This window comes from Vipera ursinii (assembly GCF_947247035.1).
Source record: "Vipera ursinii genome assembly, chromosome: 11".
NCBI classification, from domain to species: domain Eukaryota; kingdom Metazoa; phylum Chordata; class Lepidosauria; order Squamata; family Viperidae; genus Vipera; species Vipera ursinii.
In genome coordinates this window covers 15,355,223-15,420,495 of record NC_139524.1, presented here as the reverse complement: position 1 = coordinate 15,420,495, position 65,273 = coordinate 15,355,223, and the positions used below count along the sequence as shown (strand labels likewise).

The following is a 65,273-nucleotide window of genomic DNA, read 5'->3' as shown; positions in this document are numbered from 1 at the left end:
CTTCTGTCTAGAACTGAGTTCAGCCCCCGTGGTTGACCAACCATGGTTTAGCATATTCTCTGAACCCTCTGCATTGTGGTTCAATAAGCCATATTTGTAAAAGCTAATTTTTTTCTTAATGAATACTGCCTGGATGGGAATGGATTCTGAGAACTTAAATCTGTTTGGCATCAGAAAACTTGCACAGATGATGAGTTTTGAGTGAAATTGGATCAAGGCTTGACCTGGTCTTCCCTTTGCTCCATTCACCACATGGTTCAGCGCCAACAATTCCTGGCTGAACATAGCAAGCGATTCCAAAGCAATTATAATTTCCATTCAAATTGCAAAGACAGGTGTTACCTTACCTGACCTGACAACACCTTTAACGTACCTTCACATTTTCACTGCAGATGAGCTGTCTCCCTTTGGCCTTTCAGCACTTTCTACCAGAAGATTTGGGCTTCTGCAGCTGAGAAGCAGGCAGAGGTCCAATAGATGTCACATTCCAAGCATCCTATTCCAGGAGGACAATGGCCGTGTTTGAACTTTGGCTGGATGTATAGCTATTGAAACATCTGCCTTGCGGTTGGGTTTGGGAGCTGGCTCCATGCTCACAGCAGGATTCTGAAGCTTCTCCTACCCCTAAATTTGATCATCCAGTGTAGGGACCATCCATGGCATGAGGTGGGGATGAAAACAAGTCAAGAAGACAGCCACAGTTGAAACCTTCTTTTTTGTGTTCTGCATGTAAAAAAAAGATTTCAGTCGGATCATGATGGCTGCCATCTCGACTATTTCCACATAAATCTACACAAGGGGTCTATGCATCTCTTGCGAGGAGGTACATTTTATGGGCTATTCAAGCAGCTGTTGGAAAGTCATTTAAGTGGCTTGCTAACAGGAGCAAAATAACCCATGATCCTGGCAAATCTATTAATTCAGGCCTGCCATCTAAGGAAGGAAAGAAGGGTCAGATGGACAGTTTACCCTTAATGTGTAAGATATGAATGTTGAGTTTACACACAGAATGAAGCCAGGGTTTGCTCTTGATGGGTTGAATACATGATCTTTGGTTGGGTTCACATAAGGTGCCGAGTCATAAAGCACAACTTTCAAGCCACAGCGGCATCACGCTACCCCAAAGCCAAATAGCACGGGGGAAGTCAAGGCGTGACTCCGGTTATGGACTGTTCTCAAGACACAAAGTCCTTTCTTCATTGCTGTTTTTCAACGTGCTCTGAATCCTCCAGCTCTGTAGAAGGCTTGGCTGAGCGACAGTCTTGGAGAAGCAGCTCACATTCCAGCCTGCTCCAGCCAGCCCTGTGTAGCAACTTGCAAACTCAGCTCAACTGACATGTGTCGGTAGGTGATGCTTGCTAGGGAGCTGAACAGAATACAGAATTAAGGCATTGCAGTTCCTGATTCTCTGCATGGCAAAATGATCTGCCGAAAGGCCCTGGAAGCAACACAAAAGGATTCCTCCTCTTTCTCCAAGAAACAGACCGATAGTGACCTAGTATATAAAACTAATATCACAATGTCTGGAGGAAGGGCCATAATTCCTGGCTCTTTGAGCTCTCGGGCCCAGGCTGAGGAGACATTCATTTTAATTGGGGTTTTTAATAGTACAGGGTTGATTTAATATTTTTTAAATTGGGTTTTAACTTTTGTATGGTTGATTTTTAACTCCCTGTAAACCGCCCTGAGTCCTCAGGGAAAGGGCGGTATATAAATGCAATAAAATAAATAAATAAATAAATAAATAAATAAATAAATAAATAAATAAACAAACAAACAAATAATTCACTGAAAGGAACTTGCAACAAGCCTTGTGATAAATATTTACCACGTCTTTCCCCCTTTCAAAGGTGCTATCGTGTTCATGATTCCAACAAACTCGTTCCACCATGGATTGCATCTTGCTCTGCCTTTCACCTAGATTTCTACTTTCCCTTTCAAGCTCCTTTCTCCATAGCTTCCTGAAAGTGGGGAAATTAAGGGACCATTCCTTGCCTGCTTGCAAGGCAAGCTGCTGCAGAACTATTTCCGGACCTCGTTCTCTTTTTATCCCAACTACTGCAGTCACCTGAATTCCCAGGCAGACATTGATACTCTGTCTCTAGTTGATCTGAACTACGTTCCTAGGATAGAAGCCTTGGCATCTCTATAAATTGCAAAAAAATGTCCTTGATCCCATCCTACAAGGATCCTTGGCCGGTCAACATGGAGCAGATTTCTCTTAACTCAATGGATTCTTGCTTTATTGGATGACTAATCTTCCTAGCCAGTGTTTTTAGGGGATGTTACCAATATTTCTCTACTTAAAAAGTTGGAGGCTAAGACTTTGAGGGGCACAACTCCACCATACATGGAGGAAAGAGAAAACGAGGGTGGCCTTGGAAAACTTGGCGCCGAACACTCAAGCAAGATCTTAAGATTATTGTGGACATGATGATGATGATGATGATGATGATGATGATGATATTAATAATAATAACAGAGTTGGAAGGGTCCTTGAAGGAACCCCTTGCTCAGGCAGGAAACCCTATACCATTTCAGACAAATGGCTGTCCAATCTCTTCTTACAAAGTCCAGTGTTGGAGCATTCACAGCTTCTGGAGGCAGGTTGTTCCACTGATTAATTGTTCTAACTGTCAGGAAGTTTCTCCTTAGTTCTAGGTTGTTTCTCTCCTTGATTACATTTCTTCTTGACCTGCCTTCAGATCCTTTGGAGAATAGCTTGACTCCCTCTTCTTTGTGGCAGCCCCTGAGATACTGGAAGACTGCTATCATGTCATCCCTAGTCCTTCTCTTCATTAAACTTGTTGTTGTTAGTTGCGAAGTCGTGTCTGACCCATTACGACCCCATGGACAACATTCCTCCAGGCCTTCCTGTCCTCTACCATCTTCTGGAGTCCATTTAGGCTCACGTCTACTGCTTCAGTGACTCCATCCAGCCACCTCATTCTTTGTCGTCCCCTTCTTCTCTTGCCCTCAACCTTTCCCAGCATTAGGCTCTTCTCCAATGAGTCCTTAAACTAGACATATCCAATTCCAGCAAACGTTCTTTGTATGTTTTAGCCTCCAGTCCCCTGATCATCTTTGTTGTTCTTCTCTGCACACTTTCTAGATGATGAAGATTTTTTTTAACCATCCTTTCATTCAAACTGAGCCAGGATTTGGGGCAGATTTAGCTGCTCACCTGTTTCATAATCCAGATGATCACGGAGTCATCCCTCTATGTTAGACCCATTGTTAAATATCTTTCTCAGCTTGGAGAGACATTCATTAGTGAGCTGCCACCCACCACCGAGAGTTGAATGTCCCCTTTGGCAGAAGTAAACAAGGAGTTACATAACCTTCATTAATGAGAATTATGTGGCAGAGATTCAATGCGGATCCCTTCTGTTGGGCCTGCCAGCTCAGGGGACTGGCAAACGACCTATTCATTAGCAACACTGGAAGCTCAGGATGCGCTGAGGATGCCAGCTTCATGCTGAGGGACATTATAATGGTTGCTAAGCATATGGAGATGCGGCATAATTTTTTAAAAACACAGCGGTGGAAGAATATTCCAGCGTTCCAACTTAATCAGGTTATTTACTCTGTGTCATGGCTCAACTCGTTGTCCCAAAGGATGACTGTACTTGCTGAAGGTCTCCTCTTTGGAGCAACAAACGATGTCTAGAAATCCAGAACCCCCTTCCTATCATGTTAAATATCTCAAAAAAAAAGAAAATGTTTCATTCCTGCTTGGATGACGTTGAGACTTGGTCTAGAAAGGTGCTGAGATTCCAGAAAGGGCAACAAAGATGATTAGGGGAAGGAAGGCTAAAACATACGAAGAACTTTTGCAGGAATTGGGTGTGTCTAGTTTAATGAAAAGAAGGACTTGGTGTGACATGATAGCAGTGCTTCAATATCTGAGGGGTGGCCACCAAGAGGAGGGGGTCAACCTATTCTCCAAAGCACCTGAAGGCAGGAAAAGAAGGAATGGATGGAAACTAATCAAGGAGAGAAGCAACCTAGAACTAAGGAGAAACTTCCTGACAGTTAGAACAATTAACCAGTGGAACAACCTGCCTCCAGAGGTGGTGAATGCTCCAACACTGGAGGTTTTCAAGAAAAGGTTGGACAGCCATTTATCTGAAATGGTACAGGGTTTCCTGCTTGGAGGTCCCTTCCAACTGCTTAATCTGCTACTATTATTTGTCCTTACACAGCAACTTGACTAAAGGCAAGCAAGGCACTGTTTACTTAGGTATATACTATATCGGTGTTAGGTTGTTGCAACAGCCACAGGAATGTAGCTAGGAAAAAATGGCAGCCAAAAAGAATAAGTCCTTAAGAAAAATACATAATAATTCCAGTTTGTTGTGCCTCAAGAAATGCCTCATTCTTTTAAATGAAAGAAACACTATTTCCAACAAAATAAATTAAAATCAGATAAGGGTTGCAGCTAGAAATTCTATTTCTGAATGCTCTTATGTGTGAGAAGGAAAAATCTGCAGATTTAAAATGGAAAGAAAATTCTCCCTAATTATATCCATTTGTTTTTAAAGTACAGTGATTTGAACCTGAAAGAATGTAATCACTGACCTATATAATCTGTAGCCCAAAAGAGAAACAAGCTTTACTGGTTAGATCCAGATAAAGTTAATCAGCAAACTCGTGTAGACCAGGTTAAGGCAGGCAAGATTTTGTAGATCCGGGCCAGCTCAATCCACCAAGTTCTGGTATGTTATGTAATTTAGAGCGACCAAGGTTAGCTGCTTGGCACCTGGTTTAACATTTAACATGTTCAGGCAAGCAGAAATCAGGACCTTGGAGAGAGTTAACAAAGCTGGTCACCAAGGTCTTCTAAGCAAGCCCAAAATGGCCTTTTCTTTCCTTTTCCCCACTCCTGCAGGGCTGTAGACTTAATAATTAGATTTTTTGCCTATTCACATTAACCAATTTTATTGAAAGACATAACCCTTCCTGGGGCACAACTCCCTTCATTAGATGCTCCTTCTAGTTTTGGTGTTATCATATAGACTAACCCGGTTCTCCTCCTCCTCCAACAGAAACCATATTATGTTTGCCATAGGTAGGTGAGAAATAAAGCAGGATATTTACCAGAAAATTACCAAACATGACGTTGCTATTGGATGATTAACTAGAGCTGCCTGAAAAAAAACTTCCTGAACTTTGAAACTATAGATTGAAATTTACGTCTGTTTGCCCAGTCTTGTTCAAACACTCATGATACAGCAATATATATATATATATATATATATATATATATATATATATATATATATATATATATATATATATATATATATGTGTGTGTGTGTGTGTGTGTGTGTGTGTGTGTGTACTGTATTTGCTATTTATTGTTGCCATGCAATTTTAATGGGAAGCTAAGCAACACGCTTGTTCCATGGAGCTACCATGCTAGCTGTGTTTATTCTCACAGAGAGGCCCATTGATGAAACTGAGGTTGGTAACATGCCCCTCGCCCCTTTAAGAGGCTGCCTCTGAACTGCAGCCCACCACTGACAAGTAACTCTGGTGCTGGAAGGTCCTTTGCTAAGCCCCATCCCGTCAAACGTGGAGCTTGGGTTAACTGCAGTCTTCAAACTTCATGTGAAGTTTGGAAAGAGCCAACTTGCAAAGAAAGTTTGCTATTATTGTCAAAGGGGGGAGGGGGCATGATGGCTCAGTGGTCTAAAATGTTGAGCTTGTCAACTGGGAAAGTTGACAGTTTGAGACCCGACTGCTGCAGGAGAGGGTGAGCTCCTGTTCCTTTCTCAGCTCCTGCCCACATGAAAGTCTGCAAATGCAAGCAGATAAATAGGTACCACTTCAGTGGGAAGGTAACAGGGTCTGTGCACCCCTAGTGTATAGTCATGCTGGCCACATGACTTCAGAAGTGTCCTCGGACAAGGCTGGCTCCCTCGGCTAAGATGAGATGAGCACCACCCTCAACAGTTGGACATGACTGCACAGGGGAAACCTTTATCTGTGCTTTATTATTGTCAAAAGGCAATCACTTAGCTGTTTCCCGCAACAGAGCCTTTTCAGTAGGAGCTCCATCAACTCTGGAACCCTCACCCAACAGCAACTGCCCAGCCAGCAAAACTGGTCCTTCAACTGTGATCTCAAGACCTTGATTAAGAGGGACATGAGGTGAAGTTTCCCCTACCGATAGCAGGTGTGCTATTACCAGGGCTTTTTTTTCTCATAGAACGCTCAGAACGGAGTTCCGGCACCTTTTTTGGATGGAACCTTGTAGGATAGGCAAGGCAGTTTGTATGATATGTGTGAGTTCCGGCACCTTTTTCTTTTACAAAAAAAGCACTGGCTATTACTATAGGTTTTTGATGATACTTTGATAGGTCCCAACAACGGTAGGCCTATTATTGCAGAGGTGAAGATCGATCTTCTGGAAAGATGTCATACAGCAGAGGTCTCCAACCTTTCTCGATTGATGGATCGAGGGGAAAGGGAGGGGGAAGCATTTTAGGCACGCGTGCACACAGACAAACGGGACTGTGAGCACGCGTGACACAAATGGGGCAGTGCTAGCGCCTGCGTGAAGCTCGCTAGCACTGCCCCATTTTGCTGCACAGGCCCTAGCACCGTCCCGTTTTTACTGCACGGCGCCCCATTTTCACTGCACGGTGCCCCGTTCTTGCTGTGCGGCACCCATTTTTGCTGTGTGGTGCCCATTTTTCGTAGCGATGGTGGCACTAGCACAAGTGAAGTTGAGTACACACACATGTGTGTGCACGCTGGCCAGCCTGTTCCGTGGCCCACAGGCTGGGGATCCCTGCCATAGAGAACAGGGGAAGATTCCTAGATAAACAGCCCATCTCTTTATCAGCTCATTTGTTCTTCAACAATTGAATTTGGCCACAAAGATGCAGGTCTTCAGATACAGGTCTTTGTCAGGACTTTTCTGCCCTGCCCTCCTTTGTCATTATGTCATAGTCATTATGGATTGCAAAGCATTCATTTTCAGGGGAAACTGCCTTTGGATAGCTCTAGGTTGCTTTGCATTGCAAATTCTCCTGCCTCTTAAAGTTTCTATTTGTTTAAATAGATTCATAAAGACAGAAAGGGGAAAGGTGGGGGGAGGAAGTTCATTCTTACACTGAAGCTCTTCTTCTCATCTCGCATTCTCACACACCAGCTCCGGCACAGAAGTAATTTTATCTTTGTATCTTGCCCCGTAATTTCAGCTGAGCACCCAAGATGCATTTAAAGCCTATCTGTTAAAAGTTTTATTTGCAAGCTTTAGAGTCCATTACATCTCCTTCTGATACCCCTTCACTTGTGTGGAGGCTGGGAAAGGCTGCCAATTCCAGCTGTCAGATCCAAATTGAATTTAAAGATAAGGTATATAAGAAGGAAGATTTGGGGCTTTGAAGATGCCCATTATAAGGACAGTACAATAGGCATAGAATAATAGATCATCCACTTACATAGATTTCCCAACACCGTAACTTGAAAGAAAGGGACCTACTCACTCGAAATCCATCCTCAACCCCGGGAGCTCATGGGCGAATTTGGGCCTGTCTTTTCTTCCCAATATAAGATGGGACAGAGGCCTTCAAGATTCTGTTACTAGAATAATAATCCCTCTATACCATTTCAGACAAATGGATGTCCAATCTCTTCTTTTAAACCTCCAGTGATGGAGCACCCACAACTTCTGGAGGCAAATCATTCCACTGAATTATTGTTCTCTCAGGAAATTTATCCTTAGTTCTAGATTGCTTCTCTCCTTGACTAGTTTCCATCTATTGCTTCTTATTTTGCCTTCAGATGCTTTGGCGAATAGCTACTTGAAAGTCTCTCCAAGTCTCTCTCTGTTCCGGGTTATAATTAAACAGCATCACGACCTCAGTCAAGTCAAGACTGAGGGGCAGGATATAGAATAATGGCCTCCACTTACAGGAAGGCAGATTTCTGTTGCTGCATCTTAGTGGCAGAAACAATGGAGCTACTATCAAAGGGGTTGACTCCCTTTGGCTGGGCGCTTTCAAAGTAAGAGTGGATAGCCATCTATTGGGGATACTGAATTCCAGCACAGAGCAGAGGATTGAACTGAATGACTTTTGGGGTTCTCCCTAAGTCTATGATTCTGTAAACATAGCCTGCCCATCTACAGGGGACAAGTGAACAAATACAGATTTGCATTTGCTCCCCAATGCATATATTTCCCATGTATTTTCCCAGGACACATGGATAAGGCAGTGAAAAGTCAGAGGCCTCCCTACCATACCCATGCACTACGAATCTATTGGCGATGTCTGTTTTGCTGTCCAAATTCATGGGTATTTAACCCTAACCCTAAGTGGATTTGGCCCCCAATGGGATTTATCCATGTATTTTCCCGGGACACATGGATAAGGCAGTCTCAGAAAGTCAGAGGCCTCCCTACCATACCGATGCACTACGAATCTATTGATGATGTCTTATCCATGCATGTAAACAGTGGAACCATTTTTTCCCAACTTGTGTAAAATAAAAGGTTTTCTTGTACCTACGAAGACCACTGGGGATGTGGGGATATGTTCTCTTTGGTAGGTATGGAGTTCTCTGCCTTTTTTAAAAATCAACTTTTGTTTGTGTGAATAACATAGATGAGGTAATCCCATTGGAATTTCATGCATTATTTGTGGTAATCCTCTTGAATAAAATCATGCTCCTGAAAATCAGCATTTTCCACCAAATTGCTGACCTTTAATGTATTTAGAGAAAAGGCAGACTAGACTGATAAATCTGAAAAGCGTCCTTGTATCGGGGCGCTCCCTGTGCCACTGCAATGAACTTACTAAAAGATTGGAGGACAGCTATTCTTATTGTTGGCTTCAGCCTCTGCCCCGCATGCCATCTCCACAAACATTCACCCACAAATCAATATACGAAGACAATGTTATACCGACGCTTTGTCAGGCACAGAGAATCAGGACCATGTACATTAACAGTTCAGGAGATTTATTGCTTAAGCTATATACAAGAATCTAATCAACAAAAGTTCAACACTAAATTGGCACTAGATAAGGGCCAACTAGATAAGGGCCAACAGAATTCATGAGGAGTTGGACTTAGACCAGAGGACACCAGGGGTCAGTTCCGTGGAGAGAGGTTTTTTCTGTGGACTGGAGGGTGCGTGGTTTTGTGTGCTGCCTGCATCCCATGGATGGGGCTTTGTTTGTTTATGCAGACCGGTTGCTGGCATGCTGCGGCCCAGTACCGGTCCACAGACCAGGGTTGGGGACCCCTGACTTAGACCATTTGTGGAAATGTAACAATCCTAGGCTGATGACTTGTTTAACTCTGTCCCTTGGCTCTGCCTGCTCTTCTTCTACAATTGGCTAGGTATGGTAGGTCAGTACTGTCTAGTAAAAGACCATTGTAGATATCTGAAGAACATCACAGAGATCCTGAAGAGTGAGGGCAAACATATCACAATATCTCCAGGACAGTTGATAGGTAGACCAGCCTTCCTCTTGTGACATTTTTTCCCCTTCTGTATTCATCCCCAGAAGATGAAAAAAATACATATTCTCTTAGGGGGCAGGTGAAGAAGACACTGTTCCCAGTGGCTAGACAGATGGGAAGAAATCAAAAGAGATTCATCTTGGAGAAGTGCCAGCTGATGAAATACTTCTCGGGGAAAAATAATCCCCAAACAGAAAGATTCCTAAAGGAATAGAAGAAGCGTGTGAACGTACATCCTAATCTACAGAAGACTGGCCTCGGTTTCAAGTCCTTCTCTCCTGTGTGTGGTGTGTGGATACCACCAGGTGCGCAGAAACATCTTCTAGTGCCTAGAAGTCTATCTGGCTTTGTGAAGCTGTCCTAATTCACAGAATGATGACTGATTGCTCACGAAATGAAATCTTTGGTGTTTTCCAGATTTAGGCCTTCAAGCTCTCTGCAGCTCTCCTTCCATTAAAATTGTCGCTCAACCCTCCTTTGTTCGTAGGCTTCCACAAACCCTGGGCCCTCCACTTTCATGGATTATATGCAATGTACTTCTGCAGTGAGCAAGGAGATTTGAAGTCTCTTCCGACGCCCAATTTCTCATATGGCCTCCATCAAACGCCTTGTTGATTTGCTTCAACAGACGGAATGGTGAAGGGACCAATCTCAGTGGAACTGGCCCGTTGCAGGATTGTTAACCCATAGGGATTCCTTCATCTGGGAGGTCCATCAGATCCTTAACAGGAACACATCCTATACAACAGGGGTCCCCCAACCTTGGCCACTTTCTGACTTGTGGACTTCAACTGCCAGAATTCCTCAGCCAGCTGGCTGAGGAATTCTGGCAGCTGAAGTCCACAAGTCAGAAAGTGGCCAAGGTTGGGGACCCTTGCTATACAAATACTGTAGTCCTTGAGTTACAGCCATTCTTTTAATGACCATTCAATGTTACAGCAGCACTGGAAAAAAGCGACTTATTATCGTTTTTCATACATAACAACGGTTGCAGTGTCCCCAGGGTCGCGAGATCAAACTGGCATGTCTTGATGACGGTTTGCAGTTCCCAGGGTCACATGATCCCCTTTTGCGACCTTCTGACAAGCCGAGTCAATGGGGAAGCCAGATTCACTTCACCACCCTATTACTACTAATTAGCAACTGCAGTGGTTCACATAACAACGGTGCCAAGAAAGGTCATAAAACGGAGCAAAACTCACTCAACCACTGACCTGCTTAGCCAAGGAAACTTTGGGCTGAGTTAGGGTTGCGGGTGAAGAACTACCTGTAGGTAAGTTTTTATACAGCAGGCCTCCTTGACTGGAAAGTTTTAAAACGGAAGAAGGAAGACTGGTTAACACCCAGCAGAGACCACATATATTTATTTTTTGAAGCACACGGATACATACCTGTGTACCTGGAGGCCTTGCTGGCACCGTGGCACCAGGCAACGTGACTATTTTGCATTGCATTGAAAGCATTTCCGAGTTCCACCTGAAAGTTAATTTTATTTTGCTGTTTGCCTCAAGGCATTCATGGGTTTGGCGACTTCACCCTCCTCTTAATACTCCTAGTAGCTGGGTGGGGCAATCAGTCTTAACAAAAATTTCATAATAATACCCATCACGCTATTTATTCCCCACAGTCTTTCGCAATAATAAAACCATCAGACTCAGTCTGTCCCCTTCCTGTCCCCTTTGGGTCTCAGGTGATAATTCCAAAGGTTTGGGGGTGCAATCCCCAATAGGGCAGATGCAGCTTTCTGTTGCCAAAGAAAAAGTAGCCATAACTTCTTGACATCTACAAGAGGGCAAACCCCGGTTCCTCAAATCGACCGATTTAAGAGTCCAACATTAAAACCCGTAACGCATGTTCAGAGTCCGTTCGTAAAGTTTTGATCGTCGTACCAAGATTAAGAACACAGGAAAGAAAGAAGGAATTTGGGGAGCTACAATCCTTCTGCAAGGGGTATCTTAAGAAGATATAGGCAGTCCTCAACTTACAACAGCTATTTAGTGACTGTTCAAAGTTACAGCATCACTGAAAAAAGTGACCTGACCACGTTTCACACTTACCAACGTTGCAGCCTCCCTAAGGTCATATGATCAATATTCAGACACTTGGCAACTGACTCATATTAATGACGGTTGTGGTATCTTGGTCCTGTGATCCCCTTTTGTGACCCCCCCAAGTCAAGGGGGGAGCCAGATTCAGTGAACCACCTTCTTACTAACTTAACAACGGCACTAAGCAACTACGGCGAGGAAAGTCGCAGAGTATGGCAAAAAAACCCTCACTTAACCAATGTCTCACTTAGCAACAGAAATTTTGGGCTCAGCTGTGGTTGTAAGTAGAGGACCACCTGTAGTATCTGGGAGAAGAGCCCTTTGTCCTGTTATCGCTGGGCCTCGGATAATTTACGTGATGGAAAGTGGGGTTTTGTCTTAATCACCACCTGCCCCTGGATCTGAAAATTGCACAAACAGGATATGCAGAGGAAGAGCTTCCTGTTGTTCAGACAGGAGTTTCGGCTGGAACGTTGGTATTTTTGGGAGCTTATTTCCTTTCAGGGTGTTCCAGATTTCATTCTGATTTTGTTCATGTTTTAATCTGGTAATGCAAGTCTCCGTGGGAGGGTTTCGCCTGAACGGTTGCCTCAAAACATTTTAAACAGGAATAATCGTGATCAGTAAACAGTAAACATTTGCAGTCAGTGTTACATATACTTCTCTGCACCGTATCTAACAAAAAGACGAATAGGCCTAAACCAGGGGTAGGCAACCTCGGCTCTTTTATGACTCATGGACTTCAACTCCCAGAATTCCTGAGCCAGCTGACTCAGGAATTCTGGGAGTTGAAGTCCATGAGTCATAAAAGAGCCGAGGTTGCCTACCCCTGGCCTAAACCTATGGAAGGCGTCTCGTAAAAAGGAAAGGAACAGAAGACAGGGCCGTCAGAATAACAAGGCAAACCTGGGCATTCGTGAAAATACTCCGCGCAGCATTTTTCATTCCTATGCGAAGCAATTCCCCAATAGTGGGCACATCCCCAGGTTACGAGAAGAGAAATTGGAGCTTATCCGAAGGCAGGAAAAGCGATGATCAAGTGCAATCCAGTTGCAATGAGCCAGGCAAGAGGAGCTGGCTTTGCCTAGAGGAGAAAGGAGATTAAGAAGCAGGATAACCATCTGAGCTGGCACTGGGCAAATTTTCCCACAAAGTTGGAAAACAAACATCCTACAGTATAAGGATAGAGATAAAGGTCTGTGGAATTTGCCAGTCATCCGTGGTTGTCTCAAAGGTGCCTTTTTAAAAAAAATAAAAATAAAAAGCAATTGGATTGTTTTTTCCTCGAAGAAGAAGACGTTTCGCTTCTCATCCAAGAGGCTTCAGCAGTTCCCTTCAGCAAGTTTCCCCCCCCCGCTGTCCTTATCAAGATTCATTCTTAATCTGGGGAGCTTTCTAAATGGGCGTTGATAAATAGTAGAATTGATACAGTATGCGATTAGTAAAGCTGATTTGAAATGAGCTGTTTCTCAAGGCAGGAGCATCTATTCTAAGAGACTGGATAGTCATTTGTCTGAAATGGTATGGGGTTTCCTGCCTGAGCAGTGGGGTTGGACTAGAAGACCTCCAAGATCCCCTCCGACTCTATTATTATTATTACTATTACTATTACTATTACTATTACTATTACTATTACTATTACTATTACTATTACTATTATTATTATTATTATTATTATTTATTAGACAGAATCATGAGACTGAATTGGAGTGCATGATCAAATGTACTAAGAACAATATTATTTCTCTTTCATTCTAAATAAAACTGAAGTGGTTTTGAGAGAAAATGTCAGACTGATTCATTCACAAGGGAAGCACTATGCTTTTTAAATCAAAGGCTAGTGGTTTTTGTTTTTTTAAATAACAACTAAAGCTTTTTGTTCATTTAGCCAATTCACTATTTTCAGTCAAATATCCCTTATTTTTGTTCGGTGCTGCTTTCTGCTGTTATCTAAATGTCACCCAAAACATCGGACATGAAAGAGGCCAAGCATGCTTATTACCAAATGGATTAACATCCTGCTCAACTAGAGCTTATGTCTTTAAGGCCTCAGTAGCTTGTTACGTAAAGCATTTTTCTTCCTTGTAACTGAAGGAGAGAGAGAGAAGAGAGCGAAGAGAGAGAGAGAGAGAGAGAAGAGAGAGAGGAGAGTGTGAGAGAGAGAGAGAGAGAAAAAAAGAGAGGAGAGAGAGAGAGAGAGAGAGAGAGAGAGAACTGAAGGCAGTTGACTAAGCAGGCAAGAAAAACAAGCCTTAGGATATTTGTGTCAAGCTTGGAGTCGTTCTTGTCATTCAAAGGTCAAAAGCAAGGTACAACTGGTTGCAACCCAGCGATCCAAACACCTCTGGCATTTGAAATGGTTTTGCTCTCGGTGTGTGTGTGTGTGTGTGTGTGTCCAGAGCTTAAGCTGGTGTGTGGCACAGCCATCCCTGAAGGCAGACTTGGTGAAGACCTTCAGCAAAGCAGAAAGTGCCACCCTGGAATGAAGGCAAAGAGCCAAGTTAAAAAGATTGCTGGGCACTTCTAAATCCCTCCCATTTCCAAGTTCACAAATATGATTGTGTCTGTGTTCCGTAAGTAGATGTGGAACTATGTCCTGTCCTCAGTTTGCTTTCTGAACTGGTGACCCGAAGAACGGAGGGACAACTTAAGAATATCTGCACTTGGATGCTAGGACATCTCCTCGCTCATGTCCTTGAGTTTTTAAGTTTTTAATTTTGTTCATTGTCTCCCTTTGATGTTGCCTCAAAAGGCATCTCCAAGAAACAGTCTAACACTTCTATCTATCTATCTATCTATCTATCTATCTATCTATCTATCTATCTATCTATCTATCTAACCCACCCACCCATCAATGTCAATTAACAACTGGAGGAGCTGCATTAATGATTGTGTCAACCAATCTTAAGTAGATCAAGAAACTGTCTGTTTTTTATGGGCAAGAAATGTACTTTATCTGAACTTTAGTTTAGGCTTCGGATTCAGTTCAGAAAGCCTATAATGCCAGAGCTTCTTGGTGGTGAAAGTAATGTCTGAGGAGATTCTCAGTCATCCAGGTCACGGTTGTCCCAAAGATGCTTTTTTGTTGTTGTTGTTGCAAAAAAAAAACCTGGGCTTTGTTTTTCCTTGAAGGACTGAAGAAGCTTCTTGGATGAGCAGCAACACTCAAGAAAAAGTAAAGTGGAAAAATCAGTTATTTCAATATCTCCGCAATAAAACAGTCCTGCAGAGGTGAAGGTTAGCTCAACCATGAATCAGCTAGACGTGGCCATCTCCTACAGTGTCCAGGGAACTATGAAAGGTCAAAGTGCAACCTAGCAATAGCTACACAACAACCGATTTACACATTTTAGTTCCTTTCAATAGTCAGCAGCATTTCCGAGGTGTGATTGCATCAAGAGATTCCAGCAAAGGCTGAGTTTCTGGAGGAAGACACCTCAAGAATATCATGCTACTGTGACATTGTAATCCAGGGGTGTCCAACTTTGGCAACTTTAAGACTTGTGGACTTCAATTCCCAGAATCCCCCAGCCGGCCATGATACATCTCCATGCTGGCTCAGGAATTCTGGGAGTTGAAGTCTACCGGGGTCAAAGTTGCTAGGATTGGTCACTCCTGATCTAAACAGAACACAACTCTTTGAATTCAAGGACCGTCAGAGTTCTTCTTTTGCTGAAAGAAGCTTAGCTGATTTCTGCTTTGCTTTTCTGTCCAAGGGAGATCTTTCAAGTCCATTGTGCATTCATTAGACTGCAGCATTAGACTGCAGCATTAGACTGCAGTTCATCCTTAACAGTTACTTGTTATGGGGAATGTTCTGTGTGTTCCCCCCCCTGCCCCCTTCTTCCCTCTTACCTCCCTCCATCTTTGCACAGAATGTTCCACGAAATCAGTCAGGAACGTCAAAAACAACAGTCCCTAACTGGGTCATTTCGAACAACTTTGCTTCTCCTGTTATTCAGATCACAGAGTTCTGCTCGCTTTGGACCCTGCCAAGCTAGCTTCAGAGAGGAGTGAGGTTTCCAGCCCTCCCATCCCTGTCAGGGAACATGAGTTGCTGCCATGAGGTCATGCTCATTTGCTTCAATGGCTTAAAAAGACTAAGCAGTACCCTTTGGAGGTCAGGATTCATTAGCCATAACTAGATTGGACCTCTGTTTTTAGCAGCAACGTAACTCTGAATAGCAGACCAGATTAGGAGGGTAGACGAGGGCAATTGGACGCAGGCATTGAAGGGACGAGGAGATGCTTCTGTTTTCATCCTGGAAATGTCTTCTTCTTTGTTGTCTTTTTATCTCCCCCTTATTAACAGCCCCCCCCTACTTTGCCAACCAAGTCTAGAAAACCAGAGAAAATTTACAGCTAGTCACATTAAAGGACAACCAAAGTGACGAAGTGGTTTTTTTTAAAATTTTAATTCCATTTATATCCCGCCCTTCTCCAAAGACTCAGGGCGGCTTACAAGCTTAGCAGTAGCCTTCATTCTATGTATATGCCTGCTTATTAGGGCTTTCACACACACACACCCCAAGCGGCATTATTACAAAGTCAGCTTAATTGCCCCCAACAATCTGTTAAGATACACACACACACACACACACACACACACACACACACACACACACTTTCACTCACTCTCTCTCACTCTCTCTCTCTCTCACACACACACACAGAGACTCTTGAAGAGGAAAGATTGCAGCATTTGGGACTTTCTAGCTGACTGAAAAGGTGGGTAAGTGAAGACACAAAACCAGGTGTGTGTAATAATTTTTTTTTCTTCCTTGCTTGCAATATTTAAACTCAGTTACCCAGGGAAGCTAACCGTGGGGAGATTCAGGATTGATAAAAGCTAAGTACTTCCTTGCATGATGCGTACTTAAGCAATGAATATTTCAACTCTGTTCCCTTAATTTAAACACCTCTTTAAATTCTGGAACTTCTTACTATCACTTCTGGTGCTGGCTGCCATTTTAAATAGACATCCAGGCCATCAGTGCTTACTAATCTCAATGGCAGCATCAGAATTATATATATTAGATCGGGATTCTTCAAACTTGGCAACTTTGGGATGTAAAGACCGCAACTGCAGAAATTTTCCAGCCAGCGAAGCTGCCAACTTTGAAAAGGCCTGAAGTGGCAAACAAGGTTGTCTTAAGGACACAAGATGAAGAAAAAGAGCCCCTTGTTTGTTGCGGAGACGCAGGTCCTCAAAGTTGTTTTCCACGCGTGGCAGCTTGAAGGACTGTTGAAGCAAAACACTCTCTGAAGCCTTGCATGGAGGTCAAACCTGCTAACATGCAGAGAGATTCCAGGATCTGTCTGGTTGGTGACGGATGTATGACGGAAGGGTTAACAGTCTTTGCCTGGAAGCCACTAAGCCTCATGTCTTCTCCACCCGCCTCTCTCTCTCCCTTAATACAGGTAGGCTTCAACAGTTCATTTAGGGACCGTTCAAAGTTGCAACGGCGCCAGAAAAAGTAACTTAAGACCGTTTTTCACACAGCCATTGCAAGAACCCCACAGTCACAGGGTCAAAATTCAGATGTTTGGTAACTGGTTTCTATTTATGACGATTGCAGAATCCCGGTGTGTGTGTGTGTGTGGGGGGGGGGGGTCACGTGATCCCCTTTTGCGACCTTCTGCCAAGCAAAGTCAACAGGGAAGCTGAACTCAACCGTGCTGCTAACTTAACAAATGCTTAACCCTTAACAAATGCGAACTTCACCCTTAACCGCTCTGGCATAGGGAAGTCATAAAATGGGGGCAAGCTCAGTTAACAAACCTTGCTCTTAGCAACGTCAAATTTGGGGGCTCGGGCCGTGGTGGGAACTTGAGGACTGCCTGTAAGGCTGTTTGATCTCACATTTAGAAATGAGAGAAGTGGAGAAGTTCTGCGAACTCTGCAAAAAACGACAGGATCGATTTTGCCAGTCAGAATCCGTTATTGCTCAACCGTTCCAAGCCTTTCCCAAACCTAAACAATCGACGCATCACGTGTAAAGTTTCCACACAGGGTTTATGCAGTCTAGACGGACTGCCCCTCCCTCCCTCCCTCCCTCCCCTCCTTCCCTAATGCTATTTTCATACAGGCATATCTCAAACCTGAAATTGCCCGATGCCTCGTGTGGCTTCAAAGTATAGTTTTGCAACAATTAAATTAAGCCCCTGGAAAGTATGCATAACCCCGAATTGCTAGGCAATTAACATTCTCCATTTTTCAGAGAACTGCTTAGCTATCTGTGGCCTACTTACAGCACAAAGGAAGGAGCAAAGGGTTCAGGGCATTGCTTGTTCTGAAAACAGCTTCATTTCTCTCTCTTCCCCCCCCCCAAAATAAAGGGCACCTTCTCAATGACCGGGGAGGGGGGGAAAGCAGATTCTTATACAATCTCATGAGGTCACAATGAATTAAGAGGATGCCCAAGTTCAACCATGGGTTCCTTTTCAAGGAAACTTTCAGTTCAATCTCAAAGGAAAACAAAAGAACGACGACAAAAAAATAAAAATAAATCAACAGAAGCATCTGACAGGGAGAGTTTGCCAAAGAGACAATTTATTTTATTTTATTTATTTATTTATTTAATAATATTTCTATACCGCCCTTCTCCCTGAGGACTCAGGGTGGCTCACAGGGCAAGAATAAAACACAAAGTTACAAATATTAAAAGGAAATTAAATAATTGCCCGATTTTAAAACAATTGATATATTACAATTATAAAACCCCCAAAATACAATATTAAGAATGCAAGAATAAAAAACAGCTCCGGATTGACAAAAAGAGCATTTTTTTTCCTTGTATGCCTATTGTTAATGACAATGCAAGGCTGCCGAGTCCCCAGCCTAGATCCAGGATCTATCTGGATTAACAGGGCTCTGCTGGCCAATAGTGATGCTTTGTGATGGAGATCAGAATTGTTCCAGGACTCATCTGCAAACGTCAAGAGTAGTTCAGTTAAGGCTTGTTCCACCCCAAAACTAGAGAACATTGAATGGGAACATAAGAGCTGTTTTAAAGTGAGCTGACTTCCCCAAGATCTGGGTTTGGAACCATCTTGTTTGGTCCTTGGATCAAAAATTACATTTATTCATTTATTCATTCATTTATTTTTAACATGCTCTTAGGGTAGGTTTCTCAAAGCTGGCACCTTCCGGATATGTGAGAACTACAACGCCTAGAGTTCCTTGTCAGAAGTAGTAGGGACAATGCTGGATGAGGACTGGGGGGCGGGACAAGGTTCAAATCCATCCTCGGTCAAAGAAGCTGATGGGGTGTTTTGGGGACTAAGCGGGGGTCCCAAGCTCAGCTCAACCGACTTCACAGGCTTGTTTGTTTAGAAGTAGTGAGTGAGTAGCGACTCGTACTCACTCTGGAAGGGAAGGTGGAATCTAAATGTAACAAAGAAAGAAGCCTGGATGGAAGTTCAGTTAGGGACAGTCTTGTTTAGGGAGAAACAGCAGACAAGATGGGTGTCTTCATGGATGCAACTTCGTTATGTTATTTTTAATGAAAATAAATAAATGCTGCAAATGTACACAGGCAGCCCTTGGCTTACAAACATTCGTTGACTGACCTCTCAAAGCGACAACGGGACGCCAAAAGTGATTTAGAATCGGTCCTCACATTTACGACCGTTGCAGCATCCCCAGGGTCACATGATCCAAGCACAGGAAGGCCTCGCCTTACCACAATTGAGCTCAACAATGTTGTGGCTAAGCGAGACAGTTGCGAAGGGAATTTCGCCCCATCCGGCGACCTTTTCTTGCCACCGTTGCTAAGCAAATCGCTGTGGTTGTTAAGTTAGTTACATGGTCGTTCAGTGAATCCGGCTTGAATTTGCTCGTCAGAAGGTCGCAAAAAGGGATGGCGTGACCGCCCCGGGACTCTGCAACTGGGGTAAGTGTGAGTCAATGGCCAAGCGCCCGGATCACGTGACCGGGGGTGGAAATGCTGCAACGGTTGTAAGTGTGAAAAACTTTTTTCAGGCCTGTTGTAACTTTGGATGGTCACTAAGTAAACTGTTATAAGTCGAGGACTACCTGCCTGCATAGTGATTCACTTAATGAGTGGGATAAAACAAAGTCGTAAAATCAGGCACACTTCATTGCCTTGCTTAAAATAAAAATCCTGCTCCCGGTTGTGATTCTAATCTAAATCGAGGACCTAGCAGGAAGTGAACAGACCAGGCGAACTAAACTCAATGCGAACTAAACAAGGTTCTGTAAACAAGCCAGATTTGCCCGATGGGGGTTGAAATCCATTGCTGGACCCTGGTTTTTTTTTCAAAAAAATAAATATGAAAATAAAAATAAACTTAAGGAGCACATCTGCCCGGGCCTGCTCTCTCTAAGACCACCCACCATTCCTGCAAAGCTACACTTCGTGGGAAAAACTCACCAGCAGATCCGCAGAGTCCTTTGCGAGAAACGCTTGAGCTTCAGCCTTGCACTCTCCCTGAAGTACGCTCAGCCTTAAGTTTTTTTTTTGAAAACCCACCCCGTTTCCAAAAATACGACAGGGCAAGCGAGAAAGGCCAGAGGTGAAAAGAGGGATTCAATCTAGGCCTCGAAAAAAGGCAACCTAAAACAAGAATCGTCCTTAGCACAGGAGACGGGCCTGGTAGGAATGCCGTTCATCGGTCCTCCGTTTGGGGGGCGGGGGGGACCTTCAGGGATGCAGAATCTCAGCTTGGCTGGAGGGGACTGGTCAGCTCATCGGTCCTCCATTTGGGGGGGACGCAGAATCTCAGCTTGGCTGGAGGGGACTGGTCAGCAAAGGCTGGCTGAGCGTTCACCCTGCAAAGGTGCCTTCTTCTGGGTTCTAGCCTAGTCTGATATAGTGTGGGACAGGACCCAGCAGCTCTCTGGCTTCAGGTCAGAGGAAGGAGTCAAAAAGCCACCCACTGGGGAAGCCGACATTAAATTAACTGGCATTCCAAGTTAAAATGTTGTCAAAGCCTCCCTCAAGCCTTTTAAAGGCTCGCTTTGGCAGAAAATTGGAAGCCATGGCTTATCAGGCATCTACTCTAGAACGGACAAGGCTGAACCTGCCCAAATTAGGTTTTATTTTTAAATCTCCCCCCCCCCCAAAAAAAAAACATCATACGAAAGGAAACTGTGTGGAAGGGAGAAAGAGAGAGCCGGCATGCTGAAATTATGGGGGTGGGTGGGTGGGTGTTTGGCTTGCTGTTTCATTCCTTTGTCCAAGACATACAATTCTCCTTTCAACATCCAACGTGAGCTGCTGGAATCTGAAAAAATACCAGGAAGAACAGAGTTTTTTTTAGTCTTCCAAATGGAACTATGTTTGGAACTGCTGATGGGAGCATTGAACTTGGGAACGGGCGCTCCCACCCTTCGGTTCAGATCGGTGGGGCTTAGAGATTAAGAGTCATCCCCAAACCAATAAAACGCTTCCCTCCCATTGTTATCTTGGCATTTTTCAAGACAACATCGATGGGGAACTGCCCTCTCAACGTCTGGGACCTTACAGGACAGATTTCAGAATCTTAAGGAAGTGACCTTGAGGTTTACGGCCCTTATCTAGGCATTGTACTCCCAAACCTGAAAGGCATCTTGATAATTTGCCACATTCTCGTCCTGTCACATCACCTTTGCCCTACTTTCATGGAGGAGTTTGGAAGGAAAAAGGAAAAAAAAAAACCACAACAAGCTACAACACAACAGCAGGAATGCCCTGCGGAAAGACAGAAGAGAACGCCGGGATTGCAACGTCAAGTAAAGGCAGGGGGAAGAGAGGAACTGATGTAAAAACTCAGCTCCTTGCAGGAAAGGTGGGACCTGGAATAAGGAAAAACGCTGGATAAGCCCAGTGGAGGAGATGACCAGGCTGAGCCCGAGGGAGGGGGTCAAATGCATCATCAGTCATGAATCCCTGCGCGCTCACAAGAGATCTAAATCCAGCCCACCTCGAATGCCTTTCTATTCTTAACGCCTGCTAATTTCCCTTGCCCGTTAGTAGTTCAGATTGTTGCAGAGAGCTTACACTTAACAAGTCTTTATACACATCTGAACTGCCTGGGTCTCTTGATTTCCCTGGCGCTTGAGACCCCCCACCCCCCGCGAAGGATAGGTTGTCTCCTCCCTCCAGCTATTCCTCTACTACAGGAAGGCCACCTCCATCAGCTTCTTCCTTCAACTGTACCCCAGGGAGGCGACACAGCCACAGGTTCAATCCATCAGCCCTTCTGAAGGATCAGCAGAGTTTTCAGCTGTAAACTGAACCACGGTAGTTGGCTCTTAAGAACTGGTTTGCAAACCTGTATTTCCTTCCGCGTGATGTCCCGTAAATGGACTTTTCAGCTGGTGTACTGCTCCTGAAGGTTTTCTGGCTGGGAAGAATAAACATGTTTTAAATACAGGTAGTCCTTGTTTCAACCACTGCCTGGTTTAGTGACCCTGTGCAGTTGCGACGGTGAGAAAGAAGCAACGTCACGACCAATCCTTAACTGTTAAGAGCGATCAACCCTTACCCTGAAGAAATGACTCTGAACATTTGATTTGTGCTTAGATTGTAAGCCGCCCTGAGTCTTCGGAGAAGGGCGGGATATAAATGGGATTAAAATAAATAAAGAATAAATAAACAGTTCAAACCCAGAGCAGAAAAATAAAAATAAAAAATGAGGTCAATATGTTCAGAAGACAGCAAAGGCAACTCCCAAAATAGAGGTGTTCGTACTCACACCAAACAGGGCACAGAAGGATTTGAGATATTTTATAAGGGCATCTCAACCTTAACACCTTTTAAAATGTGTGGACTTCCAACTCTCAAGAGTTCTCCGACCTGCATGAGAGTTGACGTCCACACATCTTAAAACTTGCTGAAGCAGAGCTAGGCAACCTTGGTTCTTTTATGACTTGTGTATTTCAACTCCCAGAATTCCTGAGCCAGCTGGCTCAGGAATTCTGGGAGTTGAAGTCCACGAGTCATAAAAGAGCCAAGGTTGCCTACCCCTGGAACTTTAGGGTAAGGGTTTATATGATCTGTCCCTGGTAAAAGTTGATAAATCTGGGAGAAAAGGAAGGGAATTCACATCCCTTCTGAGGTCACTCTATTCATCACATTGCGAAGTCAAACTTCTAGCAAGTTACGGAGCACTTTTGAAAAACTTTTTGAGAAAAGGAGTGCAAAAAAATAAAATAAAATAAAATCCCTAAGGGAACCCATGACTTTTCAAATGACTGTGTAATGACACAGGCAAAAGTCACAAGGACTTTCTCATGGATCTTAATTGCTCACAAGTTCGGAGTCAATTAGCCGGGCGAACGTGTCCATCTAACTTTGGCCCCCAAATGAAAAAAGAAAAGAGGAAGGGTGGAGAAAAAGGAGAAAACCCCACGGGAAAATGACTGTGGTTTGGCTTAAGGCCAGGGGTAGGCAACCTTGGCTCTTTTATGACTCGTGGACTTCAACTCCCAGAATTCCTCAGCCAGCCATGCTGAGGCGAGAGAGGTTTCCAAGCTGAGCCATGTTGGCTCAGGAATTCTGGGAGTTGAAGTCCACGAGTCATAAAAGAGCCTAACCCTGGCCTAGGCCTAGGCCGCTTTATGACCTGTGGACTTCAACTCCCAGAATTCCTAAGCCAGACATGCTGAGGGAAAACGGAGAGGTTTCCAAGCTGAGCCATGCTGGCTCAGGAATTCTGGGAGTTGAAGTCCACCAGTCATAAAAGAGCCAAGGTTGCCTATCCCTGGCCTAATTACGATGAAGGAGCTGAGAATAATGGTTTAGTACAGGGGAAGGGTGAGGCGATGGCTTTGCAATACATACAATTCTTTGTGGTCAGACATGCGATGAGGCTCTTTTTGAAAAAAAAAAAGCCAATGTTAGTCGTTATCCCTTCACTGCTACACAGTTAGAACATAGAACACAGAATCATAGGCCTGGAAGGGATCTCAGGTCTTCTAGTCCTATCCTCTGCTCAAGGCAGGATACCAGGGGTCTTCAAACCTGGCCCTTTTATGACTTGTGGACTTGCAACTCCCAGAATTCCTCAGCCAACACGAAGAAGAGGCCCTTCTCATAGTCCAGGGGTCTTCAAACTTGGCCCTTTTAGGACTTGTGGACTTCAACTCCCAGAATTCCTCAGCCAACACGATGAAGAGGCCCTTCTCCTAGTCCAGGGGTCTTCAAACTTGGCCCTTTTAGGACTTGTGGACTTCAACTCCCAGAATTCCTCAGCCAACACTAAGAGGAGGCCCTTCTCCTAGTCCAGGGGTCTTCTAACTTGGCCCTTTTCTGACTTGTGGACTTCAACTCCCAGAATTCCTCAGCCAACACGAAGAAGAGGCCCTTCTCCTAGTCCAGGGGTCTTCAAAGTTGGCCCTTTTATGACTTGTGGACTTCAACTCCCAGAATTCCTGAGGAATGATTGCTTGATGCAATGATTGCTTGATGCCTTTCCTTTGTCCCGTCCTTCTGACAATCCTCAAACTCCTATCAGGTTTTCTATGTTCCATCATCCCCAATCAACAAATATCCTGACAGAAGCTGGAGATCCAGCAGGTATCCCGTCTTTGTCCATGGTGAACAGAATATCAAAAACATCTTTTCTGGGTACAGATAACAGAGTCTGCCCATCCTGGTTGCGCTCTGCTAGACGATGAAAGAGTCACAGGCCTCCAAATTGGTCACCAAACATACCACACCAATCCCACATTATTTAAAAAAAATCCCACAAAAAGTTTTATTCACATTAATATCATTAATACAAATGTTGCTCCCACCCCAATCTTCATGGAATCTACTTACATCATGGTTGGCAAAAAGAAACCAATATAGTCTCTATTTTTTTAAAAAAAAAATCCTATCACCAATGTTCAAAGTCCATGCCTATTACATCTCCTCATCTTCATCTTCCTCATCACTGATCACATATTTCTTCTGTTTCTTGCTGGCCTTTTCATCATCTTCAGCTTTTCTCTTACCGGAAGGCTCACCCTCCTACAATTAAAAAGAAAGAATTTTCAAACACAAGACAGGATCTGGGGATTAAGTTCCTCCTAAATCTATTTCCTTAAAGTATCGTGGAACAAATATTTGTGTGCGAACATTCTCTTTAGCCGGAGATGAACAAGAATCACTTCTGTTTGAACATCAGAACTATTAAATTCACACACGTCAAAAGATAGAAAATAGGCTACAGGATATTAAAACACTGGGAAAAGTGAAATATATTCTTCTGAGTGGAAACAGCTTCTAATTAAATACAAGATCCTCAGGGTGAAGTAACTTGGCAATTAGTCTGATTAACTGCTTACAGCTCTAAATAGGTATAAATTCTGAATAATGACAGTAATTTTGCAAGCTGAGCTGAATTTCTCCCCGGATCTTAATAGAGATGGCTGGCTTCCAGACAAATACATTTCTTCTAGGGTCTTAGGAAAATCTTGAAAAATTCAAAGGTTCTCCCTCTGTAACCAGTCTCCCAAAACATAACCCTTCTAAATAATTTTTAAGCAATCAATGATGAGTTGTGATTAAAAGGAGGTTCTTATAAAAACACACAGGTGTCTGGATGGACCACAATATTTGTGTCACATGTGATGTGGTTTTTTGTTGTTTTTTTATGCTGAAGCACCACCCTGTGGTGAATTTGAATAGCACTCAAACTGAATAGCTTGATAGCTTGAAAGAGGGAAAAAACAAGGCCGTCTTTCCATTATCTGTTATTAGGAGTTCAGTTCAGGACAGAATCAATCAACCCCACAAAATTGCTGATAATTTTTCTGTTTATCAGCTGCCCCCTCCCCAGCCATAACCCCACCCCTGCAGGTTTTTAAAACAGAGGCTAGATGGCTCTGAAGCAAGGGAGTTTTGATGATGGATTTCTGGGTGGCCTCTGAAATCACTTCCAACTCTGGATCGACATAAGTTACATTTTTTATGACCCTGGAATTCCTTTATTCTGGATGGAGTTAATATAACTGAATGGAGCTGAGCGTTTACTGGCCAGCTGCCCTTCCTGACGCCTACTGAAAGTTCGCAGCACACATTTTCTCTTTGTGCCCCGATAGAGAAAGATCTGCCCGCTGCCTAGGATTGAATTTTCAACCTTCCTTGTGGGAGGCCAGCATTCTTCACCGCCAGGTCCCCAGGCTGCTCTCCAACTCTGGATTGGCTTTGCTTTGCTGAAATTTTTATTATCATTCTTGGACATGTTTTCTATACCTTGTAGACCCCTCCCAACACTTCTGTAAGTTGGCAAAACAGGGGAAAGTATGTGAACGTTCCAGAAAGACTCCCCAGGACTTGTTTGCTCTTTCACATAAGTGGTTCACGTGGCCACAGTATTACAAAACAATGATTGGATGGACCAACTGCGGGAAGAGAATGTTCTTTCGGTCTGAGTGTAGTCGATGCTCTTACCCCATTTGCATCAATGTACCAGTACCACAGTTGTAGAATCACATACAGATGCAAATGGTATAAACTGTCGAAAAATGTCAGGGTGATTTTTGTTAAAAAACAACAAAACCCCTACTGTAAGTCGTGGTTATGATAAGATAGTGCAAGCGGCCCTCAATGCTGGCACCCAAAATGCAATTATGCAACTACAGTATGTGTGCGTGCGTGCGTGTGGCTGTCAGAACTTTGAATCCAGGTCGTAAGTAACACAGGGGAGGTGTGCTGTAACTATGAATGGCCACTAAGGGACTGGTCGTTAAGTCAAGGATTCCCTGTACACATATTCATTGCCTTTATTATTTTTATAAAGGATGCAGGTTGATCTAAATCAGAAGTGGGGAACCGTGGCCCCTTTATGACTTGTGGACTTCAACTTCCAGAATACCTGAGAGTTGGAAGTCCACAAGTCATAAAAGGGGCTTCGTTCCCCACCCCTGATCCGAACAAAGTAAATTAGCTTGACTGTCCACAAAGACTTTGAAAAACAACATACTTGGTTGTGTTTTCAGAGAGGGGGGGAGAAACCAAATTTGTTCAGACACATCAGACTGTCCTTTAAATGAAGGTTTCGCTCTACATCAACCCAGAATAGTGACAGGTAGCCATGGAGAAACTATCAGCTGATGTCCAGCCTGGTTTGGATTCTCTCACCTCATCACTGTTGAGTTTCTTCGCTTTGAGCAGCCTCTGCGTTTTCTCCTCATCCGAGCCGTCATCACTGTCCGAAGAATAAATCCGGGCGCGCTCCTCTGGAAGAGAAAACACGCATTATACTCCAAAAGGCCAAAGGCTGGAAAACAAATCTTAAGAACTCCTAAGTGCAGCTTAGAAACTGGAGATTAAGGACCAGGTTGGAATGAGCGACTGGGGGTGGGTGGTGGGTGAGAGCTCGCTACGCAACCCAGCGTGGAAAATGTCCACCAAGCAAATGGGATCGACGATACCGATAAGCTTATTTGTACAAGCAAACGCTGCGCTGTGCAAAAAAAAAAAAAAAAAGAGGAGAAAGAGCAAGGGAAAGCAAACAGCCGGTGTGAAACGAACTCGCAGGGTACAAATTAAAAGCATAAAACCCAGCTGCAATGTTTGCAAAGGCCAAACAGCTATTAAAGAAGCTCACAGATGAGCAACTGACCAACCGGGCCATTAGATAATTTCAAGGCTTCCCCAACTAGGTGCCCCTCCCAAGTCACTGGACCAGCCATAGTGTACTGGGAGGGACAGAGTGGAACGACTCAGGAGGAGAGGAGGGGAAGGCTACCTCGTATCCCGCCTTTGTATCTGTTCTTGATGGCGGCCAGGCTGATGGCCTCCTCTCCTTCCTCCTCCTCATCGTAGCGGTCGGGCTCCAGGTAGCTGGCGCTCAGACCCCGCTGGTGTTGCTTCTCGCGCATCCTTCTCTGCTGGGATTCCCTACGAATGGAAGCTCGCAGCCGTTCCTCCTCTTTCTGCAGGAGAGAAGAACAGAAGTCAGGGTGGTTTCCTTCGGTTCTGGGTTGGGGGGCTGAACCAGGACAAGCCCGGATGAAAATCGCTCTCAACCAGGGTGGTCTCTGAATTGAAGCCAGCTGCTCAGCCCAGCCTGGCTCGCGAGGAGGAGTAAGCACTGTGCAAATAACGTTCATTTTTCATTGATTTATCTCAGTCTTCCGCTGACTGGCCCAAGGTTATCCGGACAGCTTTCGCACCTAGAAGTCACCATCTTTAGATGACTGGCCCAGAGTCACCCAGCTGGCTTTCAAGCCTAAGGCCGGACTAGAACTCACCGTCCCCTAGTTTCTAGGCCAGCACCTTAGCCCCCAAATAAAGGGAGAATTCTACCTGGGCTGTATTTCAGAAGAGAAACAGAACAGGCAAAGCAAGGAAACTGTGCACGGGGATACATCAATTGATGCATTTAGCAGACCTTTACTTTTTTTTGGGGGGGGGGGAAGTTGCTCACTCAGCATGACACAAGGAGCATATTCAGCAAGGTATGGGGGGGTCTTCATTCTATGATAGCTTAGGTCCTTTAACACTGTGGAGATCACAGATCAGCAGATTTTGAGCAGCAAGGCCAAGAACCTGATGACAAACCAGCCTAAATTTAGTCCGACTAGAGAAGAGAGGAGGCAGCGTTTCAAGGATGGGATTCGATGAATGCATACCTTAATCATTTCTGTGCGTTGGGACTCTGGATCACGACCAGCCATTGGCAGAATACGGATTTTCTGCGTTTTTGAACATCTGTCTGCCAATGAGAGGGTCATCTTCCTGTGTGTGGCGCTGTCTGTCGAATGTGGCCTGTGACAAATTAATCAAATTAAAAGGGTTTTGACAGAAAAATGGCAACACGCCATCAAATATTTGGGTTAATCGGCTTACCAATGCAAGACTTGTCATTGTCACCCTACTTGGTGAATGGTCACTGTGAATAAAGTTCTTACCCAGGGCTCTTCAAGCTTGGCCCTTTTATGACTCGTGGACTTCAACTCCCAGAATTCCTCAGCCAGCCATGCTGAGGGAAAAGGGAGAGGTTTCCAAGCTGAGCCACGCTGGCTCAGGAATTCTGGGAGTTGAAGTCCAGGAGTCATGAAGGGGCCATAGTTCCCCCACGCTGACTCAGGAATTCTGGGAGTTGAAGTCCACCAGTCATAAAAGAGCCAAGGTTGCCTACCCCTGATCTAGTCCAACCTCTGCTCAGGCAGGAAACCCTATACCATTTCAGACAAATGGTTGTCCAGTCTCTTCTTAAAAACTTCCAGCGTCGGAGCATTCACAGCTTCTGGAGGCAGGTTGTTCCACTGGTTAATTGTTCTCACTGTCAGGAAATTTCTCCTTAGTTGTAGGTTGCGTCTCTCCTTGGTTAGTTTCGAGGACTATCTGCATCTGACTTCAGGTCAAGCACAACTCAGCAATTCCTAACCTCTTCAACTCAATTCAATTCCCAGGCTTACCGGAAGGTCAATTTTGTCTTGAAGACGGCCTGTCCCTGAAGTCCAGTTCCTTGTCTGATGAAGAGATGGTTGTGGTCTCCCTGCAGGGGTGCCTTATACACATCGAAGACTTCATTCCCCAAATGTAAGGACATGCTTCAAAAAAAAAAGAGGGGATAATGAATTGGTGCAATTCAAGACAATCCCATGTTTCCCCCACCTTCAATTAATGGGACCAAGGAACTGAAACCAAGGGGAAAATACAAGGCAATCACGCCTAAGAACTGCCTCTTGTATCCTCCGCCCCCCCAAACCCATTTTCAGATTAGCCGTTTTCGAGTCTCAACTTACCTCCCATCAGACCACTTGACAATCCGTGCATTACTCTCTCGAATCTCGTTTCCTTCGTCATCCCGGCGAGTTCGCCAACGTATTGTGTTCTCTACCTTTCAAGGCACAAAATTAGACAAGAGGATTGCGGACCCTGTCCACACAGGCAGGCAAGTACGGGGAGAGAAACGGCCGGCGTTTAAAGCCCTACCTTCAGTTTTAACCTTGTCCTGCCTTCTTCATCAAGCATCTCCTCGTCTTCAAATTCATCCTCGTAATACTGAGGATCAAAAGGCCTGCGGGACAGTAAGAAGATTGCACGAATCGACTCAAGAGGTGTCACTCTAGGAGCAAAGGACCGTTTTTCACACTTATGACCACTGCAGCCTCCTCGTGGGTCACGTGGTCAAAATTCTGAAGCTTGGCAACCGGTTCGTATTTAGGACGGTTGCGGCGTTCCCGGGACGCCACGTGATCGCCTTTGGCGATCTTCTGACTAACCAAGTCAACGGGGAAAGCCGGATTCAATTAACAACCGTGTGACTAATTTAACAACTGCACTGATTCACGTAACAATCGTGGCGAGCCAAGTCATAAAAACGGGGCAAAAATTCGCTTAGCAAATGTCTCGCTTGACGACAGAAAATTTCAGCTTGATTGTAAGTCAAGGACTACCTGCATTTCCCCAAGGTTCAGCTTACAGTTTTCCCCTCCTTTACCTGGGTTCCACACTGAGGAAGTTGGGAAGCTTTACAAAATACAGGTCATTTCCCAGATCCGTGTTGACTTTCGGGATTTCCACTTCTATCCGTGTTTCAGGGATGGGCTCGTCTTCCGGCTGCTCTTCATTCAAACCGTTCTCATCCTAATCAGGAGGATGGAAAAGAGCCCAAATCAGGAATGAAATAAAGCGGGTTGAATATCGCTCCATATATTGGCGCACAAGCTGTTCGTTCAATTCTCTTATTGGGAATACCGAGGGATCGATGCGGCCTGCTTAAAATATTGGCTGGAGGAAGGAAGTTGAGCTCGGCTTCCTGCTAAAAGAGGAAGCAAGGCAGCCGCAAAGAATTACCTTGCTATCCTTTGCCTTGAAGGGGCGAGATGCTAAGAGGGCATTACTGCTTTGAGTAAAAGCCGCCTCCTCTTTGTGTCTGTGCATATCTTTGAGAAGTGGCTGGGGACCAGGGGTGTCAAACTCAATTTCATTGAGGGCCGCATCAGCATTGCGGTTGCCCTCAGGGGGCCGGGTAGGTGTGGCCTACTAGGTGGGCGTGGCTAGACTGCGTATGGCGTACTGGGTGGGCATGGCCAACTCTACATTGTTCACATCAAGGGTGCCTATGGGTGCCTGGGCAGGAGAGGGACAGATCTGAGGGTCTCTGGCAGAAGGAGGGTCTCTGGGCCAGGGCCATGGCAGTGGGGGCCGTTCCCTCACTGTTTCCAGTACGGCTTCGCGGGCCGCATGAAACCACTTTGCGGGCCGGATCCGGCCCCCGGGCCTTGTGTTTGACATGTCTGATCTAGGCCAACTACTCGGTGGCTTCAAATATAGCTACCTTTAGAACACTGTTTTTCAGCTGGCTGCAATCTTATTGTATTGACTACTACACACTATGACATGATATATTACATTTACACGCAAGGCAATTCACATGGGGACTTGGTAATTTTACCCCAAGCCACCTCCAAACACCACAGAGGAGAAGAAAGCTGAATGAGATTCTCTACGCTAGGTTTTCCTCTGCAGAGGAAATTGTTCCGGTGCCTCTCCTTTTAACACCTCCCGTGTGGTGTTAGCTAAAGCAGGTGTACAAGACAAACAGACTGACTGTGCTGAAGATACTTCTCTGTGATTCCTTCAGAAAGTTGCTGGGAATTATCAATGGCCTTTTGCTGACAGAATGGTGACACGAGTTCCGATCTTGAAAACTACAAGATCCAATTCAGGCCAAGGCTTTTATTGAGACGGCCGTGTTAAAAGGATAAGGGAAGGCTCTTCTTTGCCACCAACTGACAACTCTACAATGAACTTGGCTGCAGCCATTTTTTTCTTCTCGTTCTAGGTTGCCACATAGAACGGAGGGAGGGGGGTTGCCCAGGGGCTTGTTAATCAAAAATAATCTTCTGTCCCGTGGGAACCAAGGTCACCTACTGCTCCTGCGAGCAGGGCGCTGCATTAAAAAAGCCCACCAAATGAGTATATTGGGAAACTTAGTTGCTTGCATAGTTTTGTGGGTGGGATATTAAACTTTGTAACTGGGCAGTTGTTACTTGTTTTCCCTTTTGCTCACCTAGGAGTTCTGTTTCATTCCCCTCTGTCTGTCGGAACCGTGACACCCACACTTGGGGGTTACTACTTACAATAGGCTGCCCTGGCGTTGGTGGCTTGTCTTCTCCATCACTTCCTGAAGAGATATCATCTGCTCCTCCAAACAAATCCATTGTGTCTCTGTTATCTTAAGCAGAAGGTTAAACAGAAGAATTAGGATAACAGAAAAATATGGGCAAATCTTGGAACAAGAAAGAGAGAGGCCTATAAAACCAGAGATGGAGTCTTCAGAAGGAGGTTTAGAACAATGTTCAATTGTCAGCACCCCTAGAAAGCTAAGTAAACAAAATGGGCAAAACAGTGATCCACACACACACACACACACACACACACACACACACACACACCCCTTCACAAGGACAACCATATATATATATGGTTTTGTGAGACAATCTCTTTGGAGGAAACCCGAGAAGGAAATAATTCACTGTTTTGAAAAAGAGCCGTAACACCATTTCTCTTTTCCTTCCAAACGAAGTAGTCTTGTGGACACACCTTACATATTATTTGCAATGACCTCCAGATTCAGAGAAATTGGAGCAGGGCGAAGGATCCAGTCCACAGTACAAATTGCGGCTAGTCCTGGTTTAAAGGAAGCCTTCGATGCTTGAACACCAAACCTCCTTTCAACGCCACCCATAGAGCCCCATGAAACATTCCAGCCAGACTTGTGGCGCTTTTGGGAGGGAGTGGGGGCTAAAAACGTGCAGCTGAGCCTGGAGGTTTTTGGGGCTAGACCACTGGAGGAGAAGAGTCTCTTGCCATTGAAAAATCAAAGGGCAATCCAAACAGAAGATGGGAAAACAGCGTTGCTTACTTTTTTGCCCTTCTGTATCGCTTTCCATTTCGGAATCGGATGCAATTTGCTTCTTGCTCTTTGGTTGGGGAATATCATCCTCACTGTCGCTGCCTCTTGCTGATTCTGTGAAAGCAGATTTTTTTTTTAAGCTCTCCAGGGACACAACCAGGGCCAAACTTTCCAGCTGGAGCCCTCAGATGCTAAAGATTACAATTATCAACATCCTCTTTCCCCTATATTTGCACATAAACTAAACCCTAATTTGGGGCCACATAAATAAAGCAGACCGAGAAGCAGGTCCGAAGGTCACGGATCTTTCTGCCACACTCATCTCTGAGAAAAACAGCTGGCCAGTTTTGCTTAAGCAAAGTCTGTCGTGCCACGTACAGTGGCAAAGTGTGACAGTCATTTACCCAGGACAAACAGGCCTGCATGGTCAACAGTTCGTTTTATGTATCTATGCAATTTAAAGGCCACCCAACTCCACGAGACTCTGGATGGCTTACCACATTCAAAAAGCAGAAAATAATTTAAAAATAAAAAAGCAAAAAGCAAAGCCCAGAGGAGAACTTTAAAGAGATAAAATTATTCTGCTGGATCTCAGCTCAACCTAATACAGGCTTTTCCAAGCTCAGCAACTTTTAAGCTGTGAGAACTTCAATTCCCAGCCAGGTTTGCTGGGGAATTCTGGGAGTTGAAGTCCTCAGAGCTTAAAAGTTGCTGAAGTTGAGAAATATTGCCATAACCCAAGGCCTGGGGGAACAGCTACAATTTTTTTTGCAACGTTTTGAGTATAATCAAGATGAACAGAGCAACCGATGCACCCCTTTGGATGTGCTTAGCTAAAACTCCCATCATTCCCAAACAGCGTGGTTAGAAATCATGGGAGGTGAGAGAAACCATCTTTAACAAGGTCCACAAAGAAAACCAACAAGAACGCTAAGCCATAAATAGACCTCGCACCCCTCCACGAATCCCTATCTCTTTTACCCAATTTGTGCTCGCGTTCCTCGTCATCCTCTGACAAATGGCGCTCTTCGTCTTCTGAATGCTGAGGCCTCTCGTCGTCCGAATTGGGAAGCTTCTCCTCTTCCGAGCGTGCCACCCGTTCCTCCTCATCCTCCGAGTTCTGCATGTTTTCTTCATCGGAATTCCGCGGTCTTTCCTCATCCTCCGAGTTCTGGAGCTTCTCCTCGTCAGAAACCTGGGCTCTCTCCTCGTCGTCATCGGACTGATCCAGCCTCTCCTTGCTGTCAGAGATCTGCACCCTCTCCTCATCGTCCGAGTTTTTCTCTTCGTCGTCTGAATGCTGAATCTGCTCTTCGTCGTCTGAATTTTGGAGCTTCTCCTCCTCATCTGACTGGTCACTTTTATCCTCTCTATCCCATTTTTCCTCCTCTGAATGGACTTTCTCAGAGCCTTCAGCCTCGGAGCGATGGCTGCCATCATCCGATCTGCGGTCCTCGTCGTCTTCCTCATCGTGCACAGCTTCTGAGCCGCTGTGCTGCTCAAGGTCCGACTGGTCCTCGTTGTCCTCGTGTTCGGAGTGCGCCGAGCCCTCAGACGGATTGTAGGATTGTTCAGACTGGTTGTCGTTGTCGCTGCCGCTGTGGTGAGAAACACCCTCGTCCTCGCTGTCTTCACCGAACAACTCTTTGTTGCTGGGTTTTAAAGCGTCATCCTCTCTGTCGCTCTCACTGCCGGAAACGTTGCTAACAGAGCCGGTGTTCTCCCGGTCCGAATCAGAGTCAGATCCAGAATCAGAGTCTAGCCAAAAGGCAGAGAAAACCAGAGTATTAATCAGAGAATAAGGATCAGATTTCTTCCAAAGCAAATGTAACAACGCCACTTTGCAATTATAGCCTTCCTTCTGCCTGATGGAAAGCATACTCCATTCTCAGAAGGGGGGGGGGAAATATTAATAGAGAAAATTAATATTAAACGATGCCAGGGTGCGTTTCAACACAGTACAGATAGTCCTCGACTTACAACGTTTCATTTAGTGACCGTCCAAACTTACAATGGCACTGGGAAAAAAAGTGACTTAAGACCGTTCTTCACACTTAAGACCATTGCAGCATCCCCGTGGGCACATGGTCAAAATTCAGATGCTTGGCGACTGACTCATATTTACGACCGATGCAATGTTCCCAGGGTCATGTGATCTGCTTTTGCAACCTTCTGACAAGCAAAGTCAATGGACAAACCGGTTTCAGTTATCAACCGTTTTACTAATTTACCAACTGCTGTGATTCACGTAACAACTGTGGCCAGAAAAGTCGTAAAATGGGGCAAAACTCATTTAGCAAGTGTTTTGCTTAGCAACAGAAATTTTGGGCTCAGTGGTGGCCGTAAGTCGAGGACTCCCTGTGTAAAGAAACCGAGCCAGCATCAAAGAAGAGAGGGGTTACCGGACACCTAAACAGGCAAAGGAGGAAACGGACAATTGGAAAAGGCCACAAAAGTGGGGGAAAAGCTGCAAGAAATGTATTTCCATGTGCCTAACGTGTATATCAAATTAAATCTCCCAGCCCCAGAAAGACTGGTTTCACATTTGCAGTATTTTTCCAAAAAAACCTTTCTGACCCTGAACCAAATTTTATTATTTTTATTCTGCCTTTTTAAAAAAAATATAACTCCAGAAGGTGCACATACCTAATACTGTTGCCTGCTAACAAGAACCCTGAAAGGTGGGTTAGAGGAAGGCCCTCTGCACATGCTCGAAGGAAGGAAGGAAGCAAAGCAAGCAAACAAGCAGAAGCGGTGAATGCTCCAACACTGGAAGTTTTTAAGAAGAGACTGGGCAGCAATTTGTCCAAAATGGAATAGGGCTTCCTGCCTGAGCAGGGGGTTGGACTAGATGACCTCCAAGGTCCCTTCCAACTTTACTACTATTACTACTACTACTACTAACCAGTGGAACAACCTGCCTCCAGAAGTGGTGAATGCTCCAACACTGGACGTTTTTAAGAAGAGACTGGGCAGCCATTTGTCCGAAATGGAATAGGGCTTCCTGCCTGAGCAGGGGGTTGGACTAGATGACCTCCAAGGTCCCTTCCAACTTTACTACTATTACTACTACTACTACTAACCAGTGGAACAACATGCCTCCAGAAGTGGTGAATGCTCCAACACTGGACGTTTTTAAGAAGAGACTGGGCAGCCATTTGTCCGAAATGGAATAGGGCTTCCTGCCTGAGCAGGGGGTTGGACTAGATGACCTCCAAGGTCCCTTCCAACTTTACTACTATTACTACTACTACTACTAACCAGTGGAACAACCTGCCTCCAGAAGTGGTGAATGCTCCAACACTGGACGTTTTTAAGAAGAGACTGGGCAGCCATTTGTCCGAAATGGAATAGGGCTTCCTGCCTGAGCAGGGGGTTGGACTAGATGACCTCCAAGGTCCCTTCCAACTTTACTACTATTACTACTACTACTACTAACCAGTGGAACAACATGCCTCCAGAAGTGGTGAATGCTCCAACACTGGACGTTTTTAAGAAGAGACTGGGCAGCCATTTGTCCGAAATGGAATAGGGCTTCCTGCCTGAGCAGGGGGTTGGACTAGATGACCTCCAAGGTCCCTTCCAACTTTACTACTATTACTACTACTACTACTAACCAGTGGAACAACATGCCTCCAGAAGTGGTGAATGCTCCAACACTGGACGTTTTTAAGAAGAGACTGGGCAGCCATTTGTCCGAAATGGAATAGGGCTTCCTGCCTGAGCAGGGGGTTGGACTGGATGACCTCCAAGGCCCCTGCCATCATTATTATCATCATTATTATTAGGAAGCAAGCAAACCCCGCTGCCCGCCAAGACAACCCCGAAAAACTCCCGAGCGGCATTTCCAAATTGGGGAGGGCTCCCGCGCATGCGCGACCTTCGCCCCACTTTCTCCCTCCGCACACCTTTTTGCTCCGGTTCCGTGTCGGCGTCGCTCCCGAAGAGCTCCTCCATGTCCGCCATGCTGAGAGAATCCCACTTCCTAGGCCAGAACCGCGGAGTCTGCACCGAGCGACCGGAAGCGGCGCTGCGTGGTGACGTCACCGGTCCGCGACTAATCCCGTGAGCGGAAGAGGCGGGCTTTACTCACAGCGGTTTATTCTCCCTCGCTGTTAATTGCTGCAGCGCGTTCCGCAATTCTTTAGTCTCACTCTTAAAAAGATGGACACGGGGATTCGTGCTTCCATGAGAGGGGGCTAAAAAAAGGCGGTCAATGGCTTTGCCAGCTTGCCAGCTATTTGTTGTATTACAGCAGGGGGTCTTCGAACATGGCCCTTTTATAAATTGTGGACTTCAACTCCCAGAATTCCTCAGCCAGTCTGCCTGGCTGAGGAATTCTGGGAGTTGAAGTCCACAAGTCAAAAAAGGGCCAAGTTTGAAGACCCTTGTATTGCAGCTTTCATTATAGCAGAGGTCTTCAAACCTGGCCCTTTTATGACTTGTGTACTTCAACTCCCAGAATTCCTCAGCCAGTGTGCCTGACTTAGGAATTCTGGGAGTTGAAGTACACAAGTCATAAAAGGGCCAAGTTTGCATTATACCCAGGGAACATACCCTCAGGCTGCCTGATTGAAGACAGTTTTGTCAGGGGAAATTTCTTTGCAATCCAACATGTTAGAGACCCCACAGACCCCAGTTCACAGCCTGTTTCTGTTGCTCCCCTCTGAAAGGAGGAAGAGAACCATTTCCAGCAGGACTACCAGATTCTGTAACAGCTTTGTTCCCTATGCCATCCGTCTGGTAAACTCGCAAGATTTGTTTTTCTCGCAATGTATTTTCCCAGGAAACATAGATAGGGCAGGCTCCAAAACTCAACACCCTCCTAAGCGTACTGATGCACTACGAATCCATTGGTGATGTCCATTTTGCTCTCCAAGTTCATGGGGACCTAACCCTGACCCTAAGTGGGTTTGTCCCCAATGGCATTTCCCCATGTATTATACCAGGAAACATGGATAGGGCGGGCTCCAAAACTCAACACCCTCCTAAACATACCGATGCACTACAAATCCATTGGCAATGTCCATTTTGCTGTCTAAAAGATTCAGGAGAGGGACTGAAATCATATTAGGCATGTGGAAGTTAAACACAAATGGGACTGTTCCCTGAATCCAAGTATGACATGTTAACTCTTATATTATATCAGGTAGAAACCAAGACACATTGAAGGGCAAGAAAATGAAATGTTTTCCCCTGTCAGAAATTGCACATTAATATCTAGGACATATACTATCGTACAGTAGAACTGTCTCTTATGTTTGGCTATGTTAGCAAAGCACCAGAAATTCAAAAAGTAAAAGTGCCCAAGCACACATAAATGCCACGAAGGAGACTTGAACACAAGTTCAAGATTGCAATAGTTTCTCTAAAAAAAGGGTTGCATCCAGTGATGGACTTACTCAACTATATTATATGTATGTATGTATGTATGTATGTATGTATGTATGTAGCAAAATATATATAACTGTCCTTCAAAATGTTTTTGGAAACAGAGATCTGACATTAAATAAAGCTGGTGCTTCCTTTGTGAATCCTATTTTATATACAAAATAGGTACAACTGCCCCTTTTTTATGTTACCGCTGATATTTCATTGCCTTCCTCTTACTTTTCCCAAGGCCAGTCTGATGGGCTATGCTATAAAATGGCCACACAGTATGAAATTGTCAAGCTGTAAATCAGCAGCAGAGATTTTTCTTTTTTTAGCGGCGGTTGTAGTGCAAGACAATATTTTACAGTGATAACCAAGCTTGTGAAAGCATCTCTTTAATTCCAACTGTTGCAAGGATTTTAAAAAAGACATTTATCATTTTCAAACATTTTTATCATTTAACCACATTTTTTTTATCATTTGAAGTTGAATCGGGGGTCCCCAAAGAACAAGTTGGAACTGTGGACCACCTCAGTTTTGTAAGTTCAAGAAATATACGGGGTTCTTTTTTCCTTTTGACAAGCGGGAATAGGAACAAGAAACACAGTGGGATTCCTAATTTATAGCTTTCTCACCAAACCTTAAACTTGATTTGGACATAAGAAGCATTTGCTGATTAGCAAGCAAGAGTAACGGAGCAGCATTTCCTATTATGCTTGTTCTCGAGTAAACCTTAAAATTTTCAAAATCCTGAACTTGCCTTTTGCTGCAAATGAGTCCAGTGTGAGCCCTATCATTATTTTAAAATGAAGGATTCTCCTTGCATACTCAGTTGAGATAATGCCTATTATGGGATGGCTTCAAGAGTGCTTTGCCGTGTTAGACCCCTTCCAACAGCCATCAATGTGCTTTATCACGGAGAACGTCCTAGGATGCCACAACATGACCAAAGTATTGCTGCCCTTAGGCATTTGGGGAAATTAAAATCTGAATTTCCAACCAAGTCTTGAATTAATGCTCAGCTAGGGGTGACGGGACAGGGTGGGAAATTCAGAAAGGATACGTTTCTCTGATCCAGGAGCCTAGCTGCAGGCACGCATCAGGGTGAGCTGCAATAGTGTCCCAGATTGTGGCTGGCCGGAATGTGTGAAATTTGTAGGAAATCTGAGTCACAAGATATTTTCAACCCACACTGATGGACCAGCATGTTGTGTTACAGCTTAGCAGCCAGGGTTTGATATGCTGCAATTTATATATACAAATATATTTTCTCTCTCTCTGCCTCTCTCATGCACATATTTAAATACCAAAGTAGCAGAACCCAACGCAAAGTTGATGAAATAGGATTTTTTTTTCTATAAATACATCCAGTCTGGACATGTCAGAGCAAAATGAGGACATATCCTGTTCTGCAAATTCAGAGAAATAAGCTGCCCAGGTGGGGAAGGTTTTAAGGCACCCAGCACCAATTTTGCCAACTGAGCTCACCACGAAGAGGGGAAAATAAGCAGCAACCGAAGCACCCTTACAGCAAAAAATAATAATAATAATAATAATAAATTTTGGGGCTGTCTTCAGGAAAGCATTTTGAGTGGGCCAGAATGGGGGAACAAAAGAAATATTACCGACGTGCATCATTGGTTGCTGAAGTCATTTCCCTCATTTCCCTTTGTTTTTTGGAAAAAAATTCCCTCCATGACACAGACAAAAACATTGGTTTGACGCCTCCATGCTTATATTAGAATTCCGCACTTCCTATCGGATTAGTTTCTCTCAGAGAATTGACACCGTTTGCCCCCTTAAACAGTAGCTGTTGACTCTGCAGCTTCCGCGCCACCCATGTTAGAGTTGGCATTAATCTATTCAGAAGCCTTTGGGTCCCAAGTCCTGAAACAAAAAAGGAAACAGCCTCGGGACAGATGGGGCTGGCAGCTTTTCAAATCGTGTATTGGATACCAGCACTAGTAATATAACTTTATCAAATATATATATATATAGAAAGATATGTATATATATATATATATATTTGTTTATATATATATATTTACACGCTCATCCGTATGAACAAAAAGAGGAATGCTAATTCCAGTCTTTTCCCTTCTATGCAAGTAAGAAAAAAATCTTGGGGTTGCTGAATCCCAGGGGAAGTGGGCGCCCTTCATGGAGGTCCAGAATCTCTCCTCTTTTGTGCTTCTGACGGCCTGGAGGCTTCATGGCTGCTCACCTTCCACTCTCCGCTTGCGAACTGTCCAAAGGAGGAGGGACAGAGCAGAGGGACAAAAAAAAGAGAGAGAGAAAAGCGAGAAGTAACTTTGGTGGGAATTCAACATGTTCCGTTCATCAGAAGGGAAGGGGTCACAGGCAGTCCTCAACTTGTAACCATTCATTTAGGGAACGTTTGAAGTTGCACTGAAAAGGTGACCTGCAACCGCTCCTCGCGCTTACGACCGCTGAAGCGTTCCCAAGGTTGCATAATTGAAATGTATGGTCCCTGGGCTCTGGCGATCGCCATTTGTGTCGTTCCCAGCTGGTTTCCGACAAGCTAAGTCCAAGAGGGAAGCTGGATTTGCTTAACGACCGCGTGACTCACTTCACAATCACAGTGACTCAAGGTCATAAAAATGGGTGTGACTCACTTAACAATCCCCTTTTTGCTTAGCAATGGAAATTCTGCTCCCAAATGAACTCATACTGTCGAGGCCTGCTTGTAATCAAAACCAATGGGATATTTTGGGTGGAGGGGGAGTGCTATACCCCTAAAGGACAAGGAAATGGATGGAGCTAGGACAAAGTTAGATTCAGTTCAGCTTTAAACAAAAATACCGTTAATATTTAAACAAAAATACCATTAATATTTAAAATCCACAACAGGCACAACAAGCTCAACATGAATTCCTATTTCCCCTCTTCGCTATCGTTAAATGCACCAATTCAGTGGTAACCTTTGCAGTGGTTTGGCAGAACGGCACCGTACCTTTAAAGCCCCAGGAAAACTCCTGCATCTGTACACTCTGCCACCCATGCTCCACAGCCCTGTCATGCCAAAACCACCACACTAGTAGTGGCTGAAACCGCCCCTGAACAGGAGAGTTGTGTAGGAACAAACGACAGAAAAAAGCAGAAGGAAAAAACGCATGCAAGGCTTGTGAGAGGGAAGCATGCAGAGGCACAATTAGGTGACCTTTTCAACGGCCTTTTCTCCCCTTAGCGCTCAATACCAAGTGGACATTTGCAATAACCCCTTCAGAAGCTTCAGGGCTGAAGAGATGCAAGGAGATCGGCAGAGATTTTTACTCCCAGGCACCAGGCTAAAGATGGAAGAAGGAAGGGGGGGGAGAGCAAAGTACTAGAGAGATTCCACAGTGCTGGAATTTGGGAGATGCAGAGAGGAGAGCAGAATGGGTCTCAGAAGCTGATAATTAAATCCCCGCCCCCCAAAAGGTTATTTTGCTTTCCCATTCAGAACGGTTGTGTTAAATGGCGGAATAAGTTCCGTCTCCTCACTCAGATGTCCGTCTTTCAGGTCATTCGAACGAGATGTGCATGAAAAGCTGCAAGCCTGCATGGTGCCACTGCTCTGGCCACAGCTGTGAGCTGTATTTCAGTGCTCTCACCAAGCATGATTTTTCATGTCTGTCACCTGAACTAGGACACTAAAGGGATTACTTTCAGAATGAATAGTAAAGTAAGGTAAAGCTTCCCCCGCACATGCGTGCTAGTCGTTTCTGACTCTAGGGGCCGGTGCTCATCTCCGTTTCAAAGCCGAAGAGCCAGCGCTTGTCTGAGGACGTCTCCGTGGTCATGTGGCCGGCATGACTAGACGCCAAAGGTGCACGGAACGCTGTAACCTTCCCACCGTAGTGGTCCCTATTTTTCTACTTGCATTTTTACATGCTTTCGAACTGCTAGGTTGGCAGAAGCTGGGACGAGTAACAGGCGCTCTGTTACACGGCACTCGGGATTCGACCCGCCAAACTGCCGACCTTCTGATTGACAAGCTCAACGTCCTAACCCACTGAGCCACCGCAGTCTATCTCAGTTTTCCAGAATGCACTGAGGTAGATACCATGCCTAGCTGAATGATTGCTTAACAGAGTCAAAAGACTCTGCATTCGCTAATTCATATTATCTATGGAGGGTCTCAATCATCCAGTCATGGATGTCCCAAAGGCGCTTTTTCCAAAAGCCAACTGGATTGCCTTAGGTTTTTTTCCTTGAAAACATTTCACTTCTCGTCCAAGAAGCTTCGTCAGATCTGAGATATTTTTCAAGGAAACCACCAAGAAATTCCAGTTGGCTTTTGGAAAAGTGCCTTTGGGACAAATTCATATTGGGATGATTAGTAACTAAACCAAGTCTCCACCTCATTTTGGGTGGGAAACCTTCATCACTTGATTGCATTTAAGAAAAATCAATGAAGAATGGAGAAAGCCATTCGGGAAACTGATTTTTTTTTAAAAAAAACACAAACGTGTATGGTTTATTATTGCTGACTCACTTGTACTAGAACGAGGAATCAAAGGAAGTTCAGTATCGCCCTTATTGACTATGGAGATTCTCAGTCATCCAGGTCATGGTTGTCCCAAAAGGGCTTTTTTAAGGAGGCAACTGGACTTTTTTGTTTTTTTCTTTGAAGACATTTCGCTTCTCAATCCAAGAAGCTTCTTCAACTCTGACTGATAAAAATCCTTCCATAGCCCACCCTCGTCAGAGCTGAAGAAGCTTCCTGGATGAGAAGCGAAACTTCTTCAAAAGAAAAAAAGCAGGAAAGTCCAGTTGCCTCCTAAAAAAAGCACCTCTGGGACTGTCATCCTTATTCCTTTTGCGGCACAGCTTATCTTACCTAAATCGTTGTTCTTTGTGATCGCAGCTGCTGCTCTGGTTCGGGGTCCTTGCTGCATGAAATGATACCCAAACTTAAGGATCTTGGCGTTTTCCTCAAGCATCTTGGCTATCTCCATTTCTACCGGAGTCCCGAGTTGCTGCCTCTGTCAGAAATCATCCAAGGAGGAAGTCAACAAATGCTGGTTTGTTACAAGAGAGTTGTTTGAAGCTGATGGGATGCATCAGCAAAAGCAACGTCAGGATTGGGAGATCCTTCTTCCTTGGCTAAAGCAAACTGCATGGCTTGAACGGCAAGGAGTTCTCATCTCCAAGGGCAAAATGAGCCATCTTTTAAGGTTAGAAACCATGATATATATTAAGCTCAACAGGCTGCACCCCATGCAACAAAGCCTTGAAGGAAAGAGACTTCCCCTTTTTCGGTAGGCTGGTGAACAGCACCTGGCTTGTGTTTCATAAGCAATTCCCCTGCAACAGCTCTCAAAAATAGCCGTCTTCCAGCTTCACTTTTAAAGCAAGGCTTGGTTGGCCCACCTTTTAGATCCCTCACTAGGTAAAAAGAACGTATTGAGGTTACCTGATTATCAATTTTGATCTCGGTCAAAGTTTCATTCTCTTTCAGTGCCTCTATTAAGGCCAGAATGCCTGCGCCGGTGATGAAGTTGGATTCAACGTTGAGGCTGTTCAGAGTCTGGTTCACCCGCAGCATGTCTGCAAAAGCCTCGAGAGACAAACAAACAAAAAAAAGCAGCAATGAAGTTCACACTGGACTGGATTCACAACAGAACACACCCAGGCTTCTTTACATATTGCAATGCAAATGAGAGAAAGAAGTTGCCCATAACTGGCATCTCTCAAAGCTAAAAAAAACTGGGGTATCTGGGGCTGTCCTGATTTGCACATTTCTCTCTTCCTGGTGCCTTCAAACATTACATCAATGGAGATTCTCAATCATCGAAGTCATGGTTGTCCCAAAGGTGCTTTTCCCAAAAGGCAACGGGATTGTCGTTTTGTTGTTGTTGTTGTTTTTCCCTTTCTTTGAAAACATTTTGCTTGTCATCCAAGAAGCTCCTTTAGTTATGCTGAAGACGAACCAAACTGAAGAAGCTTCTTGGGTGAGAAGCAAAATGTTTTCAAGCAAAGAAAAACAAACAAACAAGACCATCCAGTTGCCTTTTGGGACTTCAAACATTGGCTCGTTTTCCTGAATGGCCCTGCTTGACAGAATTGGCTTGGTGATACATTACTAACTTGCCTCTCAAGTTTAAATATTAGTCTGAAATTAACCAGGTGGCTTTGTCCAAGCTAAACAAAAGTCACCACACGCCGTAAGACTTTCACATTCGTGACAACTCCTCAACTTGAGGGATCTGACCAATGGGAGAAAGCTTAAAGAGATTTGGCCAGCCTCTTCTTCTTAAGGACCAATCACAGAACTGGCTCATTACAGTACTTCGGACCACATGCTGGGATCTCCTCCTGCATCGGACCTGAACCATCAGTTACAGTTGATTCCCCCCAAGGAATCCAACACCCACGACAGTGTTAAGTGTTTCAATCAAGGCTCTTCAAACTTGGCCACTTTAAAACTTGTGGACTCCGACTCCCAGAATTCTGGGAGTCGAAGTCCACAAGTTTTAAAGTGGCCAAGTTTGAAGACCCCTGGTTTAAATAGACATAAACAGCTGTTGAGTGGTCTGGACCACTTTCTCCCATCTCCAATGATCTATTAAGACACAGTTGTGAGTGCCAAATTTGCCTCTTTGCTTACAATGGCAACAGGGTCATTGCTCCGAGTGGCTGCAAGGCTGAAGCTCTTCACGTAGGTGTTCGTTTCCAGGGCTTTGGCAAATTCTTTTAGAGTTGGGATGGGAATGTTCTGGAAGTCAAGCAAAAAAGGCAAGCTTGTGAACATTGACTGAAACTTTTATTCCAGGAAAAGGTGCTGCTTCCTTTTCTAAATGGTGCAAAGAATCTGTGTATTTACAGCTTCCGATATTCTCTTCCAACACATGACAGCAGAGGAAGGACCAGGCTAGCAACTATGGCCCCATTAATCACCCTCATAAACTGCAATCCTATGAACTCTATCATTGTGATGCTCTGCCCTAAAAGAAATATTTTACTCCAGGGGTTCCCAACCAGGGGTGCGAGACAATATTCCAGGGGGTGCAAAAACTTGGGATTAGTTTCAAAATTATAGTGTGTATCAGGGGTCTTCAAACTCAGCCCTTTTATGACTCGTGGACTTCAACTCCCAGAATTCCTCAGCCAGCCATGCTGAGGGAAAAGGGAGAGGTTTCCAAGCTGAGCCAGGCTGGCTCAGGAATTCTGGGAGTTGAAGTCCAGGAGTCATGAAGGGGCCATAGTTCCCCCACGCTGACTCAGGAATTCTGGGAGTTGAAGTCCACGAGTCATAAAAGGGCCGAGATTGAAGACCCCCGGTGTGTATGCATATATTCACATATGCATATATTTTGTAAGGGGTGGGAGAATATATCAGAAGCCTTATAGGGGTGCGGGGTATAGAAAAGGTTGGGAGCTGCTGTTTTATTTGTTCTACTCAATTCTTACCTTGATATTGTTCAGGTTTATTTCAACAAGGCGAGGATCGTTATCTTTAACCCTCTGCAAACAGTCTTCCACATTTGTGGGGTTGGGTGGCTCGTCAAAGAGTGGGGTCATCTTTTCACCTTTAACTACATCTGAAGAGGTAAAAAAACATGTATTATAGGCACTCATTATGTATTTTCATTACAAGTCCCGGCTAAGCCAAATCTTCCTACAACTAATACAGGGTGGGACTTTTTAAAGTAGTATATGACCCCTATTTTTCATGCTCACGCATCGCTGCATTATTACCGTACCAGCTCAGAAAGTGAATAGCAATTTAATTCCTTATTTTAAAAGGTATATATTTCTTTCAGGATAACCCATTTCTAAATCACACCCTGGGACAGATTGTCGATCGTTAAGTCAACAGGACTTCTCCAAACGCTGACCTCCAATTTTTAAATAGGCAGTAAAGGGGATTTAGTTAAGTTTATGGAGGTAGCCCTATGAAACGTTATTTAATGAACGGAGTTTTCATGCAAATTTAATTTAATCAGACGCCGGTTTTGCGCATCTCTTTAGTCTGGCCCCACCAGTGCGTTGAGAGCTCATTGCCCCACTCTACAAAAAAGCTGCATGCTTCATCTTCAGTCTTTCCAAGTGGAAAACTCACTTGTGAAATTCTCACTGCCAACCCCGTTGCTGCTTCCCACAATTTCGTGGAACTGAGAGCTGCTTATCAAGTTGTGCATTCCGAGGATGGCTGGAATTAAAGAAAAGAGGGTGGGGACAGTATAAACCTTTATTGCACTTTATCCTTTCCCTTGAAACGAGGCAGAGAGAGGCAATCAAACTTCCCGTTTCCCATGATTACTTCCGCTAAGCCTCCAAGTGGCGAGAAAGGAAGAGGGGAAAAGAAGACGGGGATTGGCCGCAAAACAGACAAGATCCCATCCAGAATATTTATACACCGGCATCTGTATCCCCAATAAACAAAAACGATTAAGTGACTGCTCCACTCGGAACAAAAGCCCCCTTCCCACAGTGAGACATTAACAAATCTGACAGACCTGCAAGATCACACAATTCTGTGTCAGTGGCACTGGTCAGTGCCTCCTCCAGTTCTGGGTCAAGCGTCACTTTTTCTTCTGTGTAAGATTGTACTGGTTTCTGTTTGGGGATGAAAACTTTTCCTGTTCAAGGGAAGATTAAAAACAAGCAATTTAGGATGGCCTCAGTCTTTAGCCTTTTGGTACTGTCCATAGGGTTTTCATGGCAAAGATACTGGAGTGGTTTGCCATTTCCTTCTCCAGTGGATCACGTTTTGTCAGAACTCTCTGCTATGACCTTTCCGTCTTGGGTGGCCCTGCATGGCATAGCTCATAGCTTCATTGAATTACGCAAGCCCCTTCGCCACGATAAGGCTGAGCGCCAAAGAATTGAAGCCTTTGAACTCTGGTGCTGGAGAAGACTCCTGCGAGTCCCTTGGACTGCAAGGCGATCAAACCGGTCAGTCCTACAGGAGATCAACCCTGACTGCTCTTGAGAAGGCCAGATCCTGAAGCTAAAACTCAAATACTTTGGCCACCTAATGAGAAGGAAGGACTCACTGGAGAAGAGCCTCATGCTGGGAAAGATTGAGGGCAAGAGAAGAAGGGGACGACAGAGAAGGAGGTGGCTGGATGGAGTCACTGAAGCAGTAGGCGTGAGCTTACATGGACTCCAGAAGATGGTAGAGGACAGGAAGGCCTGGAGGAACATTGTCCATAGGGTCGCGATGGGTCGGACACGACTTCACAACTAACAACAACAACAGTCTTTAGCTCAGAACAGTTGGCTCTAAAGCAGAAGTAACCTGGTACCTCCGTTCGGGACTGCCGTTCTTATCAGCACCAGGAAACGTTTCTTTAGCAACCAAATACTTTTGAGACCGGATTTTGGATGGAAATTCAAGTCCCAACTTAGCCATGAAAGCTGGCTGGGTGACTTTGGTCCACTTTCTTTCTCTCAGCCCATCCCACCTAACAGGGTTGTTGTTTTTTAATGGGGAAAATAGGAGGAGGACGGTGGATATGTTGGCCGCCTTGCACTCTTTGTAAAAAATAATAAAGGCAGGATGCAAATAAAGAAAAAGAAGCGAGAGGTTTAAACTGTAAAACGGCAGAAATAAATAAGTTTAACGGTAAGCATAAGTCAACGGTGGAAACAGTAATGCAGGAAAATAGTGGTTCTCCTGTTCACTGAGTGTGCTTGGTCAGAGGGACAATTTATTCTGAATTTCTGAACAGCCTCTTCCAACTCTGTAACTGTACTATATATAATTATGCCACACTCTATCATTATACCACATACACTTCCCAGAATAAAGTGTAAGTATATCTGTGTGTGTTTAAATCTTACTTTACTTAGCTGTGTGCATGTCTATACTTATAGGTTGCCTCTAAAAAGGGATTTTTTTTCCTATGTACTCTAGCATCAAGACACATATAGGAAGACAAAATGTAGATATTTTAAACGATACGAGACTAGCCCAATATAGGAAACAGAATTGTACAAACAGCTGTGGATCTCTTTATTTAACTCCCTTCACCATCTGGTTTCTGTTTCTTTTACATTTACTTGCACATCATCGCAGGCCTTGGCAGGCTCTAACCTGGATTATTATTATTATTTTAAGATGAAACGTCAGAGCAAACATTTGCAACATCTGGAATCTATTTCAGCAATAATGCAATTAATGGAAGCCAGAGGACGACACAAAGGTTGGCATTTTCTTGGTGGGGTGTATGAAAAAAGAGCCCTTGGGTGGCATACAAGTGTCACAAATGGCTGGTTGAACAAACCATGATTAGCTCGAATCAAGAGGCTCATGTTATGTCAAGCCATCAATCGCCATTTATCAATTATCAGGGCAGGATTCACACACACCCAGCTGTATTTCGTGGGGATCAATCTTGGATCGATATCTTTAGGACGGGAGCCAAACAAGAGTTTACACAAGAAGTGTTGCAACTGTCTCTGTGGTTTTATTCCAATCAGGGGTCTTCCAACTTGGCCCTTTTATGACTTGTGGACATCAACTCCCAGAATTCCTGAGGAATTCTGGGAGTTGATGTCCACAAGTCATAAAAGGGCCAAGTTGGAAGACCCCTGATTTAAATCAATGAAAAAACCCTGCAGGCTGAAACCTCCAGGCTGTTTATTTCACTCGCCTCCCACTCTTTGTCTGCTCCAAATGGATCGTAATCCACCTGTCACTTTGCTAGCAATATAGGAGACTCGGCCAAGGCACAATTGAAGAAATTAAATTTTGAACAACCCCCTCTCCTGAAAAAAACCCCCAGTGTTTCAGAATCTCAACTTTAAGATGTGTGGACTATGCTGGCTGGGGAATTCTTGGAGTTAAAGTCCACATATCTTAAACTTGCTGAAACACTGTCCTAGAACAAAGCAAGCATTCTCTATCGTTGGTCCATTAACCAGACGTTCCTGCTTTTCACCTTGGCTCCAAATACTATTATTAGCCATAGCAAAGCTTGATGATTTTTTTTTAAAGTAAACAAAACAGTTAAGATATTTTGTCAGCTCTATTTGGAGGTAACTTTTGCAGAAGCTGGGACGATTAGTTTCGAAGTGAAGCAGGCTAACCTCATCTGAACCACATTCAAACCCAAGATGGGCTATTGTTCTCTTCCAGATGCTGTGACTAAACTTCTAGGAATGCTATGTAGCTGCTCCCTCTGTAAAAAGGGCCATACCTGAAACATAAGTTTGTTTCACCGAAGCTAACAAGATTCTTCTTGGTTCGGTTTGCCTTTAGAGAAAATTTCAGATTCGTTTCCAGGTAATGAGCAAATACTTCAAGGAAAAAATCTTAAGCTTATTGTTTACTGACTCCAAAGATTTTTATTTTTATTTTTTAAAAAATCCCTACCCTGTATGGCCTTTGGAAATAATGACTTAACAGTTGGCAGACGATCAAAAAGCTCTTGCAGATTCTTCCTTCTTGACGCATAACCCACACAAGCGTTGCCCAGAGAACACATCTGCACAGGCGTTCACAAAAGCCGTGGACGTTCTGGTGATAATTTGGGAACACTGCTATTATTTACTGAGGAAGCTGCTCAGAGGAAGGAGAACCGGTTCTGCTCGGCTTGGAAACCAGAAAAAAAACACACATCGAGATTCCCTCAACACTTAATGCACTGACGATTGCTTGAGTGCAACCAATGGCATCAAAGCAACGAAGAGAGATTAGGAACTCCTCCTGTGCTAATTGGGGTTTGCCAAGCAAGTTTGTTCCAGATGGTTTGTTCCATATATTATGCTGAACTATAAACCATGTCTTACCAAAGGAATAGAAGGGGCTGCCAGAAGGCAGAGGGGACCAGGTTGTTCACCAGAGCACCAGAGGGAAGGACGAGAAACAACGGTTGGAAACTGATCAGAGAGACAAGCAACCTGGAATTAAGGAAAAACTTCCTGACAGTGAGCACAATCAACCAGTGGAACAGCTTGCCACGAGAAATCGTGGGAGCTCCATCACTGGAGGATTTCAAGAAGAGACTGGACATTCACCTGAGATGGTATAAGTCACGGGTCTTCAAAGTCGGCCCTTTTATGACTCATGGACTTCAACTCCCAGAATTCCTCAGCCAGGCATACTGGCTGAGGAATTCTGGGAGTTGAAGTCCATGAGTCATAAAAGGGCCGAGTTTGAAGACCACTGGTATAAGTTCTCCTGCTTGAGCAGGGGGTTGGACTAGAAGACCTCCAAGGTCCCTTCCAGCTCTCTTCTTATTCTTATTCTTATTCTATTCTCATCAAAAACCTGAGTTGGCTGGTTTCATGCAATGCACAAAGCTCAAATCAAATCCCATTATCCACCCAAACAGAAATGAGATAAAATTCAGCAACGCACTCAATTCAAGTTTTAGCTATACTCCCAGACTGAAGCCATTGTAATGTTCTACCCTACTACCCAATTGTAGAGACCCAGTAGTTCTCTATTATTGGGACCACCACTTCCAGCCAATATATCTATTGATCGAGAACGGGAGCTGCAGTTTAAATCTTCTGCAAGCCAGTAGGCTTTATTTTATTTTAATTTTATTAGCATGTGCATTTATTTTACTAGCATGCACATATAAAGCTTTATAACATTCCTAGAATATTTTCTCCTTGAGAAAGATCACTAGCCTTGACCTAAAGACATTAGTTGAATTAGAATACAGCTGGAAGGGGCCTTAGAGGTCTTCTAGTCCAGCACCCCAACCCCTGCTCAAGCAGGAGAACCTATACCATCTCAGACAAGTGACTGTCTAGCCTCTTCTTAAAAACTTGCAGTGATGGGGCGCCCACGATCTCTGGAGGCAACTTCTGTTCCACTGGTTAATTGTCCTCGCTGTCAGGAAGTTTCCCCTTATTTCTAGGTTGCTTCTCTCTTGGTTCAGCTAGAGGAGGTTCACAGAGACGAACCCGTACAGAAACACGCACACAGAGGGTCACAATTCAACACGGTGGCATCCAGCAGTGCCGTCCTGAGCTGTTGACCGCCCAAGGAATTATGGGACTTGAACCCCAAGGCTTCTGGACACACCAGGGTGGAGAAAGGTGACCTCAAGGTTAGTTCACAAGGGATTGGCTGGAGTTGAAGGTGTGTTTGGGACACACGGCACCACTGAGCTAATGACAACAGCAGCAACCACCGATCCACTTCCATTCTAGGCGAGTCGGGGCGCACCCTTCATGAGAGGCAATTAAGCAAGGCAGTTCCATCCATCATCAACATCCCAAGCCAAAGTCAAATCTCCGTGTAGCTTCGGAAGCGATTAAGCGGCTTCAGACCAGTTGCATCACAGGGCGGCCACACCTATCTCAAAACTGCACCATCAGAGATACAGAGGAAGCTGCTATACAGGAGAGCAGTATTCTAGTATCTGAGGGGCTGCCACAAGGCAGAGGGGGGTCAAGCTGTTCACCAAAGCACCAGAAGGAAGGATGAGAAACAATGGTTGATCAAGGAGAGAAGCAACCTGGAATTGAGGAGAAACTTCCTGGCAGCGAGGACAATTAACCAGTGGAACAGCTTGCCATCAGAAATCGTGGGCGCTCCATCACTGGAAATTTTTAAGAAGAGACTGGACAGTCACCTGTCAGAGATGTATAGGTTCTCCTGCTTGAGCAGGGGGCTGGACTAGAAGACCTCCAAGGTCCCTTCCAACTCTGTTATCCTATCCTATCCTATCCTATCCTATCCTATCCTATCCTATCCTATCCTATCCCTACTCCTACTCCTACTCCTACTCCTACTCCTACTCCTATCCTATCCTATCCTATCCTATCCTATCCTATCCTATCCTATCCTATCCTATCCTATCCTATCCTTCTCATCAGACATGGTCCAAGCTAGTATTACCAGCATAGACCAGGGTTGTCTGACTGAGGTCATGGGCCAGGTTTTTTTCCCAGACTACCCATTTGAGAACTCAGCGACCTCTTAGCCACAGAGCTGCCCTTGTCAGTTCAGTGAAAATTTACATCAGAAATGCCATCTTGTGAAAGGAAACTCTGTTGCATCAGCTCTCTTTGCAGGCTACAGTGGCTCATTGTTCCTTTCAGCCAAACTGGAACAAGAGGAGAAAACGGTCCAGCCTCTGCGTAGCAATGGTGGATTAAAAAAAACAACAACGTTTTGATCTTTTGGAAAGATGGGGGTGTTTGGCCCATTTTTTTTTAAACTCCAGGGAATCTCGTTCTGCACGCTTTCTATTACGGCAACCCTCGCTCAGAACCTATGGGGCTTTCTCCCTTACCCATGTTTCCTTGAAAATAAGACTGGGTTTTATGTTAAGTTTTGTTCCAAAAGAGGCAGTAGGGTTTATTTTCCGGTTAGGGCTTATATTCGGGGAAATACGGTACTAAATGTGTCCGTCTGGCTGATGTTCTTAACTGGGGCTTATTTTGGGGGTGGGGCTTATATTACGAGCGCCCTGAAAAATCAGGCTAGGGTTTATTTTCCAGTTGGGTCTGATTTTGGGGGAAATACATTAGTACAACTCCTTCCCCCTACTAGAATCGGGGTCCTCAAACTTGGCCACTTGAAGACTTGTGGACTTCAACTCCCAGAATTCTCCAGCCAGCCATTGGGAGTTGAAGTCTACAAGTCTTGAAGTGGCCAAGGTAGGACATGGCTGGCTGGGGAATCCTGGGAGTTGAAGTCCACAAGTCTTAAAGTGGCCATGTTTGAGGAACCCTGCACTAGAATGAAGGGATTGGACAGGATGAGGGGACTTCCCTCCTCTCAGCCCAGCCTCCTTCACAGGGCTGTTGTTGTGGGAATAAATTGGAGAGGGAATGGTGTTGCCTAGAACTCAAGACAGGGAAGGCAAGAGAGACATGAAATATGCCTTCACACTTTGGGCTAAGTCCAGAGCTTGTTATAAGATGGGTGGTAAAATAAAATTAATAATAAAATAAAAATAAAATAAAAAATAAACAAAATAAAAAATAAAATAGGTTAAGTGTGATTCTGAAGGAACTCAGCCCTCCCCCCCGCTTATTAATTAGGGGGGGTACATCCAATTGATGGTGGCTTAATAAGCCCAAAATAGCTTAGTCTGATAAAGGCAGCCCTCAACTTACAACCAATTGTTTCACAACTGTTCAAAATTACAATGGTGCTGAAAAAAGTTGACTCAGGATTGTTCCTCACACTTATGACTGCGACAGCTTCCCCGCAGTCATGTGATCAAAATTTGACAACCAGCATGTATTTGCAATGGTGGCAGCATCCTGGGATCCCGTGATTGTCATTTGTGACCTTCCCAGTTGGCTTCTGACAAGCAAAGGCAACCGGGGAACCTGAATTCACTTAGCCATGCTGATTCGCTTAATGACCACAACAAAAAAAGGCCAGTAAATCAGGCGTGACTCATTTTACAACTGCCTCGTTTAGCAACGGAGGTTACGACCCCAACTGTGGTCATAAAGCGAGGACTACCTGCATGTGAATCCAGCCTGCGAGTGGGGGCAGAGAGAAAGGAAGTGGAGCTTGGACAAGCCACGTTGCTCAGTGGAAGCCACTACCTTTCTTTTCTCCCGTGTAAGGCACAACGTCCTCGACGTCTTTCTGCTCCAGGGCTTGTTTCTCCAAAAAGGAAAGCAGCTTCTCTCGGTCAAAAGGCCCGCCAGGTTTTTTCACAGTCTGGTCCTTCTGCCGGAATCCCGCTGGCAACAGGGCATTCTGTGAAACGAAAGGAAGAGGTGAATCTTCTTGCGCTCCCGCGGGGAGTGAGCCAAATGGCCAGCCTTATTCTGAGGCTGCTCAATGTTGTTGTTGTTAGTTGCGAAGTCGTGTCCGACCCATCGCGACCCCATGGACAACGTTCCTCCAGGCCTTCCTGTCCTCTACCATCTTCTGGAGTCCATTTAAGCTCACGCCTACTGCTTCAGTAACTCCATCCAGCCACCTCATTCTCTGTCGTCCCCTTCCTCTATTGAGGCTTTGGTGCCTAGGAAATATCTCCTACCCATTTAGACTGAAATGTAATGTGTCAAGGTAATGATTTAAAAGCTAACCAGCTGGTGTAAGATGTATGATGTAATGTTGGGAATGACTCAGCAAGGTCTGTGTCCCTTTAAGAGCCAGCTGGGCCTTTAGGAGCCTTGTATAAAAGGGAAGGCTCTGCAAATGGGTTCTCTCTCTCTCTTCCGTTTCCTGCTGTAACTGCTGTGTGTCGGAGACTGCTGTATTAACATGTGCTTTACAGAACTGCCAGGCGCCAACAACCAGGCTCACATCTGTAGAGTTCAAACTAGCTACTTCATTGTTCTCTGCCTATAGTACAGGAATCTCCCCAGATTGGCAGCTTTCACCTGGGAACGAGCAGATAAGGCTGTAAGGCAGGGTTTCTCAACCTTGGTAACTTTAAGACGTGGGGACGTCAAGTCCCAGAATTCCCTAGACAGCATAGGGAATTCTGAGAGTTGAGGTCCATGCATCTTCAATCTGCCAAGGTGGGAAACCCTGCTCTAAGGCATTCGAGTCAGGGCTAACCCTCTTGTGCTTACATAGTGAGTCTAGGCTGATTCCTCACTTGAACCCTTCTTCCATCCAGAAACCTATGGAGACACTATGGAAATGCTAACAAAGCATTGGGGCCATATGTACACACCTCTGGATCAAGGTCATCCAGGACAGTTTCCAGTTGCTTCAGTTCTTCTTCAGTCAACTTGCCCAAAATTTCGTCTTCATCAAGTTCCCTGTATTTGTCCAAGTCTTTCCGGAAAGGGAGCGCCATCACTCTGGCAGACCAATGTTGAGTAGCTTGACCAACTAATAGCAAGACCAAGGTCTTAGCTTTGAGTTTTTAACTGGAAGGAAAGAAGGGGGGGAAAATGTACTCACAGTCTTGAACATTTTGCGAAGTTCCACGAACTGAATGTAATTCGCACGAGCAACATATCTGAGGGTGCAGAAGTTATCTACAACTGCTTAACGCTATGCTGATGGCTAAGTATGCCTCCCAAAACTTAAGACGATGCACAACAATTATCGGATGATGGGCATGTATTTATCCCAAGCATTATTAACATACATCTAGAACAGCCTTGACAAATTTTAAAGTGAGAGACTTCAACTCCTGGAATTTCCCCGTCAGCCACGGAGAAGATGTTGGCCTTCTAGTTCAGCCACCCCAGAATGTTCTCTTGCTAAAAAGCACACGTTTCCTATCAACCTTCTCCAACCTGGCTCTCTCTCAATATTCATTGCACTTCCTGTTATGTTAGCCAGGGATTGTGTACACTATCACACAGGGAAACGGATGTTGTATAGGAAAGCTAGCCAAGTACCTTTGGCTCCACAAGTCCAGTCAACATCATAATCAACTCTGGTGCTCTTCAGGGTAACACAAAACACTTCCAAGTTCTGTGGGGACCTTGGTGCAGTCTGAACTTGGTTGTTTTCTTGCAGATGTTTCATTACCCAACTACATAATGTGATCAGTGCTTAGAAGGGAGTGTGTGGGGTTGCTCTTATTTCTATATACAACTGGTTTGCCTAGTCACTGTAGTTGGAAGTGTTCTTGGCAGTTCCTTGAGTAGGCTGTTGCTTAATGCAGGGGTCTCCAACTTTGGCGACTTGAAGACTTGTGGACTCCAACTCCCAGAATTCTTCAGCCAGCCATGCTGGCTGAGGAATTCTGGGAGTTGAAGTCCACAAGTCTTAAATTTGACAGGGTTGGAGACTCCGGACTTAATGTTAGCTTGTTCATCTCTGTTGGTACCAAAACACCTCCGCCCCAGCAAGCAACACACACATATGAGCAGTGATTAATAGGAAGATTAACACTAGAGCAACAATCAAGAAGTAAACAACACCCCAATCAAGGAACGACCAATGCAATGGCTTAATAAAAAAATGAAGCACCCTGATCTCGCACACAGTGAGCCCGCAAGACTTCCTGCCCTTGTCCACAAGCGTTTTCTTCTTCCTGAGCCTACTGTTCAGCTCAAGCCAATATCTCAAAAGAAAATGGCTTCCTGTGGTTAATAGGCATGGCACCACCATTAGCTGTCAAGCTGTGCATGGTCTGTGCCAAGCCCCCATTGTGTGTGTGTGTGTGTGTTCCCCTCTCCTTGAGCACCAGTGCCTATGTTTTAGAATCACAGATCATCACAGTACTGGTAGGTGGGCGTGCACCACGGAAAAGATCTTTCAACAATGGGTTGGACACACACAAGAACAATTCTGTTCTCTTCGATGATCGAGGGATGCCAGCGGGAGTTTCGTCTTACGCCAGTCTAAAGAAAACGCTCAGTTATATCTGGAACTGGCTCAGCATGCAAAGTTGTTACTCGTGGGCAAATTTGGCACCTCTGATTGGTTCCACCGAATGAGGCTTTGGAAGTTCTCCAGAAGAACACATGACGGCTGCTGCCCTACCACAAAGCCCAGCCATGTACACCCTCTACTCCCTTTCTTTCCAGGTGTCCCTCCCTCTTTGGTGTTTGGGTATTCCTGGCCCAACACGCAGAGAAATGGGTGGCTGGCTGGTTTCGTGGAGTTCGACGCCATGCTGAGCCACAACCACCTACAAACGAGTCAGAGCATGCTTTGCTTTGCAAATTGTCCTGGATAAAATCATTTGGAAATAATTCAGCTGCTAAGCCAGACTGCGTAAGCCTTTCTTCTAGATAAATAGGCATCAATCCAGCCTGACTACAACCTTAAGACTCTCCTGTTTCTCCACACTGGGTTGGTAATACTCACCAGATGATGGTGTGTTGGGAGTACTACAGGCTGACTTGTAAGCCAAATTAGCCTGGCCTAAATATAAATACAGCAGACAGTACATCTGGTTGATCTCACAAAAGGATAAGCAGAAGCAGATTGATTAGCATATAGTGTTTCTCAACCTTGCTAATTTTAAGACCTGTGCACTTCAACGCCCAAAATTCCCCAGTACTTGGACATCATTAGAAAATGCTAGGATTGGGAAATTAAAATAAAAAACCAAAGGCACCCTCCAAGGTGGCAGTGGTTAAAAAAATAATAATCCACGTTTTGCCAAGCAAACAAGGAAATCTCACTGTTGGAAATCAAGATGCATGAAGACGGCCCATGGGAAAAAGTAGGAAGAGACTTCTGGAGGTCTGTGACTCGCTCTTCTGTCTACAGCATTACATTTTTGCCTGCTTTTGATCTGCTGCTGGTTGGTCTCAGTATCCTCTATCTGTAAAATGGGTGCAAAGTTTTCTAGAACTCTGTCCTGATTGGGAAAGGTTCTTCAAGCTCCAAGGCAAATTCCTGGCATAAAAATCAGTGTTTTAATCCCTCATCTGCACAAGGGACGTTATGGTCAGGTGATGGATGAAGGCAGCAACGCCAACCTTCCTGATTTAAAGTCTACACAAACACATTGGCAAAATGCACGTCTCCAGGAACTTTTGACCTGGAGTGTTCTCAAGTCCTGGAGGAGGTTATCGAGAGAGGCACATTGCAATCTTTGAGTGTTGTTTTTTCCCCCAGCATTCCGAATACCTTTAAAGAGAAAGGTTGAACTTCAAAGTGGACTAAAGCTCCCATTACTCATTTTTTTGAAATAGAAAATCACCTCACAGGAAAATAAATGGGGGGGGGGTGCTAATTTGGGCCAGCATGCCACAAAATGTACACTATTATCATTATTTCTAGCGTCACATCTTCTGCTAATCCGTCTCCAGATGAACCTTCACTAAAGAAAGCCGAGTTTATCAGTTTTCCACCATCAATCAAAGACTTGAAACTGGGCCAGTAGTTCAGGAAGACTAATCTTAGAGGTTTTTATTTCTCCCTCTAGACCTTTACAAGAGTAGAAAAGTTAACTCTTCACTTCTGCACTGTGCGTGGTCTAGCAAAGTTCTCTGCCTGATTGTTACCATTAAATCCATTAACGTGGAAACGCAACAATATACTGTAGAGCGGAGGTTTGGGATTCCTTTTTAACACGATCCCTTGCTTGCTTCCCTAGCCAGCTTGAAATCTGCAGGCAGCCGTGCAAACCTGTTCAACAGGTACGTAAATTGTCACTTCAGGTTTGACTTTCTACCCTATGCCTAAAGGAGCCATGTTGCGACGAAGAAACGATGATTTGTTATATTGCCTGTCTGCTTTAAACAGGTTTTACGAGTGATCCTTCTATGTTTCTTCTTTCAAGGATTGATCTAGCACTGTTTGACAGCCAGAGAAAACTTCCCAAGGGGAGAAGATTCTTGGTTATTCTTGGCTTTTTAGCTGAAGTCAACTAACAAGCCAGAATGCTGCATAATCTGAATGTTATTTTGGAAGAAAAGTGTTTTGAATACACAGGCTACAGTAGTGGCCAAAATTGTGGAAAACTTTTTGGAAAAGTGTACAGTAGAAATGCCACCTTTGGTTTAAGGTAAAGGTAAAGGTTCCCCCGCACATGCGTGCTAGTCGTTTCCGACTCTAGGGGCCGGTGCTCATCTCCGTTTCAAAGCCGAAGAGCCAGCGCTTGTCCGAGGACATCTCCATGGTCATGTGGCCGGCATGACTAGATGCCAAAGGCGCACAGAATGCTGTTACCTTCCCACCGTAGCGGTCCCTATTTTTCTACTTGCATTTTTACGTGCTTTTGAACTGCTAGGTTGGCAGAAGCTGGGACGAGTAACAGGCGCTCAACTCTGTTACGCGGCACTCGGGATTTGACCCGCCAAACTGCCGACCATCTGATCGACAAGCTCAGCATCCTAACCCACTGAGCCACCGCGTCCCTATACCTTTGGTTTAGTTCCCACTAATTTTTCTTCTAGTTTCTTTATAACTGTAGCCTTGTTCGCTTAATAATACTATTTTACACCGCTTTCTGGGCAACCAGTCAACTCTTTGCACCATAACTTTAATTTTATTACATTTTACAAGCTCACTAGATGAAAGAAACACAAAAAAACCCAACCAACTTGATGGCGATCACATAACAACACAATGACAAATGTCCTCCTCTCGGCTTCAATACATGACATCAATAACCGGATCCTACTGTGATCTGACTGGCTCATTGCCAAAACAAGATGACACCTGACTGGCTCTCTAAACACTCGTGCTCATTGGCTACAATCAGATGAAGGAAAGCTACCTGATCTCAACCTAAGCAAGTTGTGCTTCCTTTTCCTGGTTATTTGGCTATAACTTTTCATAGAATACAGTACAGGTAATTGAAGAAATTGTGTTGCATTACGTTCTTGATTAAATTAGCTTTCCATGGATATATAATTTTATGGTGCTGCTCCAAAAAAAAAAAGCGGTGTTATTAGCCATCAAAGCTGAAAAATACACTTTTCCTAAAAGGTTTCCACAATTTTGGCCACTGCTGTATCTTGTCACCTTGAAGAATTTTTGCCACTTGGGAATATTAATCATCATCTCATATGGGTCTTCTTTTGGGTAGGCGATCTGAGGCCATTCCGGATCAGTTATTGCCGGCCTCATATCCAGATTTTTGTTATTGTGTAATTGCTCATTGCAGGACAGGGATTGGAAAGCATGAATGAAATTGGGAAATGGCTGCCTGCGCCAAAGGATCATTGCTTCATCTTCATCATTCTAACCCCGGAAGCAGATTTTCCTGGAAAGGCAATCCTATTTATACGGAGACACCCCTCCCCTCCTCTTTCCATACATGATGACACCTTGTTCACAGGGAAATAGCTCATCCTAGGTAGAAATTCTTGCAACCCATAAGCTAGTTTTGCTATGAGCAATACCAGGCACATCTTATGCATAATATCCCCCTGAAACACACCAAAGAATGAGCCAGCATTAGGCGCAGTAATGATGAAGATTAAAAAGTTAACCATGATATTCCCCCAAACCATCCTTATGAATTCTGCCTCATCTGGGACTCTTCACACCAGCAAAGCAACTGGGCAGGATGTCCCAGTTAATTATGAAAATGTTTTGAATAGGTCTAGATTTCCCAAGCAAACACAGCCCAGAGCAACAGGGGAGGCCTGTTATTTAAGTGTCATTTCTGGATGGAAACAGACCTTTCAAATGCTCTTATTTCCGGCTTCCACTTAGCTGTACTCTCAGCACCGGAAATGCCTTTCTATTAAAGCAACAGAACCCACTTTACCTTTATCAGCAGCAGAGATTTGGATGCACATTCTTTAATCCCACAATGTTCGAGAAAATACATCCCCTCTGTGTATATTTTTTTTAAAAAAAAAATCTGAATGGTAGCCGTGTGTCTGAAATTGAGGCACGATTGCAGAAATGAAAAAGAGCGGATATCTGGATTCTACCAGTTAGGCTCTTGGTCAAAATTTTAGGAATTCAATAACTTTTGACATTCCGTCATTCATCTAGAAGCCAGTGCCTGATTCCAGAGCCATTATAAGAAAACATTTCTGAGATTAGGTAGTTGTCTGAATTTAGGATATGCCTACACCAGGGGTAGGCAACCTTGGCTCTTTTATGACTCGCGGACTTCAACTCCCAGAATTCCTGAGCCAGCATAGCTGGCTCAGGAATTCTGGGAGTTGAAGTCCGCGAGTCATAAAAGAGCCAAGGTTGCCGACCCCTGGCCTACACTAAAAGTTAGATGTCAGCTATCAAGGCCCGCAGCCTAGCAGGTAGGAAAGATCAAGCACTAGTAGTAGTTGGTCAAAATTCAACAGGCTTTGAAAATTGCTCTTTATTTTTTTAACAAAAGTTTCTATGGCTGCCCCTCTTAAACAACTCTGGGTGACTCATGTTGTTCTTCCTATTTCTAATTTACTACACCACACTAGCCTTCCCATCCCAGTTTTTCACCACCAGGAGAAAATCTGGGAGGTCTTGGAAAGTTTTGTTTTGATTCTACGCTCTTTGCTTTGTTCTTATGCCTGGAAAAAAGAGTCGGACACAGCCACAAACTTTGCCCTAAACACAAACTAACCAGCAGGCAAGCCATTTTTAGAGAAATTCCTGATTTAATATAGTGTCCATATAGCATGGGGGTTAAACCTTACATCCAGGTTCTGCAAAGTGAGAAGAGTTCTGCCCTACATCAAAAGATACACCCATCAACGTTTGCTGACAGATAAGATTTAGCATCCAAATTTATTTTATTTATTTATTTTAATTCCATTTATATCCCGCCCTTCTCCGAAGACTCAGGGCGGCTTACAAACTTAGCAGTAGCCTTCATTCTATGTATATGCCTGCTTATTAGGGCTTTTACACACACCCCAAGCGGCATTATTACAAAGTCAGCTTAATTGCCCCCAACAATCTGGGTCCTCAAATGCCACTGAAGAAAAAATAAAGGAGAATATTTGTAGCTCAGGGTTGACATGAGGGGTCCTTGCTGCTCTCTGAACTTGGTTGTTTTCTTGCAGAGGTTTCATTACCCAAACTAGGTAATATCATCTAGTAGTGATGATGTTACCTAGTTTGAGTAATGAAACCTCTGCAAGAAAAGAAGCAAGCTCAGAGATCCCTCACTGAACAGCTGCTGGAAGTTTCAAAAAGGAGCATCAGTGGATCTATCTTTACACATCCTGGACTCAATCTTGCAAGCTGGGATCGGCTTGTAGTCTTTTCGAAAGCTGCTCAGTTTATCCTGTTCTTGGTGCTGGTTTGTTGAACCTCTAAGCACGCAAGCACAGGGACAAGAACATGGGGAAGGAGCTAGGCCTGGATGGAGACGTTTGTTGCCTGAGGCAAAGGACACAATAGCAGCCTTTTCTATTCTGTGTATAAAAACTAGCAGCTTTCTCCAATCTTGGCACAGGTCCCTCACCACACCTTAAAGAACAAACTGCAGGGAGGGCTGTAGGCAAGCAGTTCTTTACCTCCTCACTGCTCTGTTATTCTGCCTAATGGGTAAAGCCAATCGAATTTCTCTCCCGATTCCTTCTGGGCAATGCTGCAAACTGGATTCATAAACCTACTTTGCAAGGGGATCCACTGACAGCATCTTTACCTGGGAATACACCCTCCCCTCCTCGCCCAAACTGAAACCAGGCAGAGCAAACACATCCAAGATGACAGAAAGTCAGCAAGGGGACATTTCAAACCACCTCAGCAAGAAAACAATTCCTCCCAAGATCCTAAATGAACAGGTCTATTTGTAACACCCTTCCTTCCTTGGAACAACACCCTGTGCACGCTTTTGTCTCCTCCTGCAGCGATTAAGAAACGGGCTCAGACAGTTGACTGGAAAAATTCCAGGAAAAAGACGAAGGGTTGGACTAGAGACCCCTGGCCAGCCAGGGTGAGACAGACAATTGCAAACACTTCTAACCCAGGCATTATATAGGTAAAGGCTGCCCAGCTTATTCTAGCACAACACTATCAGTATTGGCTTGTATCGGCTAGGATAGTCTTTCCCCGACTGAGGTGGGATTGAAGTTGAAACTTTGTGGGAGGTGAAACAAAGCTGGTACCCCTGAACCACCTTAGCAACAAGCTTTTTCACGCCTCCCCTCCTTACCCAAAGGTAAAAAGCCAGTTTTTGTTCAGCCCAACAAGGGCGGGGGAAGAAAAAGCAGGCATGGAAAACAATAGGAGAGCATGCAAAGGGGGTGGGGGGGGAGAAATCCAGAGGGAATGCATATAGCAGGGGTCTTCAAACTTGGCCCTTTTATGACTTGTGGACTTCAACTCCCAGAATTCCTCAGCCAGCAAAGCTGGCTGAGGAATTCTGGGAGTTGAAGTCCACAAGTCATAAAAGGGCCAAGTTTGAAGACCCCTGGCATATAGGGTAAGGAAGAACAATACCAGAGGGATCTAATCCATAAATTCCAGAGCACTTAAAAGCAAAACACGGGCTTTTAAACTTCGTTGGAAGCGACTACTATCGATTGTAAAGGTCGGGGCTGCCAAGTTCATCAGGCAGGGTCCAAAAAAGCAACTAAGTAAGACGCAGCTCGAGAGCCAGGTTTTAGGCTGGGCTGGCCCGGGCAAACCTGAGCTTGAATGGGAGATGGTAGAAAAGGGAACTGCTCCAGAATTTTGGGTGGGTGGGGAAAAGGTTTGTTCCCAGCGACAAGGGCGGGGCAGGGAGATGCCCGGGTGCGGAGGGTCCCCACGTCTCCCGAGCAAGAGCAGAGAAAGAGAAGTTTGCCTGAAGTGGTATAGGGTTTCCTGCCTGAGCAGGGGGTTGGACTAGATGACCTCCAAGGTCCCTTCCAACTTTATATTATTATTATTATTATTAAGTGGAAGGATCGGGGCTCCTGCCGCGCCCCAACCTTCCTTTGCCTCCCCTCCCCGAAGTTCCACCCCGCAGCCTCCCCTGGCAGCCCCCCCCGCGGGGGAAAAAAGAGAGGCGCCCCCAGTTGGACTCCCCAGCCCATCCTCCTTGGCCGCACGACCTGGCGGCACGCGAGGGGAGACGGGGGGGGTCTCAGCGACCCCGGAGGGCGCCAGCTTGCAGAAGGCAGTCCGACCCTTTCCAACCCCCCCCCTCCACCCTTGCTAAGTCAGCTTTCGCCGCCTCCCCCCCCCACCCCCCATTTGCTGGCTCGACTCTGCAACTTTCGAGAAACAATGCAAGCCAAATTTGCCCCCCCCAACAACCCCCCCTCTCCCGCTTCTGGCTCATTTGAAGCCCTCCCCCGCCCTTTCCCGGTGCCTGCCCGATGCTCCGGAGCCCCCGCCGGACTCACCCAGCCGGAGAAGTCAGTCCCAGCCCCGCAGAGTTGTAAAAACTCCAGGCGCTGTTTCCACCCCGGCTGCTGCGCCTGCGCGTCCTCCCTCGGGTACACGGTGGTTCGGAGGTGCCGAGTGGCTTCCTGGGAGTTGTAGTCCGCCATTGATCTCCGGCTGTAGTCCATTCAAACCGGGCGGGATCTTTGCAAAGAGACGAGGGGCGGGGAGAGGACGGGTGTGTGTGTTTTTTTTTTTAAATTTCCCTTTCATCGCAGCTTTTTTCTTGTTTGAACGGGAGTGGCCGTCGGGTGCGAGGAGGCGTTTTTGCTCCTAACAACCCTTAGTCGGGCTGACCGGGGATGATGGGAGCTGTAGCCCCAACCCGTCGGGAGCCGCTGGGTTGGGAAAGGCAGCTAGTTGCACAATATTGAGTCTGCGGATCTTCCTGTGACGCTGCAAATGAAAACCAGATTCACGCCGTGGAAACAGCAGTTGCGTTTCCCCCTCAAGAATGACTTGTAATGACAAGTTTAAGTTTAAGTTTATTATATTTGTATACCGCCCTTCTCCCGAAGGACTCAGGGCGGTGAACAGGGCATATATAAAAATACAAAATACAAAAATTAAAAAGAGAATTAAGTACGAGCCCGCACTAAAAACAGTAGAAAAATGTAAAAAATCCCCAATAAAAAAAAAAAACATTGACTTCATGACCCCCATTTCGTGCCACAGGCAGGCTTCCTCAAAAACTTTGTGGTTGCATTTACCCCAGAGATAAGCTTGGTTATTTTTTAATCTTCCTCATTTAGTCCCCTTGACTAGCACTGATGATATTACCTAGTTGGGTAATGTGTATGCCCGCAAGAAAACAAGCTCACAGAGCACCAGGGACCCCTCATTACGACTCTGAGCTACTAATATTCTCCCTTATGGCAGGGGTCCCCAACCTTGGGCACTTTATGACTTGTGGACTTCAATTCCCAGTGCTGGCTGAGGAATTCTGGGAATTGAAGTCCACAAGTCATGAAATGCCCAATGGTTGGGGACCCCTGCCTTATGGAATCTTCCTCATCATTCGTTGCTGTGTGCGGTTTAGCATGTTGTGCAAACCTGGCTTGCAGCTCGTTCAGCATTTGTGGTCCCACGTATTGTGCAAAATCCAAAAATGGGTCCAGACAGTAACCAGGCAACCCTTGTGGGGACGGGGCTTGCACATCCTAATGATGCTATGAGCAGTTCCATTAGGAATGCCCGCTTTCCAAATGGTCACTGATGAGGAATTGGACTAAGTACGGTTGGTTGGCCACCCGTGCTATCTTTTGCCAAGACAAGCAAATAGACACTCACAAGCAAAACAATGTTAATCTGTTCATCAATTGCCTTCCAATCTGGGGGACTCGTCTTCCAGAAAGTACCTTACTAGGAAAGAACAGAGGGCAACAACAAGTATTTCTGGTGTTTATGATCGTCACCATCATTTTAGCCGTCTGTCCACTGCTGGATGAAGGCCTCTTCTGCATGTTTCCAACCATTAAGGTCCTGAGCTTTCTTTGGCCAATATTTGCTGATGCCGTCACTCCATCTTGTTTTAGGTGTCTTTCGTGGATGCTTTTGATCAAGTGGGATCCATTCTATGACAGCCTTGGTCCACCTGCCCTCAGTTCTTCTTGCTATGTGACCAGCCCATTTCCATTTCAATTCAATTCTCTCTTGATGATATTGTATCCTTTTGTTTGTTCTATAATCCACGTGTGGTTCTTTCTGTCTTGTCTTATGCTGAGCACATATCTTTCCATGGCTCTTTTGTGTCACTTGTAGCTTTTGTGCCATTGCCTCCTTCCTAGGGCTGAGGGAAAGGAGCTGGTCCAAGGTCACCCTGCTGGCTTTGTGCTTAAGGCGGGACTAGAACTCACGCTCTCCCATTTCTGGCCTGGTGCCTTCAGCACTAAATCAAACTGACTCTCTTTGACTCCTGCATACATGGGTGCCATATTCAGTGCAAATGGTCTAACTAAGCAGTTAAG

At 44.9% G+C, this 65,273-nt stretch overlaps 2 protein-coding genes and 1 long non-coding RNA gene across 6 annotated transcripts; all 3 read right to left on the bottom strand.

Annotated features, from left to right (window-relative positions):
- Nucleotides 1-18,067: 18,067 nt before the first annotated feature.
- Nucleotides 18,068-22,366, bottom strand: LOC310645442. Its single transcript, XR_014493495.1, has 3 exons — nt 21,807-22,366; nt 19,925-20,777; nt 18,068-18,457 (listed from the first exon to the last, which is right to left on the bottom strand). It is a non-coding gene; the product is annotated as an uncharacterized lncRNA (long non-coding RNA).
- Nucleotides 22,367-24,205: 1,839 nt separating this feature from the next.
- On the bottom strand, nt 24,206-36,400 carry LEO1 (LEO1 homolog, Paf1/RNA polymerase II complex component). The gene is made up of 12 exons (XM_083371090.1): nt 36,248-36,400; nt 33,321-34,097; nt 32,349-32,453; nt 31,564-31,658; nt 29,919-30,064; nt 29,411-29,495; nt 29,221-29,315; nt 28,891-29,025; nt 28,102-28,237; nt 27,216-27,402; nt 26,606-26,703; nt 24,206-24,490 (listed from the first exon to the last, which is right to left on the bottom strand). The coding sequence occupies exons 1-12, from the start codon at nt 36,303-36,305 to the stop codon at nt 24,383-24,385; spliced, it is 2,025 nt and encodes a 674-aa protein (XP_083227216.1). The 5' UTR covers nt 36,306-36,400; the 3' UTR covers nt 24,206-24,382.
- A 1,691-nt stretch (nt 36,401-38,091) lies between these two features.
- On the bottom strand, nt 38,092-63,332 carry LOC310645477 (tropomodulin-3-like). 4 transcript variants are annotated; one of them, XM_083371231.1, is made up of 10 exons: nt 63,267-63,332; nt 54,284-54,482; nt 53,196-53,352; nt 46,178-46,300; nt 45,781-45,870; nt 45,129-45,259; nt 44,326-44,433; nt 43,132-43,275; nt 42,556-42,700; nt 38,092-39,957 (listed from the first exon to the last, which is right to left on the bottom strand). In XM_083371231.1, exons 2-10 carry the CDS (start codon nt 54,407-54,409, stop codon nt 39,923-39,925), a joined length of 1,059 nt encoding a protein of 352 aa, XP_083227357.1. In that variant the 5' UTR covers nt 54,410-54,482; nt 63,267-63,332; the 3' UTR covers nt 38,092-39,922. The 4 variants fall into 4 exon arrangements, with proteins under 4 accessions (XP_083227357.1, XP_083227359.1, XP_083227360.1 ...); XM_083371233.1 differs by lacking the exon at nt 63,267-63,332 and adding an exon at nt 56,703-56,739; XM_083371234.1 differs by lacking the exon at nt 63,267-63,332 and adding an exon at nt 56,383-56,601.
- Nucleotides 63,333-65,273: the final 1,941 nt, after the last annotated feature.

Excerpts from the sequence above, each read along its gene's own strand:
- LEO1 (XM_083371090.1), bottom strand. The coding sequence starts at position 36,305 with ATGGCGGACATGGAGGAGCTCTTCGGGAGCGACGCCGACACGGAACCG. Across the intron at positions 32,454-33,320 it reads GGAACGCGAGCACAAATTGG|AATCAGCAAGAGGCAGCGAC; the intron begins GTAAAAGAGATA and ends CTGCTTTCACAG. Across the intron at positions 30,065-31,563 it reads CAACGCCAGGGCAGCCTATT|GATGAGAACGGTTTGAATGA; the intron begins GTAAGTAGTAAC and ends CCTCCTGATTAG.
- LOC310645477 (XM_083371231.1), bottom strand. The coding sequence starts at position 54,409 with ATGGCGCTCCCTTTCCGGAAAGACTTGGACAAATACAGGGAACTTGAT. Across the intron at positions 46,301-53,195 it reads TTACACGGGAGAAAAGAAAG|GAAAAGTTTTCATCCCCAAA; the intron begins GTAGTGGCTTCC and ends TCCCTTGAACAG. Across the intron at positions 44,434-45,128 it reads TAAACCTGAACAATATCAAG|AACATTCCCATCCCAACTCT; the intron begins GTAAGAATTGAG and ends CTTGACTTCCAG.